The sequence below is a fragment of the Melitaea cinxia genome, chromosome 3 (genome assembly GCF_905220565.1).
Source record: "Melitaea cinxia chromosome 3, ilMelCinx1.1, whole genome shotgun sequence".
In the NCBI taxonomy this organism is placed as follows: domain Eukaryota; kingdom Metazoa; phylum Arthropoda; class Insecta; order Lepidoptera; family Nymphalidae; genus Melitaea; species Melitaea cinxia.
In genome coordinates, this window is record NC_059396.1 from 13,784,587 (window position 1) to 13,856,675 (window position 72,089).

The 72,089-nt window shown below is 34.1% G+C and overlaps 3 protein-coding genes across 3 annotated transcripts; 2 read left to right on the forward strand and 1 right to left on the reverse strand.

The window, feature by feature from the left end:
* The first annotated feature begins 5,605 nt into the window (after positions 1 to 5,605).
* On the forward strand, positions 5,606 to 21,756 carry LOC123669540 (aspartate aminotransferase, mitochondrial). The gene is made up of 9 exons (XM_045603142.1): positions 5,606 to 5,844; positions 6,391 to 6,547; positions 7,141 to 7,284; positions 10,333 to 10,539; positions 12,458 to 12,553; positions 13,177 to 13,327; positions 16,201 to 16,375; positions 20,358 to 20,508; positions 21,383 to 21,756. The coding sequence occupies exons 1-9, from the start codon at positions 5,753 to 5,755 to the stop codon at positions 21,503 to 21,505; spliced, it is 1,296 nt and encodes a 431-aa protein (XP_045459098.1). The 5' UTR covers positions 5,606 to 5,752; the 3' UTR covers positions 21,506 to 21,756.
* A 4,962-nt stretch (positions 21,757 to 26,718) lies between these two features.
* On the reverse strand, positions 26,719 to 32,943 carry LOC123669205 (BRCA2-interacting transcriptional repressor EMSY). The gene is made up of 6 exons (XM_045602830.1): positions 32,740 to 32,943; positions 32,425 to 32,599; positions 29,768 to 30,056; positions 29,498 to 29,666; positions 27,490 to 29,448; positions 26,719 to 27,418 (listed from the first exon to the last, which is right to left on the reverse strand). Exons 1-6 carry the CDS (start codon positions 32,798 to 32,800, stop codon positions 26,940 to 26,942), a joined length of 3,132 nt encoding a protein of 1,043 aa, XP_045458786.1. The 5' UTR covers positions 32,801 to 32,943; the 3' UTR covers positions 26,719 to 26,939.
* Positions 32,944 to 34,352: 1,409 nt separating this feature from the next.
* Positions 34,353 to 49,883, forward strand: LOC123667736 (centromere protein I-like). The gene is made up of 13 exons (XM_045601578.1): positions 34,353 to 34,518; positions 34,597 to 34,749; positions 35,591 to 35,676; positions 36,379 to 36,486; positions 39,433 to 39,579; positions 39,858 to 39,924; positions 40,018 to 40,126; positions 42,300 to 42,460; positions 43,431 to 43,588; positions 43,680 to 43,826; positions 43,936 to 44,068; positions 45,679 to 45,844; positions 49,439 to 49,883. The coding sequence occupies exons 1-13, from the start codon at positions 34,353 to 34,355 to the stop codon at positions 49,818 to 49,820; spliced, it is 1,983 nt and encodes a 660-aa protein (XP_045457534.1). The 3' UTR covers positions 49,821 to 49,883.
* Positions 49,884 to 72,089: the final 22,206 nt, after the last annotated feature.

Here is a 72,089-nt window from a genome sequence, read left to right on the forward strand (position 1 = left end):
GACCTTGTTGGCTCCAGACAAGTAGCTCCGAAGAACTTTTGTCAGCCGTCCAAAAAAGATTTCACAAACTGCCTGTTTCATGTCCACTTCCTTCACCCCTATGCATTGTGACATACCCAGATACCGGTAAGATTCAGCTTCGGAAAGGGTCTTGAATGATGTTAATTCGAGACTAAGCTGCGACGATTGAGTCACCTGACCCCTGTCCACATGCACGACCGCACACTTATCTACTCCAAGCTGCATCCTGATGGAACTGCTGAACTCCGTAGTGATTTTCAGCAGTTCCTGCAGGCGTGCAGCGTTAGGTGCCAGCAATTTGAGGTCGTCCATGTAGAGAAGGTGGGAGACTTTAGTACCTCCTCTCCGAAACTGAAAGCCTGTCCCCGAACGCTCCAGCAGGGTGCTTAGAGGGTTCAAGGACAAGCAGAACCATAGTGGACTCAGGCAATCACCCTGGAAAATACCCCTCCGTATCCTGATTGGGTCATCCGCACCCGTCAGTCGCTCGCCCTGGAGAGATAGGATCGTGCTCCATTGCCCCATACATACTCCGAGGAAGTCTCGAACTGCCTGGTCAACCTTGTACAGCTCGAGGACCCTCAGGAGCCATGAATGAGGTACCGAGTCGAAAGCCTTTTTGTAGTCGATCCAGGCGGCCGAAAAGTTCCGACGGTTGCGTCTGACAAGCTGGCCCGCCACAGAGTCGATGAGAAGGAGCTCCTTTGTACCGCGACCGCCTCCACGACATCCGTTCTGAGCTGCAGACAAGATATTAAACTCACCAATATGTCGTGAGATCTTACAGCTCAGAACGGACGTCAGTGTCTTGTAGATGGAGGTCAGACACGTTATGGGGCGGTAGTTGGTGGGATCTGCGGTGTTGGTGGACTTAGGAGCTAAGTGAGTGATCCCGGTAGTGAAAAGGTTCGGGAGTGTCTTCCGATCTATTGCCTCTTGGTATTGTCGAGCCAAGGTCGCATGGCAGACCGAGAGCCCTTTCAGCCAGTAGTGATGCAGACCGTCGGCCCCCGGACTTTTCCAGTTCGGAGCCCGCCGGACCGCACCACTGACGTCCTCCGTAGAGATGGCGATTGGGTTCATCGGTTCGATTTTAGCACATGCGTCCTGAACCGCCGCAATCCAAGGGCCCTCCTCGTGCTCCACCTCCCCTGACCATATGTTGCGCCAGAAGGCGACGAGGTCAACCGTACTCGGTTTTAGGGAAGCAGAGCTCGATATCGGGTTCTCCAGCTTTCTATAGAACCTTTTCTGATCACTCACGAAGAGGCGATTTTCTCGAAAGCGCTCAACTCTCTCAGAGTACCTGCGAATGCGCTTTCCCCATGCCGCGATTCTCTGCTTCAGGCCGTCGATGCGCTCCGTTAGTTTATCGGCTATGTCAGGCTGATCGAGGCTGATGCCTAGCCCGTTGAAGGCCATTCTAACAGAGCGCACAATCCTTGGCCTTGTGTTGCCCGACCTGAAAGCTAGCAGCCTACCAATGAGGGCCCTGGCCAGGTTGATACGGCGTTCTATTCTCCTCTTCCAGGCTGGTACGTCGCTATTCTTATGAGTAGCGCGTCCAGACTCCTGAGTCTTGGCTCCGACAAGGCGGTGCACCGCTAGACCGGCGCCGAAGAGAATAGAACCCGTATCCTCCAAGCTGAGGCTGCCTTCCAAATAGGGCGGCAACAGTCTGTTGGCTGCCTCAATGGCATTCCGCGTCGCGGCATTGAGGGGGAGGCGAGAGAGTCGCGGTCTCATTTCCAGAGGAGCACCTCGAGTCTCGGAAATCGCCTCTTGCAAGATCCCTCTCATCTGTTCTACTTTTTGGGCGACTGCTCCCTCAGTGATCACCTCCACAGGCGCTTCGCTACGAACGCCTTCTTGTTGCGTTGACACTTCGTTGCGCACCGTGGACACGGGTTCGACTTCAGGAGCAGCCTCACGTCGAAATCGTTCGAGCTCGGCGGCGTCAAATATGCCCTTTCGTTGGATGTACCGAGCTCGATCTGCCAGGTTCTGTTCCGTAACAGTTAGCGTAGGCTCAAGCAGTAGGAACTCGCGGTGCATTACTGCCCGGTAGCCAGTCCGCCCGGTTTCACGTCCTACAGCCCTATAGTACGCACGCATGACACTCTCGTTCATTTTCGGTGTCCATCTCATGCGACGTACTCCACCAGCGGCGGGCAACGAATGCTGAGTCCCTTGGGACTCTGTCGTCGCCAAGCCAACTGGCGGGGATGGTGGATAACCCAACCGGTCAGGTGGTGGTGCCGGTCGGCGGGGTTGGCTGGCGGCCCGCATGCTGCCACGTCCAGCGCCAGCTCCAGACGCGCCCTGGCGTCCCCCAGGCAGCGGCCCTATGCGCCTTTGTAAATCATCCTCCATCATAGTATTTTTTTGAGTGCTAATATACTCACTTGGAGAGGCACTCACGCTCTCCAAGGAGGCTGCGCGGGTGTTATGCAGCTTTTGTTGCCCTTAGTCGCCTTCTACGACACCCTAGGCCTGTTCATTAGTAGGAAGGGGTGGTCCTATTCTACTCTGCCGGGAACCACACGGCATTTATTATTATTATTATTATTATTATTATTATTTCTCGCTTGTTTCTTTTTCTTTTTCTTATAAGTTATTTGTATTGTTTTTGGTTGTACACTAAAGTATATTTGTATTGTATTGTATTGTACTTCTAGGTAGGTGTGCTCCATCTTAGACCGCATTTTCACTTATCATCAGGGGAAATAGTGGTTAAACGCAAACTTATCATTGTATAAAAAAACCATCACTTCACTTCAGCCTATCACAATCCACTGCTAGACATAAGCCTCCCCAAGTTCGCCCCAAAAATGGCGCAAACTCGTGTGTTTTCCCCATAGTCACCACGCTGGGTAAGCGAGTTGTTGACCGCAGGGTTGACTTTATCACACCGAAGACGCTACTGCTCGTCTTCGGCCTGTGTATTTGAAAGCCAGCAGTTGGATAGTTATCCCGCCATCGATCTGCTTTTATTATAAAGTTCCAAGGTAGTAGTGGAACTGTGTTATCTCTTAGTCGCCTCTTACGACACCCACGGGAAGAGCCACCCTTGGCTATATTCTTTAGTGCTGTAACCACACTGCAGTAGTTTACCATAATACCATAAATATACCTACAACGGCTGCATTCATTTCCTCTTGCAACTTCTAAAGTATTTTCCCTGTGCTACTATTTTGTTGTAATACTAACTTCTTGGAACGAAGTCCCTTACGGCAGATTTGGCTGGGCGACCGAACTGAAGAAAATGTGATACTAAAACCGTAAGAAAAATATATAACGGAAGTGATATAATATCAGTCCCACGACTGTATAATATGACGTTTGTAAAACTAAAATATTACTAATAAACTTTTTTTAAATTATTTAAAAAAATAAAGACTAAGAAAGAATGTTTTTTTTATTTCACTTAATAGTTTGATTTATTATTATTATTATTTTCTTTCATTTATTTTATTTTACGGTATTTCTTATTTTCTAAAATACTAAATTTCCTAAATACTTTTATGTACTTATGTAATTAAAAACCAATCAACAAAATAAAAAATAAAAATCAAGAACTAGAAAATATATATAAAATTCAATGCAATCATTTATAGGAGAATGAACAGTTGAAGAGAAAATGGGCATCTTAGAATACTAACACAGACATAATTCCTCTTATTAGGAACTTCAAAGATAATTCCAATAATATTTTGTTATCATAGTGCAAATATGTGTCCCTCTTCTCGTAAATATATCATAATTATAGAAGTTTTAATTTAAAATAAATTATATATTTTTTTCCTTTTCTAGCACATGTGGACTTTCATTGAGTATTCTTCAAGTTATGCTTATTTTTTAGCGAGCGTCTATCAACAACCTATTTTTATGGTATTTGAACTATTTGACCTTTCTACGACTTTGTCCATATGACGTACGTTACAAAATTGTGAAAATCGGGTTAAAGTGTTGCTACATTAGAAGTAAGTGCCAGAAACAGGGAACTTTAAACATTTAAATAAATAGTTTTCATTTTTTAAGTAAAACTTCTTTACGCACGCTTGACTTGTGGAGTAAGCTGGTGAATGCGTGGCGAGAGCGTTACGAAAAGTGTGATTGGGCGTATGGAAGTTGGGAGGGAGATATAAGTTAAGTGAAGATAGAAAGTTTTATTTTAGTCGAGTGATCTAAAGCAAACGCGTTTTTTTTATTTATTTAATAAAAGGTTATACTAAAAAATCAATACTTTGGTTGGGTTAGAACTAACTTGCTATCAAGTATCATTTTATTTATTATATGAATAATTTTAGTTCCAAATATTATATAGGTACTAAATCCTAACATTTTAATACAAAATTTCTAAAGTGAAACTTTTTTGGAATCGTTGTGATTTAAAACTCCATGAAACGACAAAATGCCTAAAAAAAAGAAAGAAATACATAAATGTATAGGAAAGAATGATATAGAATTAACGTTTACGACGTTTTTACGAGACCGTATTCATCCTCGATAGAACAAATCGCAACAGCTTCCCTTGATGAACACCAGTTGCACGCACGAAAAAGTGTCACGTTTCACCTGAGCCCGAGAGTGCAAGCGAGAGCGCGGAATAAGCGATAGAGAGGCACGATCAGCCTAAGCATTGGCTTGTGACACATTTATCTCTCTTCTCGCGTAACGTCAGAGCTGGCAGTTAGAAATAATTCAGTGATAATCTCCTCTCTTTAGTCGTTCACTCTTGACAGAGTGGTCGTGGTTGACGACGATTCATTGGCTAAAGCAGCCCCCGCTATACGTCTCCACTTGATGCGGTTTTCAGTGTCTCGAGAATTCTGGACTGTGGAGGTCTGTGTCGCAGCTTTGATGAGGTCTGTCTAACGCGTAGGTGATCGATCGCGTGACCGCTTGCCTGACCTGCCCTTGGACAACGAGTCGCTCTATGGATTGTTCGTTTCGATTCAGTGATAATAATTCAATTCAATTCATAAAAGTAGGCAATTTTTCATGAATATGTCCTTATGATGTTATGACGTAAAACTATCGTGAGCAAACAGACAACCAATTTTTTAGAAGTTTCACTCCTTCCGTGAGTGAATTTTCGAATATTAGTAGACTTTGTAATCGATGACGATTGTTTGTACTCACAATTACCTGTGCTCGAAAGACAGTGACAGTGACAGTGTATTTTATAGTCAAAATCTCCCTCTATAAACAAAATTTTCATCATCGTTGTCTGTCTGCCTGTCTGTTCACCATAAACTCAAAAACTACTGAATTAATTTACATGTAGTTTGAAAAAAAAATAGAGCGATTAAGTTGAACGGCTTAGTAGAATAAATTGTCAAAGTTTTATTTAAATTATAACCAATTTCTGAATAAACCAAGTCTCTTGGTAGCTTTTTTCAACAAAGCTGTCTAATTTACTTGAAATATAACAAAACGATATAGAGTTCAATTGGTCTAATTTTAAATTTTCAAAAAGTTTGTGTTGACGTAAATATTTTGTTTTATTTTTTACTGTTAATATTTTCATAAATATTATTTTATTTTATATTTATTGGTCAGTTTATTTATTATCGTAATGGCAATTCTACCATATGCTATTGGCAATATTTGTAGAATATTGCTATTATTTTATCAAATTGTACTCCTCATGTTTTAAAACAAGTAGAAGATTCAAATTGTCCGAGTTTTAGTATTCGTCTAGATCAGTTCATACAATATTGAGGTGATGGCTCAAGCTTTAAAAAAATTGTCAGTGCAAGCACTGAAGAATAATTATGCTGAAGCAATTACTACCGGCATATTAAGCAGAGCAAGCAGGTATTGTACCGGCATTGATTAATTTTTACGTAATATTTGTTCTTCAAGCCCTTGGCAATGATCTTATTAGTTTATCTAAAGACTTCTTCGCTTATCATGTTATTTATAAAATTCTTAACACCTTTTGCAGGAAAGTTATCGGATATTGTTTCAAATTATTGGATTATGAATCTTTTTGATACAAATGTATGTAATTTTATTAAAATAAAATTATATTTACCATATTACTTATTAGACCCGTTTTCTGCATCATTTACGACATATACACTTATAAATCCATTTTATTTTTGATCATGTATATCCTATGTTGTCATTTGCGTGATCACTCATACTATTTTGTTCATTACTCTTTGAAGCATAACTAAACAGAAATTTTACAGTTCAAATATATTGTGTAACAAATATATGCTATAAAATTTTTACAGAAACCCCTCATTAGTATCTGAGTTACATTGTGTGTTTTGTTTTGAAATTTAAAATGCATTATTTAATTTTGAATTACTATATATGTATGCTTTTTCGTAAATGAGTTGATTATTGTATTAGCACCTGGTGGAGTAATGTGCAGATGGGACCACCTGATGTCATCTTGGGTATCACAGAGGCTTACAAGAGAGACACAGACTCTAAAAAAGTGAATCTGGGCGTAGGAGCTTACAGAGATGACCAGGGAAAACCATTTATACTGCCATCAGTTAGAAAGGTTAGGACAACACTGTTTGTTAAAAAATAAACATTAATATCCTTATTTTCATAATTCCAACTTGAAATTTAATTTTTCAAGCTTCTAATAAGAAGAAATAAATATGTGTTAATCTCATTAGATCTTTTTATGAATCCAAGTTGTAAATGTAAATCCAAATGGTATTGTATTTTAGACACAAGAAGTGTGAAGTATTGAATAGATTTTTTGAGTAGAAGTAAATCATAAAATATTTCAGTATTTTTGAAAATTCCACCCTAAAAGTACAATGTTTGCATAAAAGTATATCTCCTAGCTTCAACATTTTAGAAGATAATTAAGGTTAAAATTGTTATTAAATTCTACTAAGTGTGTGTCACATAGTACATTTTACAACTTTACCTTGGAATATTTTTCTTAATTTAAGTTATTTAATATATGTGCTATATGCTCTGCTTCAGAATAGCTGTAAGGAGCTCTCACAATTTTTAGCCGTGGGTTCATATTATTAAATTTTGTAAAATAAATATACATACCTATATGAATGTAAGTGTATTTATTAGTTGTACAACATACCATTAAGATTTTCAGATTTAATTTACTATTTCTAACAGGCAGAAGAAATCATTTACAATAAAGGCCTGAACCACGAGTATGCCCCTATCGGAGGTGAAGCAGCCTATACGGATGCTGTTGCTAAACTTGCATTTGGAGAAGACAGCCCGGTTCTCAAAAACAAGAGCAACTGCACTGTTCAGGTAATTTTTAAACAAACATTTTCGTGCCGAAATTATTTCAATTCCTTGGCTGTTGTTTTTGTCACTAAATTAAACCTTGCTTACTCATTGTTATTGGAAACTACGGAAATATATATTAGTTTTAGTACTTAGCATCAATATTGTGTAAATTAAGTAAAATGACATTTCTTCCTCTGTCTGTCTTTATAATCGACACCTATAAGGAATACTCTAACATGTTTTAATATTGGTACGCAAAGGAGTTTCTAAAGAAAAAAAAAAATAGCAGGTAAAGAAGCTTAAAGTAGTGGTTGTGGAATCATAATATTAAGGTTTTCACATAACTATAAAAAATACCTAAAAGTATATACACCAGTGAGGTTGTTAAAATATTAAAATAACATTTACTAAATGCCTTTTTACATGGCAATATAAAATTCCATATCAATTTTATTTGTTGTAGAGAATCTCCAAAATGGTTACGGTTAATCTGTAGTACAAGCTCATAACAAATTTTTAAACATTAGTTTAGGCAACTTAACCATCAGAATTGGGTTATGGCGTTACCTAAGTGTGGTACCATGATAAGGAAAGCAGGATCTGATGATGGGATCCCAGAGAAATCGAGGGAAACCCTCAAAAATCCACATAACTTTTTACTGGGTGTACCGATTTTGATGATTTTTAATTTAATCGAAAGCCGATGTTTATCATGTGGTCACATTTTAATTTCATCGAGATCTGATTACAACATATATTATTTACATTTGTTTACTTAACTATTTTTTCGTCTACCTACTTTGTATTACTTGTCCAGGCTATTGAAGTCGGTTTTTTTTTTCATTTGCCAGCAAACACAATTATTGTGTTTCTTACTTCGTAGCCTTTTATTAGGTGAACTGATATCCAAGATTTTTTTTTAATCAAAAGGTGTTGCTTGTCATGTGGTCCCATTCAAACTGAATCGAGATCTAACAAGTAATTTTGACTATTTTTTGTCTACCTATGTTGTATTAATGGTTGATGTCATTGAAGTAGGTTTTTTTTTTCATTTTTGAGCAAATATATTTCTTAACTAACATTTACTATAGGTTATAATAAAATAAATATACTGATGAGATCTGACGAGTACTTTTTGAGTTATCTCTAATAGTGCACCATAAGTCGTCATTAGTTAATTATAAAATTTACATTAATGACGTCAACCTTATCAAATATTGATTACTCCCATATCGTTTGTGATGAAATAATACGAAACTATGAAACTATACTTCTCAAGTTCAGATGACACTTACATGATATGAATAACTAACGATTGACTGACGAAGCAGCCCGACTGGGGTAGTACCTTGACCTTACAGAAGATCACAGCTAAATAATACTGTTTTCAAGCAGTATTGTGTTCCTGTTGGTGAGTAAGGTGACCAGAGCTCCTGGGGGGATTGGGGATTGGGTCAGCAACGCGCTTGCGATGCCTCTGGTGTTGCTGGCGTCTATAAGCTACGGTAATCTCTTACCATCAGGTGAGCCGTACGCTTGTTTGCCGACCTAGTGATATAAAAAAAAAAATAAATAAATAAATTTGAAAATTTACAATACTCTTTTTGTACATCAAAAATAGAAATAATATACAATAAAAAAGAAAGATTTTAACAATATATCATTTGGTACAAAGGATGGCCTTATCGCTAAAAAGTGATCTCTTCCAGCAGGCCTAGCATGCGCGCCACGACAAAATTTTGTCTACCCCTTTTCTCGTATTATCTCTCTATGTCTACAGTAGCTAACATGCGTGCACGCGATACTCTTCTCGTTACGTCAATAGAAGAGATAATCATTAAATTTTAGTGATCTGTGATATTTATCTCTACGGAAGCTAACATGACATCGTAATTTTGTCGAATTTTGTCGTTTTAGGAAGAGAAACCTCTCGTTTTCAATATTATCGACGAGAAAGACGATAAATAAAAAATAAATAAAACCGGGTGCCTATTTTTTGTATACCATGGCGTTTCCCTATTATAATTATATATAATTTCGGTATACGAAGAGCAGGAAATGAGAAAAGTCGAGTGAAGTGTGCCATATAATGACACAAAAAACGTATTTGCGCCTTGTTGCTTCTTATTCTAAATAATAATAATAATAATAATACTTTATTTCAGACCAAAGTATAAGTCCATATTGGGTTAGTACAACAAGACAAGACAACATTCAGAATAAAAAACAAAACAAAATTATATTAAAAAAATCAATAAGTAAAAATAAAATTAAATAGAATAAAAGTAAAATCTTAAATCAAAAAAAAAAAATTCAAAAATTCAAAAATTTTTAAAAATTAAAAAAAAAAATGCGTGACAGAATTACAATTATCTAATGTGCGACAAGATATAAAGCACAACACGAGCATATTGTTTTACATATATAATTAAATTCATTTACTTACGCCGTTTTATTTTCCATATTAGATTTTTTAAATTAGATATACACTTTTTATCTTAGCCAAAAGGCCGAGAACATTGTTAAATAAAACATGTGTCACTCGTTTGAAATTATACAAACTTTGGCTCATCCCGGTTTGGCACGATTGGTCAATAACCTTGTAAATTCAACTATACGACATAAGAAATAAGGATGATATTCAGTTGTGATTATGGTTGATAATGTTTCTCTACTCGACAAGGCGAAGTCTTCGGAAGAGAATTTTGCCTCTCGTAGTGCGCATGTTAGGGTAATCGAGAAAATACTCGATGTAGACATTATATCTCTCTCTCGTCAAGAGATATCTCGTTGTATGCATGCTAGGCCGGCAGGTATATATTAAATATTCAAATAAACATATACATACATATACACACACATATACACATACATATAAATACATTGATATATTCATGTGTTAGAACTTTGTTTTAAACATGTTTTGATTCATTATTTTGAAGAATAATATTTGGAAACCTAAGCCAAAATTTTCCATATTTTTCTTAATAATAAAATTAATCTATACAGGTGTCTCAAGATTAATTTCAGTATGTTTTTATAAGCTTAAAGTAAACCATTTTTTTACAGACGTTATCTGGTACTGGGGCTCTTCGTCTAGGTCTCGAATTTATCACGAAGCACTATGCTAAGAACAAGGAGATCTGGCTGTCCACACCAACTTGGGGCAACCATCCTCAGATCTGCAATACACTCAACCTTTCACACAAGAAGTACCGCTACTTCGACCCCAAGACGAATGGTTTCGACCTCAAGGGAGCCCTCGAAGATATCAGTGTGAGTATTATATCAGTGTAATCAGTTAAATAATAATGCATTTGTTGCACTAAAGGTTTGTAACACTAACAAAGAGGTTTCTTAATGTTTTTCAAGGAGTATTTGTGAAATTATAATGAAAATTAAAAAAAAAAAAAAACTAATAATAATTATACATAACCAATCATTAGAACAAGATTAAAATTTTAATATGAAGTGTATGCAATCTCTTTGTTTATTAGACTGCTTTAAAAAAACACGTGGAGGAGTTTTAATGTGATTTAGTGTGTTCAATTTAATTGACAAATTAACTACACAATTGTATAAATAAGCAGCACTTAAATTTGAATTTCGTAGTGAGATAACTAGTATCAATTAATATTAAATTCAATTAATATAATAATACACAAGTTTTAATAACAACATACTTAAATAGATGCATAAAATGTTACAAGAATTCAATTAGTTTAAAAGTTGCATTCAATTTTTCGTCTAGAACTCTAGTTTGTATTTATTAATTAAATTATAGTAATTTATTCATTTAAATAAGAATGGTGTCCGCAAATTGATTTATTTTATATATAAAGTGTTCGATTTTTAACTGCGTTCCTTCGAATGGGGGACCCTTTTTTTAAATTTTGCTTTGTCCCAATATACGAACTAATCTGGCAACGTTCTACTGTATAACCGTCCTATACTATTTTTCTTAGCCCTAAAAAATGTGGATAAGGTTAAGTATTAATAACTGCCCCATAAGAATAAAGAACCGCATATGGAAACGATTTATTTTTCTCGTAGAATGTTTTCCGTTTTAAATTATAGCTGCACTCACGCGCTTACGAAAGGTATCAAGCGGAACGAATGTATCAAAATAGCTCGTCTATTAAACGACTTCTTAATGTAGTTAGGAGTCGAACAACCCTGTATGTATGTTTAGCACTATTTTCGCTAAAGATAAATGGGTTATATGATTATTACTAATTAAGTATTAAACAAAAATTAAGTTCAGACACTAAACTTGATAATATCAATTAAAATAATAAAATTAATTGACGTAAATATAAATGGTATGTTTTAAACATAGGTATGTTATGTATATAATAACTAGTTGATACGGCAATAGATAAAATATGTTATCCTCAAGTCAATTTTTATCCTGCCTCTCTTATGTTGATAATAATCATGTAGCCACTGCATGTACACGAGCGGTACGCGTGATAATGGGTAACAGGGTGTGTTGATAAGGTAGACAAGTTAATGCTTGCTTTAGGTAACAGCTGATATAGTTACTTTTTAGGGTTCCGTGCCTCATAAGGAACAAAAGTCTAAGACCATCACAGTTTTAGGCTTTTGTCACATAGTCAATAATCTCTAAAATAATCTAACACTTTTTAATCGTAATAAAGACAAACGTTAGCCAAAATATATTTTATTGGAACTTTCTGTTTACTAAAAATTAAACCATAATTTTGAATGACTACGTGAAAACTCGAGGGGAGGGGAAGGGGCTTAGCAAATACTACGTGCCCCTCCACAAGCACCTGCGGGGTTATCCATTAATAACCGGACACCTGTATATATATCGTTTTTATCACCACATATTATAACACAAGTCTTCCGCCGCGTCTGACTGTCTATTTATCTGTTCGCAATTAATTGAAAAATCATTGAATTTACTTTATTGCGGTTTTATCTAATAAACAGGTTAATTCATAAGGTATTTTTTTTTTGTGTAAATTGATCAAAATATAATGAACATAGAAATGTTCGCGAAAACAAGTACATGCTCAGAAATTACATCAATGATGGAGACTCGCTTGATAGAATGAAATGGTATGAGACCGCGCCGTACCCTCGCTATAACTTCGTACATATCATACATATACAAGCTGGATGCGTCGTTAGTTACAAAATATATGTGATTTTTTTTTTCTTACAGAAAATTCCCGAGGGTTCTATTATTTTATTGCACGCATGCGCTCACAACCCAACTGGTGTAGATCCGAAACCAGAAGAATGGAAACAACTCTCTCAGGTAAATAATATACTTTAAGTACTTTTAAATTCGAAGAAAAAGTGTCATAGTAACTTAACGGAATTTACTAGATATACACGAATTTTTGGTTTAAATATAATCTATATTCGCGATTTTGAGTATGTATGGTCTAGAGGACTTTTTAAGTGTATTTTAATTTTATCTCGGGATGACACTGCAAATAATTATGTTTATTCATGTGTTTTCTGGTGCAGCATAGCGGATTATTCAAAATCTCACTCCATTAATTTAAAGTTCTTTGCTCAGATGTGGACTTTTTATAAACTTTTCCAATACAGTAGGTACTTTCCATTTACAGTTGTTATAAAAAAAAAGTGTATTAAATTTTTTATTAACTTTTGTTCTTCTAAAACATGGACTATATCTATACTAATATTACAAACTCGAAGAGTTTGTTTCTTTGTTTAAACACGCTAATCTCAGATGTTCGAATTGAAAAATTGCTTTTGTAATGGGTAGTCCTTATGCCGAGGAAGCCTCTATAAAATTTTTGTACATTTTTTTCTTTAAAATAATGTTAGTGAAACCGCGGTGCAGAGAGCTAGTAATATATAATATAGAAATTGCTATATTAAAATGTGTATAAAACCATTAATCGACAGGTGATCAAAGACAAGAAACTGTTCCCTTTCTTCGACATGGCGTACCAAGGGTTCGCAACCGGCAGTGTAGACAACGACGCCTTCGCTGTGCGACTATTTGTACAGGAGGGGCACCAGGTCATGCTGGCTCAGAGCTTCGCTAAGAATATGGGTATGGAGGAAATTGTAACATTTTTTACTTATGTTCAAAATTGTTTTCGTATTGATTTTTGCAGTTTTGTTACGAGTTTATCAGATTACAACACACACTACACCACACTACACACATTTATAATAAAATAAAAATTATGTATAACTATATCAATCATCATCATCAATACATAATAGTAATAAAGTTTTTATTTTGCTCAATTTAATAGTTTACATTATCAAGAAGCCCTGCGACCCGTGCAAGCTAAAAAAAGCTGTGTTACAGGCCACAGTGTCTTCCCCAAAAATTAGTTTATTGTTACATAATCAGACTTTGTGTTCAGATAGCGAAAACATAAATAATACTAGTCTGTATACAAAGATGACAACACAATAATAAAACAATGATTATAAATACAAAATTTGAAAAAAAAAAAAAAATAGCTTGACAATTATTAAAGTTTGGAAATATTTACCATCAAGACATATTTGTTTTTAAAAATAAGTTTAATATAAAATACATAAATATAATAAAAATGTACCGGATCGCTGTCTGTACATAGAATATATATGAGAAAAAATATTATTGGGACCTTTAGCAACTCAAATAACACCCAAAACAATGATTGTTAGAATTTTTGTCTGTTTGTCTGTGCGTTTGTGCACGCTAATCTCAAAAACGGCTTATCCGATTTAGATGTGGTTTTCAGTAATATATAATGGTAAGCTTCACTTAAAATTTTGTGTTTGTCTCGCTTTTGTGCCTGTTTCTTCTGGTGTCCCTCAGGGCTTGAATCTTGGTCCTATACTTTTTAATATTTTAATAAATGACATTCAAAAACTTTTCGAGTGTTAAGATATACTTCTTTATGCTGATGACATGAAGATTTTAGATGTTTATCTAAAAACTCTGACTGCATACTACTTATACTTATACTTATAATATTTATATATGTACTTATAATACTGCATATACATCACTACATAGTATAAAACATTCGCTTTCTCTGTCCCTATGTATGCTTAAATCTTTAAAACTACGCAACTGGGTTTGATGCGTTTTTCTTTTATAGATAGAGTGATTGAAGAGGAATGTTTATATGTATGCATAATAACATCCATTAAATAGTGGAGAAATATTTTTATTTTTAGGTTTCTAATGTGATGTCGTAAATAATTACATTTTTTCCGCTTACATTGCAAACGCAGCCTGAACCCTACGAGATTTATCAAAATAATGTACTAAGTATTGTACACATTGAAAAGGTCTACAGAAAACTCCGCTATGGTATATGTCTATCTCTTATGGATATCCCACAATAACATTTTTGTCATTTACTTTTTACGACAAATAATGGCTAATTTTCAAAGCGATTTTAACCAATACAGCATTAATCCTTATCTAATTAAATACCTTAAATACATTGTTGATTTAATATAGATCTATATGGCCCTTTACAGTATATGATTTATTAAATGAATATTTTCGAAGATATTACAGATTTAAAAATTGCGGTACGTAGCTTTTGCGGCGGTTCCGGCCGGCTCTTACTCTAGTTAACGCGTGTGGCCACGGGCAGTAATGAATAAATCAAAACTACTGGATCGATTTTAAGCATTTTTTCAGTGAATGACATAGGCTATAATTATATTTTATACCCGTACGAAGCCGGAGCGGGTCGCTAGTATAATATAAAATCGTTAATTAGAGACAGACCAAATATTTTTATTTATGGTACTTCGTTATTTTGCCGATTCCCCTTATCTGCTAAGCAATGTATCATTTGTCCCAAAATAAATACACGTAGTCAGTCCTTATTTTTTGTACATAAAGCTAAGACTAAATATACCCAAAACAATTTTAGAGCATGTAAAATGTACAACCCATGTTTTCATCACATGGATTTTGCTACTTATTCAGTGCAATCTTTAAGGGGTGAATTACGAAATACTTAAATTTGTAATTTATTATTAATTATTTACATAATTCAGAATTTTCTAGTTGGTTGGTTAGATTTTGTTTAAATTAATTTAATAATTGTAGTGTGTACGATTGATTTTTAATGTTGTATAAAACTTAATTTGTTATCTTTTAATTATTTAATTGATAAATTTTTATATAAATTTTTATTTTACCTAATTATTAAATCGACTACTGCTTGAATTATTTATATTTCTGTGTACAATTTATCGATTATTTCTTAATAATATGTGATTTTTAGCTCATTTATGAATTGTTTACTATTGGAAACTTTATTGGTTTATGTATTAACTGTTTTTTTTTTTAATTTGTTGTATTATTGTACTGGTTTTTTCTAAATAAAATAAAATGAAAAATACAAATAAACGCACGCGCACACACACGCACACGCACGCACGCACATGCACACGCACACGCACGCACGCACGCACTATAATTGTAATCATATTTCATGCATAAAGATATTATTACTATTAGATATTATTAATATGTAATAGTTTTGTAGTTGTAGTCGTGACACACTCTTTATAAATAATACATATAAAATATGTTTTGTGGTCGGTTAGTTGGTGGTGTGGTTGTGTAAAAGTGTAAATTTCCGCCATTTTTTTTTAATGTCACTAGGTCGGCAAACAAGCGTACGGCTCACCTGGTGGTAAGCGATTACCGTAGCTTATAGACGCCTGCAACACCAGAGGCATCGCAAGCGCGTTGCCGACCCAATCCCCAATCCCCCCAGGAGCTCTGGTCACCTTACTCACCAACAGGAACACAATACTGCTTGAAAACAGTATTATTTAGCTGTGATCTTCTGTAAGGTCGAGGTACTACCCCAGTCGGGCTGCTCCATATTGCAAGCGGGTTACAACATAGGTCGGTATGTGTGCGTGTGAGTAAGCCTCGGTTCCCGGCAGGCCTGTACGGCGAGCGCGCGGGCGCGCTGACGTTCCTGTGCGGCGACGAGCAGGCGGCGGCGCGCGTGCTGTCGCAGGTCAAGATCATGATCCGCACCATGTACTCCAACCCGCCGCTGTTCGGCGCCCGCCTGGTGCAGGAGATCCTCACCGACCCTCAGCTCAAGGCGCAGTGGTGAGTAATGCGGGCTTGCTAATTACTTGGAGCTTCTCAGTTTGATAGTCATTTGTGTTTGATACCTCGTAACTCTTTACTGGCTGTACCTATTTGAATTGCGTTTGCATTTGAAAGCTGGTGTTTGAGCGAGATCCGATGAGTAGTTTTTGAGATATTTCTGCTAATGCGTACTTTGAATATGCATTATTAGAATTTATTTAACTTTTTTTTTTGCTGAGGAATAAACACAATTATTTTAAATTGCATTTTTTGAGCTTTAACAGCTACTTACTTTTATTTATGCGGGACCATGTCTGAGAGCTCGAGTATAACCTGTCTCCTCTGTATGTCTCGAACGTGGGTACATCCCCATTGTTATGAATGTGGAGGTCCATTTCAGTGATAAATCCGTGGAGTTGTGCTCCTCGCTGGTCTTCGGAGCTGCTGCCCCACCAGTGACTCCAGGCGTTGACGTCACCGGCCACTATGTGATGGTGTGTGGGAAACTTCGCGGTAGCCGTTCTCACCTGTTTGAGATATGGTTCTATATCTTGGTCCCTTGGTTCGAAGTAGACGGACAGTATGCCAAGCTCGAGTCGGCCGGCCTTTACGAAGACGGCGGCCACGTTCTCGGTGACAATTTGGGGATCATGAATGACTTCCACGTTGTCACCGAACACGATAATCGCCGCCTTTACTGGTTTCTGGCGGCCCAGGGTGCACTGAATGATCTTCGTGCCTGGGTATTGTCTCATTTCGCCTGTTCTACCGGTATACGGTTCTTGTACTAGGGCGAAAGAGATCCCCTTTTTCTGGGCCACCTGAAGTAGTTCACTAGTTGCCAACTTTGAGCGCTGCAGGTTTGCTTGTATAAAGCGCATAGCGCATCCTGCACCGTCCGCCTCTTTGTTAGGGACCAAAACTTTGGCTCCCGGGTCGCCCTTAGCAATATTGCACCCGTGATCTCGCTATATTATCCCATTTTATTCGTTCTGGGCACTCCGCGCTGTATGCAGTGTGTCCCAGGTCATGACCAGATCTTTTGGCTCTGAGACAGTTTATACACTGGGGCAGGTCACTCTTCGCTTTCGAGGGGCAGTTCCCCCCCGTGTGTTCACCAGCGCAGTAATTGCAGGCGTCTTTGTCCTGTTTGCAGAGTGCTTTGGTATGTCCGAATCCAAGGCACCTCATGCACTGGATGAGGGGGGACTGATCCTCGACTGCGCATCTACCGAATCCTATATATATCTTGCCCCTGTCTATAAACTTTTTCCAGAGTACCGGGGAAAGCTCGATCACAGGGTGGCACTCGTGGGGGTTTCGGGCGCGCTTCCTAAACCGCACCTTCATTTTAAGTGCCTTCTCGTCTACTCCTTCGAGGATGTGGCCATTTTGGGCCTTGATGAGGTCTACTATCTCCTCGTTGGTGTAACTTGAAAGCACTCCCCGCACGCAAACCAGGGGGTCCTGGTTTGTGGGCTCCCGCACCGTCAAGTCTGCGTTCTTTTGGACTTGACCCCTTATTTTGACCATATCCTCTTTTGAGGCGCACCTCACTACAATTTTTTGGTCGCGAGCTTTCCGGACCCTTTCCATCCTTGCCCCGGACTTCGTTAGGTCCAGCGAGTCTTTGATTTTGTTTAGTACTTGCTCGCCAGTTTCCTGCGGGTTCCGGGACGAGATGATGAGAGTGTGGTTGGGTCTTTGCTCCGCACTCTCTTGTTTGGGTCGAGCTGCGACCTGGGCGTAGGTAGTCGGCGCCCGAGGAGCCAGTTTGGTGACGCCTTCTTTAATTGTATTGAGGGTCTCTTTGACTTCCCGAACCGCCATCTCTGTCTCCAGTGACGGTTTCTTTGGGGAGGTCGTGATCTTGTTCGAGTCCCTCAAGGTGCGCACCTCCGAGGACATGATCTCCACTTTTTCGTTAAGCGTTTCGAATAAAGGGGTCAGATCCAGTTCTGGGTGTGTTTGGGGATTGGATAGTTGAATGTTGGTAATTTTTGTTTGGTGTAAAATTTCTTCAATTTGGTTTTTCCACACCGTGTCCATATTTGATTGTGTGCGGCTTTCGTCGTCCAAAGCCAACGGAATGTTGTCTATTTTCGCAGTGAGAAGGGTTCTGGTCTCTGCTAAGTCACCCTTGAGCTTCTCTAGAAAGCTTGAGATCGAACCTATCTTTTTCCCCACCGCCTCTAGCGCCTCCTGAGACACGAAGTTGGTCTGTGGGGGCACTTCACTGCCGGCCTTGGCCAACGAAATTGCCCTCCAGATCTCATTTTGTTTCTCCTGGAGCTCCACTTGTATCTCCCGGAGTTCGCGTATCTGATGAAAGGGCTCAACCGTCTCGTAGCCCAGCCAGGAACGCACGGCTCGAGTCTCCCTTAATGACTCTGCAACGTCTGTCTGCACTGTTTGTATCCCCGAGAGGAGCGTCTTTTTCATTTCTGTGAGCTCCTTTGTGTGGGCTCTTTCAACCCTCACTAGCTCTTGGGCGTGACGGGCGCGCTCCTTCTCGAGGGCACATTTATGCCGATTTCGTGAGTCCGAGAGCGACAGGACCGTTTCATACAACCCCTGTAGGCTCTCGTAGACGGTGATCTTTAACTCCCGTTTCATTTTTTCGGCACTCTCCAGTGCTTCCTTTCCGCGTTGCAGAAGTTTGTTGGCCACACCCGTGACCATGTCCATCTCAACGCCTGTGCCTCTCCTTGGAGTGGTATATAGCAGGGAGGTTCTCCTGCTGCTCGCCGATGCGAGCGAGCCCTCCGGGGACGCCTCGCTGTCCTCCAAATCCGACATTGGAGGCTCAGATGCTGTATCGGTATGGACCATTACTATTTCGGCCACGTTTTTATATTGTTGCTGTGTCAGTTGGTCGCTTGATGTCGACGGCAACGGATCAGCAGATGCGCCTGTTACGGTAGCAAGCTTTTTTAAGACTCTTTTCCGGAGCGACACCGATGACTTTGAGGTCACCGATGACGCCTCGGTTGTTTTCTTGGTGTTTTGGGTTGAAGACATTTTTTTTTTTTTTTTTTTTTTTTTTTTTTCTACAACTTACTAACTACTATTTGTACTGTACTTAATACTACTTACAATTTAAGCTTAACAGTAATGTATACTAAGACTAATTTGGTCGGTCAGTTGGACTCACGTGGCGCAAGGTGTTACGTCGCCGATGTTGCAGTAGCACGAGGTCGCCGGTGTTGATGCTTCCCCGTGGAGTACCAAGCTCGATCTAGTGGTGACCGGTGGTGATGGTAGTTGGTGTGATGAATGTTAGTGTCCGCTCCTGAGGTTGTTAATCCGGGATTTCTGTTGGAGCCAAGTTTTCTCCGACTTTATTCGCGAGCTAATCCTCTTCAGAGCTGGTCCGAAGGTGGCCGGGCCGAGTCCTCGACAGATCGGTTGTCGTCGGTGGAGCGCCGGGTACGACAGACGCGTATCTATGCGGCGTACGTGATGTACGTGACGTACGTGCCTTCGTCTCTAAATAATGTTGTTACTAGGTCTTGACGGCGCCGGTCTGGCGGGCACGTGGATCCTATTCCTCTATAGAGAGGCTATATGTACCCACTCTGGATGATTATATACCTGGATCCAAGACCTATATAGAGACAACAAAGATGTCAAACGGCGGGCTTCTTTGGTGGCTCCGAACCGTCAATTTTTCAACTCCGTGCCTGCAGTTCTTCCGCTCTTTTCAGGGCTCTGAAGTTTTGATGGCAATATTTCGGGAACCAAGGACTCCACAGGCTTGCGAACACTTTTACTATTATGTTACAGCTTAAGCTGTTACGGTCACCACTTTTTTTACACGTGCGGCTCAAAAATCCTATTTTTAAGAATTTTTTTCACGGAGCCGATGTTGTTGATGCGAGTTTTAGACTTGTACCAAACAAGATATGTTGTAAGTTTAACGGTTTATTAACAAAACGATCCGTATTTTCAATATAGCCACCAGCCATTTATGTACATCATTATTTTAATTGAAACCCAGGTTGAAGGACGTGAAGCTAATGGCCGACCGCATCATCGACATGCGTACAAAGCTCCGCGCAGGTATAGAGGGCGCTGGCAACAAGCACAGCTGGGCGCACATCACTGATCAGATCGGCATGTTCTGCTACACCGGCCTCAAGCCCGACCAGGTAATCATATCTAATACTATTAAACGAGCAATTCTTGTATATATAATTTGAATCTCGGAAACGGCTCCAACTATTTTCATGAAATTTAGTAGGAATTCGGGGGCGATAAATCGATATAGTTATGGGTTCATTTTTAGAAAATGTCGTTTTATCCCTGTTTTTAGGCAATGAAAAAATGGCTACAATATCGTTAAATTTCGCAATCGTCAATAAAGTTGTAATAGCTCAGGTGAGAAATTAGCCGGTCGGAATCGACCGAGAAGACCACGGTTCAAATCTCAATGTCTCCAGATTGATTAATTTTTTCCTTTTTTTTTTCTAATTGCACTTATGGTTTTTTATTTAAAAAACCAGTTCATATTTTTTATTATTATGTCGGTAAAATCGGAAAGTATTATTCATATTTTATCAATATGTAATTCGTATTTAAATATGATTTCCAAAAAACACGATTTACTAAAAATACCTAGCTAAGCTTGGTCACCCAGGCACTGATAATATATTTGAAGTGAAATTCCTGTATGCAAGCTTGACGTGGGAGTGTGGGAGTGCTGGTAAATGCGTGACGAGAGCGTTCCGAAATCTTTTCTCTTACTCTCATAGCCAGTTACATTTCGTATATCTAAGACAGTGCAGGCCTGTTGTGCAGAGGTTTTACTTCAGTGTTTTAACACAACCTATAGTCACTTGCAACACCAGAAGCATCCCAAATCGCAAGCGCGTTGCCGACCCTATCCCTTATTACCTACCTTTGTTATCTTCAAAACACAAACATTTTCGATATACATTGAAATACACAATAGAAACTCTATTAAACCCTATATTTTTTTCAAACGTTTCCAAAGGAATAATAAATTTTGATATAAAATTTCAGGTGGAACGTTTGACCAAGGACTTCCACATTTACCTGACTAAAGATGGCCGTATCTCTGTAGCGGGAATTTCATCCAACAACGTCGATTATATCGCCGAGGCAATGCACAAGGTGACTTCGTAAACATATTGAATATTAATAAAATATACTGCCATAAGGATAAACAAAAGTATCGATTTATTAATGTGTAAGTAAAACTTTGTGCACAGCATTTATTTATTGCTACACGTATGTAATATGCTGTAGTAGTAATCATTTAAATTTTATACCCAGAGATTAATTCGAAGAATTGTTCGATTCAAAGTCAAAAACTTATTTATAGATCGTTTAATTATGTGATGTGTATCTGAATTTAAATATACTATTGTTTTCAATTTAAAGATTTTTATTTTAACCTTCTCGGAAAATTAAAGATATATAATTATATTATGTCAATTAACTGTTTATTTTGGATACAAGTAAATAAAATAAACTAAAAGACAAAACACAAATTCAAATAACACATTAATGATTTTAAAACAAAGTTTCGATCTATGCAAAATATTTACAGCCCACAAATAAATGTTACTCTACATTTAAAAAATGTATGCAAATTCGGTATTTTAAATTTTTTGTAACAAACAAATGTTATTTTTTTTTACATATAATTCATAAGTGAAGTCGGAGAGTTAGTTTCTAAAATTTAAAATCAAATAACAAATTAATTTTATGTTATTAAATATTAATAACCTGCATTCACATACAAAATGTACCTCTAATATCCTAATTAACTTAATTTACATCTAAAACACAATTTACACATCTAAAAATGTGTCTCGTTAAATTAATATATTATGATACAAATACCAAACACATCTTTTTTTTGACATTAGTCAATGATATTCTTATATAAACAACATACTTATGTACAATTTTTCACATAACCTTTAAATGTAATCATGGCACTATTTCTTTAAAATGTAACATCGATTATTCATTGAACTGTGTACCATTATCACATGCCAAATCAATTTTGTTAAAGTACAAATACAATTTTGGACATCAAAATTATTATGAAAAAAAAAAAAAATTTTTTTTTTTTTTTCATTAAATTAATTGTTACCATACAAATAGCGTACAAGTCACAGGGCTACTGTAAAGAAGTAATCTTATATAAAAATCATTATATTTGTTATATTTACAAGGCATATTCTGGACAGTAAATAGTTTTCTAAATATACAAAGCATTTAAGAATTTTAAATTTTGTCTAACACTTGTCTTTAGTATTTTCTTATTTTTATTTTTGAACACACATATTTATAGTTAACACAGTACAATTTTAATTGTATACGAATCTATCATTGATTGCAAAAATTTAAAACTAGAGCTCACAATAACTTTGTTTGTATGTAATGCTTCTTAAATCTACAGTTTTGATTTTACTGTAACCAGGGGCGGATCCAGCCCTCAAAAAAGATCACAGCCACCCGAAAAGTTGAAGAATAGTTCATGAACAATCATGACTTACATAGGACTATTGAATTTAAATATTTTCTTTTATCATGCATCTGCATCTTAGGTATGGAAATAATCGTTGTCAGACCTGATTTAGGGTTGTGGGTTGCCCCGAACCATTTTGATTTGCCGCATTTCACTTATTAAGAGAAGAAGGCATAAAAAAAAAATCGGCTGACCTTTTTTCTTTAGGCCAGCCGTTTCAAAATGTTTTTAAAAAAATTTTAGGGAAAAAGTTAAGGGAAAATACGTTTTGGCTGAAGGTTGTGGGCATGCCCACCGTGTCGTGTAATTCACTAAACAGAAGAAGTTTATATGTTTTGTGAGTAAGCTATATAGCGTGTAATTCAATTTATATCGAGTTAATTATTGAGTTTACGTAAGTAAAAAAAAAAAAAATACAAAACATGGTACAACTGTTATGGTATGATCATAATGTACATATAAACTAATTTGTAAATTTATTGTACATTACTAATTATATGACGGATAAAACGTTTGACGTATTTACGTCTGTCTTATAAAAATCGTACTTAAAATATAAGCTGCTCTGCTATTACCTTTTTGTATATATTAACGAGCTAAAGTAATTACTCTATTGATTCACATTGGAAGTTACAGATTACGTACTTAAAAATAAACTACTATTATCAATCTACAATAAAATTATAATAATGCACCATTCGTATTACAATAACAGACATTTAAACGATCTACATGAATTATCTAGGAGAGAACAATAAGCATCAGAAAAATTATAAGCAATAATTAGAAGAAATTTGTAGAATTGTCAAGTTGTCAAGAAATGTTTTTTTACGGAATATTAAATTTGTAGTTTGATTATATTATGCAAGCAGGCACAATAGGTACATGTGCCAGTTAATATTAATTATAAAAATATCATTTATATTATTTTCTGTAACACATTAAAAATTACATAGGTAGGCGACAAATTTAATTTAACTTTGGATTTACACAACCCTTTGCATCTCATTTAAATATGTATTTTATGGTATTTTTTACCATATTTCGTACCTATCGTTTACAATTTATTCTAAATACATTGAATTAGTATTGCTTCAATATTTATCACCAACACACCTTAACGATGTAATAAAATCAAACTTTAAATAAAATTATGAAACAACTATATTAATATATATTTGTGCGTTTATAATATTTTCATACCATTATTAATTATGTTATAAAACATATACTTGTTTTAAAACCAATCAAATTAATTTAAACATACAATAATTTGTATGGTAAGATAATGCAGTGTAGTAGGTTTTTACAGAATTATAATTCAAACAAATGTGTAACGCTCTGGCTTGCATTGGAACAACGCGAAGTTAAATGTTAATAGCGGCAAATTAGTGACGGAAATGTTTTATAATGGTCTAAGATCCGAACCTAAATCTATCTTCACCGAGTTGATAATAGAATGAAACATACTTTTATGTAATATAAAGCATAGCTAAGTGAGGATCTATTTACGTTCGGATCTTCTACGATAAGGACACATCCTACTCTCTTAAACAAGTATATATTTCAATAAATAATGTAAATATTTCCATGAATACATGAAATGTTTGAGTAAATAATAATAAGTATAAAATTAGTGTTTTATACGTCTAAGATATTCAAACATCGCCTAATAAACACAACAAATATTACAGTATCAATTAACAAATTATTAACCGCTTATTCCACTATATTATTAATTTGACTTATATACTTGAAACAGCTGTTGATATTGACTTTAAAATTAACTATTTGACAAAAATTTAGACTGTTAAAGAAATTACCGAAATTTATCCCTATTATTTTTTCTTATAATTGTGTTTGCTAGCAAACGAAAAAACCGACATCAATTACATCGAAAAGGAATACAACGTAAATAGACGAAAAAAATTAATAAACGCACTAGTCGTCACTACGATTTTAGAGGGTTTCCCTCGATTTCTCTGGGATTCCATCATCAGATCCTTATCATGGTAGCACACTTGGGATCTCCTTTCCAACAAAAAAGAATTATCAAAATCGGTTCATAAACGACGAAGTTATCCCCGAACATATATATATATATATATATATATATATATATATATATATACGGTCGAATTGAGCAACCTCCTTTTTTGAAGTCGGTTAAAAAATAGTGATGTCCTGATATGATCATTTGAGACGGAAGACAAACACGAAGTCCAAAGCCAATTTAAAACAACTACTAGTACTATGTATATTTAAAATCATTTAAATAAATTTGATTCCATCCAACGTTTAAAAAATTTTCAATTTTATTGGTTTCGGCCGTGAAGTTAGTGTCGCAGTCAATTAGTCAAATTATTCCCTCGAGTGGACGGCTACCTCTTTCATTAAACAACGATATCGAACACACAATTCAATAATACACTCTGTGACTATTACCTTACAAATTTAATTTTAAACGAAATTTACAATTGAAATTTTTACTAACTCAACCCCATGACGCCTTTTAGTTAGTTTATAGCGGTCGTCCGACAACCTATCAAAACAATCATAACTAAACCAAACACGTTTGGCCACATGGCCGGACATCACTGTAATATTACATAGCCTGTATGGAATTGCTTGTAATGTTATCGGCCACGTTGATGCAGGCCCAAATTGCAGTAATACATGGCCCATTCAGACGCCCCATTAGTAAAATAAATATAATTAATTTGGAGTAATAAGTATGTATTATATTGTTACTTATTGTTAGTGAGTTTTAGTTGTATTATATTTATTGAAACGAATTCATGCCCCCACAAACTGTTAGTTAATTTTCAAACTTTTTTTTGTTAATTCATACAAAAAAATTGTAGCCTTTAAAGTTAGACAGATAATTTAAAAAAGGCCATGTTAATATCTATATATATTTTATAAGATGATATAAATAAGCATCAACACAAAATTATTTGAATAAACAACTGAATTCTTCAAAAGTAATTTAACAGATGTTTCAAGTTATCTTGACACGGGAGTGTATTTAAACTTATTCTTGTGAAAATTCAATTTTTGGTTTGTGCGACGGTGACGCGGCTATCATCATTGTAACTATAATAACTCACTTCTGTCGGCAATAAGAAATTACCTTACATATATATGTAAAATAACTTTTTATTAAAAACACTCTTGGCAGTATAGGCATGGCTTGAGCGCTAGGCGACAGTGGTGATCGCTTATGCAAATCATACTGCGGTCGCAAATAGGAAATAGTTTCGTTCATTACAAAAATATATAAAAAGTAGGTATATGTTGAAGTGTCAGCATTCAATTGCCGTACCGCAAAACCGCGCGCAAAGATTACTTGAAACGTCTACTTTTTAAAGGCAATCTACAGTTGAGCAAGATGCAAGAATGCTTATTCCTGTGTCATCTTATTATGTCAAGTTGATAAATACATACAAGCCAAATTATACTCCGTAATAATATCTAAGAGGATGTTGAGAAATCTCAAGCAGTGAGTATTTTTAGTCTATTGTTTGTTTTCACACTACTAGTGCAACTTAAACTGTAAATATTTAAATACAATTCTACAAAAATTCTACTAGATTTTTTTAAACTTAGTTACTTTTAAATATATTGGGCAAGATTTATTGTTCAAGATAAGGTTAATTTTCTGAAAATGTTGATGAGTTTTAAAAAGTTTTCAATTTATAAATGACAAAATTCAATAACATTAGTTCTGGTGTATTTACAGTTTAAAAATTTTATTCTTTATAATTCAAAAAAATAATTTTACTGCCCCTTGAATTGAAATTTTAAATTCTCATTTCTTTGACAATATAGGTTATCGAAAATCATTAAATCCTTATAATTTTTAGCCTCTTTTATTAAAGACAACTTGTATAAAATAAATGAGTTTTATTCACAAATAATACACAATGTACAACTAAACTGTACTGTCAAAGTATCCGCAACCACAATGTCAAATCTGCACACACAATTTTCAATGCACACTAAGTGTCTCAGCTTGAACCAGCCTATTATTACATTTTAAAGAAATATTTAACCAATTCTCATTACACATATAAATTATTGCTCAATTTTATCTATAGGCAAACTTACACTTACAGTTTGTGAGTCTGTCGAGTTAGCCGAGTCTTCGGAAAGCAGGCGACTGAGTTGGGCGTCCAGTACATCGGTCTGGCGTGCTTCCCTCTTAGCCTCGGAAGGAAACTCATCATCTCCAGCCATCATGCCCTCGTCTAGATACGAAAACGAATCTAAATTAATCTCCGACGTGGTTATTGCCGTACTATAAATATCTATTCGTCTCTGCTGTGATTTTGCCTCCGCGACTTTTTCCGAAAGTTTTGCCCGGGCTTTTAACAGCGCCTCAGACTCGCACTTGTCGATTTTTATATCGTTATCCTGTATTTTACTCAAAAGTTTCGATTTAATCGCAAATGACGAATCGTTACTCGATGAACCGTCATCCTGGAGCTGACTAAGTAGCGTTCTCGTAGTTCGAGATAGCGCGCTCGGATTGCTATATTGTTCGATGTTATCACCTAAAAATTTAATTTAGTTAAATTAACCTAAAATATCAACAAGTTAAAAAATATATTAAAGACAAACATACCTGTCGGTGTATCAGTTTGCATTCTTTCTGTCTCTAAGTGTTGGGTTTTCGCTTTCCGACTATCTACCATGTATTCATTTTCACTATCGCTTGACATGCCGAGATCTAAGTGTAAAGAATTTAGTTTGTCGACGTCATCTTTACTTTTGCCAGGTGTAGGGTCTAATTCCATTTCCCACTCTGTAACACTCGTTGGATCTTTGACACCCTCAGATTCCTTAATAAAATCCGATTTTTCTTTCTCAATTTTGTCGATTATATTTAAGTTGGGTTGATCGAGCCTTTCCATTTCTTGAAGACTCGTTGTTGAATCTAAACTGCTTGTGTTACAAATTTCCGGAGTTATTTGATTTTCGAATAGAACTGGAGTTTCTTGAGTGATCTCTTGATCCATGCTTGATTGGTCTTTATCGGGAGTACATGGAGCATTAGAAGTCCGACCACCTAATATTTCAGACATAGTAGTTGTGCGTCCAGATTGCTCATTATTGAGTTCCAAAACGATAACATTTCCGGATTTGGATGGATCAATTTGATCCGATTTTGTTGTTTGTAATAATTTATTAACATTTTTTCCCATAATTATTTTAGAGACATCATTACCATTTTTAGTAAATGTGAGAGTTTTACCTAAAGTAGCTCCTTTCTGAACAACTATAACGTTGCCTTTAGTATTCATAGGTCTAATTATGGGATTCATTATTTTTGGAGTTGAAACCGGCGGCACTAAGCCTTTCACAGGAATAATATCTGCCATGTTAGCAGTTTTTATTGGTTCTACACCAACAATTTTTGCTTTTGAAGGAATAGCATTTACGACTGTCGGTTTAGACATAACAGTGATAGCAGGCGATTTCGTTATTTGCACATTTTGATGGGAACTAACAGAAACGAGTTTCATTGCAGTCGGGATTCCTTTAAAATGAAACAACGGAAGTTGTCCTTCTTTATTTGCTTTAGCAGGTACAACAACCATTTTTTGACCTGATTTTTGATTTAAAACAAAAGTTTTTGCAGATACTTTCAAATCTGTAGCTGGTATCCCTTTCGGAGTCAATGTTTCCACTGTTTTATTTGATATGCTATTTGGAATACTGTAAGTGGTATCTTTAATCGGTGTTGAAATCACTGACGATGTTACAATAACTTTTGAGCTAGGCAATCTATTTTCAATTGATGATTTCGAAACAACAATCATTTTTTCAGCCTGTTTGATGGGGGTCAGTGCTGTTCGCGGTTTCGGGAGTGTCCCAATAACTTTAGTAGTAACAACTTTACCACTTGTATTAATTGGTTTATGAGTAGAACTAGGTGATACGACCATTTGTCGATTTGATAGAATTTTAACTTCCTCGTTAGGCTTTTGTATTACCTTGAATTCTGACATTTGTACTTTTCTATCAGCAGCATTTTCACCACGCTTTTTTATTATAAGTTGACAGGGTTTGCTACTGACAGCTTGTTTGGTTACAGGGGTGGCTTGAGTTTGCAATGAGGCTTGACCGTCAGGTTGTGAACTGTCTGACACTGCCAACTCATGAGGTACAGTTGCAGGCTGGGTCAGAAGTTGCATTGTAGGCGAATCTGAGACCATACTTGGAGACGAAAGCACTTTTGGTTTTATTTCCTCTAAGTAATCTGGTTTTGTTTTATTTCCTAACAATGACTGAGCGTAACTGGCTTGAAATGAACTTGGCGGTCCTGAATAATCTGGTTGTGGTCCCGAATTGTACTGTCCTGTATGTTTGTTAGGTGACATTGTTTGTCCCTGAGTTTTCCTTTGTGCCTTCAGGGCGGCTGGTGTTCTAGAACCTTGTTTATGTGACCTATGTTTTAATGATGTTAAACGACCTGCGTGAGGTTGATTGGATTTACTTGTTGACACTTTGCTTACTTGGTTGTACGAGTGTTTAGAATGCCCTGACGATTTACCTGGAGCAGAAAATATGATTGAAAAATCTATAAATTTTGAGTGTTGTAAATGCATATAAAATTATATAATACTGACTTGCAGATGGTTGAGAATATCTTGAATATGCTTGTGATAAATTAAGGTGTTTCTGATTTTTGTTCACTTGTATATTTCTCATATTTTTTACTGGTGTGGATGTTTCATCTGGTAATGCACCCCCTTCAGGTACTTTTCGTTTACGACTTATAAGTTCAGTTTCCCAAATCTATAAGAAAAAAAAATTGAACAAATTATAGAAAAATAATATCACATCGTATATATAATATCATCGTAATTATATATATATATATATATATATAAGCTTACTTTGGGCGTACTGTCTTCCATGGCTATGGGTGGATATGATGATTCATCCATTTCATTTGATTCAGCAGTCTGTCCTTCAGAATCTGCTATTTCCTCTTCATTTGACTTAGGAGCTATTAGTTTTTCAGTCTCAATTCTATTTTTAATTTCTTTATTTTCCGCTGCAGCTGCCTCTGCAGCTTTATCTGCTATTTCTGTGTACATGGTCTGTGCAAAGCCTCGAGGCATTAGAGGTATTAGCCTTCGACCTTCGCTTATCCATCCTAATCCTGTGTTGGGACCAGCAACTCTGAAATCATGAAATATCTTATTAGTATAAGACTAGCTTATTGGTTAGGTTTTAGTTACCCTGCCTTCTGTTCTGGATATTGTCAGTTCGATTCCTGTCCTTAGTCTAATGTTTTTACTAATAGGTTCATTTATTTAAAAAAAAAAAATATATATATCAGTCAGCATTTACCTAAAACACGCGCATTAAGTTGCCTACCTTAGGAATAACCATGTCTGTATGTTAGACATATATATTTATTTATTATTATTACATTAAAAATTATATTACACATAATTGTGTATACTGCATGTTTAAAAAGATTGTCTTTTGTAAGAATATAATTATTTTCAATTTCATTTAAATTTATACTAATATTATAGAGCTGAAAAATTTGTTTGTTTGTTAGAATGCGTTAATCTAAGGAGCTACCAATCCAATTTGAAAAATTCTTTCAGTGCTAGATAGTCCATTTAACGAGGAAGGCTATAGTATGACAGAATTGTCCCCATTTCAAAGTTCCATGCGGACGAAGTCGCGCGCACAAGCTAGTTATTTATAAATAGCTAACAAAATAGTGAATATCTTACAAAAGGCAGGTTAAGTGTAAAATAATGTAATATAATATTAAAGATAATAATCACTTCAGCCTATTGCAATCTACTGCTGGACATAGGCCTCCTCAAATTCACGGCAGACATTACGGTTTTCACCAATCCTCTTCCAACTTACACCGCTAATCTTACGTAGATCGTCAGTCTAGCGGGCCGGAGGACATCTCACACTGCATTTATTATGACGCCGTCTCCACTCCAGGACATGGCTGCTCCAACGGTCATTGGTCCTGCGACACAGGTGACCAGTCCACTGCCACTTCAACTTGTTAATTTGTGGGTTATGTCGGTTACTTTCCTTCTCTCGCCGATAGTCTCATTTCTAATCCTATCTTTGAGAGAAACCCCAAGCATAGTCTGTTCCATTGCAAGTTGAGCGACTTTAAACTTGTGGACCACGCCCTTGGTCAGTGTCCATGTCTCGGGGCCATATGTCAATACAGGCAGGACTCATTGCTCGAAGATAATCTTAATATATATAAATCTCGTATCACAATGTTTGTCCGCGATGAACTCTTAAACTACTTAACCGATTTTAATCAAATTTGCACACCGTGTGCAGTTTGATCCAACTTGAAAGATAGGGTATATTTTGTTTTGATATATGTAATTATTATATTTAAGAAAAAAAATAAGGCGATACGAAGTTTGCCAGGTCAGCTAGTAATCATATACAATATTAAATAAATATTTCTTAATAATGAATAAAAATTTCTTTTTTTACTAACATAAATTTAACATATTTTATTTACATTATACAATTATAGTCCTGGATTAACATTCAAACTTTTGTTATTGGTAAATTTTTAATTTCTAAATAGTTAAAATATTTATTGCAGGAAACCATACATATTTTTTTTTATAGTATTTACAAATTATATATTTAAATTTAGGTATTACAATAAAAGCAGAATAGTTAGTAAATATATTCTTTGTAAATTATTCATTTATCTGTTGATTTGATTCAAAAGAAAAAAAAAATACAAGAATGGAAAGTATAAAAACCAAGATATTTTGTAAATAACTATGAACTGAAATAAACTAAATCAGTCTGTAGATTTCCCATGACTGGGACTACCGCCTCTCCAAACAGAGAAGAGTTAAATCGTTAAGATTTTTTCCCTTCATTTTAATTTTTGCAACAAAATTTATTAAATTTAAATTTTATTTTTTTTAGGAAATTCTCCAGTAACAATTTTCTTTTAAGATTTTATTTTTTTGTAGCCTAATAGTGTTAAAATTGTATATTATTATTAGACAGATAATATTCATTCAAAATTATAAAGAATATTTTTTAAATTATTTTTCTAATATATAAGTAAACTTTACAGGCTTTTTTAACCATAAAATAGTCATAATATATTAATATTTTATAGCTATAAATATTTCAAAATATTTGTACCAAGTATGTTGTATTTAAATTTATATTTATTATTTTAGAGGTTATCTGTCAAATAAATAATAAAAAAGATTGTAATATTTCAAATAAACAATAGTTTAAAATATCTCAACATGGTTTTGTATAGCTTATACTCAAATAAGAAAAGATCTATGAGGCCTAGAAATTATTAGAGTCAACATGAAGCAATATAAAGTAGTATAATTTTATATCTTAAATAATCCCATTGAAAGTGGCATTAACTTCTACACAAATGAAATTCAATGCCATTTCCATACATTTCAACTTCAAATGTATTCAGCCATCTTTGCCATTGTTGTGTGTAAATTTAAAATAAAGTTGTAGCATATATAACAAATTTTAAATTGAATCTTACTGTTCAGCAATGGTTGCTAAGAGTTCATCATTTGATACGCGACGCGCTTCGGCGCTATGTCGATCATTGCTTATGTGCAAAACGGCGCGTAGTTCCTCAAGCAACTTTTTTCTGTTGTCTTCCAATGCCCCCTGAGCCCTGAATACACTGATCATATTCGAGTAGGCTTCTAATTCTAGAAGTAAATGAACAAATGTTAAAAGAGATATGTAAAAGTAATAACAAAATGCACTGACCAGAGTCGAATCGCTGTAAGCGTTGTCTAAGAAAACCATAGGAGGGAAAACGAATGCTATTATAAAACTAAATATATACCGAGTCTTCTTAGCGTCCGACGACATTCGTCGCGGGTCATATTAAGCAGCACTGGCCACATGTTTAATCTTTTACATTAAACACTCATAAATAACTATGTATTTGTACGACTTTAACCATATTTTATTAAAATACTTTACTGGCAAATATCCATACTGTTTACTTCAAACTAGGGCTAACCGATTGTCCGATTCAAGTAAATACGAGACTGTACTCGATATATGTTATCCGTATAGTACTATTAAAATCGATTATTTGATAATGTATATGAAATTAATTGTTACTTAAAATATTTTGAAATTAAATAAAGGTTGTTTTATTAATTGTAGATTTTTTAAAAATAAAACGTATCAATTTAACAGCAGGTTCAATATAAAAAAAAAACTGTTAAGTGAGACGCATTCGAGACTTTCTTTATATTAAGATTTTTCAAATATAAATTATTTTAATTTTCCAACAAAGTGAATTAAATGATTATTTTATTCTCACAGTGAAATCATGAAATTAAATATTCATCTTCATCATAATCAAATAAATAATTAATGTTAGTCTACCAAAGATTTTTATTAAGTTCGGAAAATATAAGATGAAATGATATTTTAGTTAAATTTAAAAATTTTCAGTTTATATTTTTTAATTATATTAAAAAAATTTCATCGATTTATATATATTCGATAGTCGTATCGATTCTATCAACTGTGTGTATAAACCACTCGAAACGACAGTTCGTTAAATTTGACATTTTCAATTAGAGATGCAAGTTTGTAAAAACGGATTAGCTTTGATATTGTCTATGCATATATAAATAAAAAGACATGAACATTACATTTTTTTTGTGAAAATCAGTTTTCTACCTACGTAGCGATAAAAAATAATAATTTGATATTAGAGTTGTGGTTTTATTTAATACATATTAAAAAAAAAAACGATTGTGCTTTAGACCATACGACTGAAGTAAAACTCTCTATCTTCATTTATCTTATATCACCCTCTAAACTATTGTTCGCCTCATCTGATCACACTTTTCGTAACGCTATCGGCAAGTATTCACCGGATTACTACCCAAGATAAGCGTGCGTAAAAAGTTTTACTTCAAAAATACATTTCATTAGTTTTTTCATTTAGTTATTTTTTAGGTCGCAAATACAAAATAAATAAATTTAAAAACAAAAGTAGCCTAAGTTATTACTTATTATATCAGCTATTTGCCAGTGAAAGTTCCGTCCAAATTGGTCTAGCCGTTTCAGAGATTAGCCGGAACAAACAGACAGACGTTAAAACAGACAGACGACAAAAATGTTATTTTGATACTTATACCATGTACATATGGATTTAATAAAAAGCTGTTATTTTAATATTACAAACAAACACTCCAATTTTATTTATTTTTATAAATGTGTAATTATGGTTATGTACGACCAAGAAGCTTATATAAAACAGTGTACGACACATATATAATTTATTATAATCTGTAGTCTGTACTCAATGCTTTTGTTTTCTGAAAAGTCTGTGAATCCGTTGTTGTCACTGTCACTTTTTAAACGTATTTTTTGTTTTGAATTGAAATTGTTGCTTGTTGGTAATAACTATAGCAAAGTACAGTGAAACCTACCATGGACGTAGACGATATAGTAGATTACATAAAATCGTTAAAAAAAGGGTTTGATAAAGATTTATTTCAAAGTAAAATCGAAGAACTGGGATATATAGTAGATACCGCTGGTTTAAGCAATGATGACTTTAATGCTTTATTTAAACTTTGGTTGAACTTGAGTATACGTAAGTTTTTATTTATTTTATTATGTTATAGATTCATATATCATTATTGTTTGTTAAAATGATCGGTACTTGTTTTAGCGATAACAAAATGGTTTAGTCTCGGTACCACTATTGTGCCCCAGGAAATGGTGACACAAAGTACCGTTGAGTATGCTTTGAGATGGATCCTCGGAAACTATTATGATCAAAGTAATTTTTCGAGAATCGGTTTTCTATTGGACTGGATGACAGGTTTGTCTTTTTAGGCTAAGATCTAGATTAGGTAAAACCGAATTAGAAAAACCGAATTATGGGGTTTTTGGGTGTGGAGGGTGGAGGGTGTAGGGGAATCTATACAAGGTAACACTGTCACACCTCAAAACCCCATGGTTATGGAGATATCCATGGTTAAAGTTTTGAGGTTAGAAGAAGAATTTAAAGCTATTATAATACCTTTGAGCTCGTACTGTTTGCATTGTGTGACAAATCGACACTTTTAAACAAAATAACGCGTCAGACATAATATTCTAATAAAATTAGTAACATTGCGTGCTAGAATATAGGTTTAGAAAATCGAAATATACCCAAAACCGAATCGGAGCACCCCACTGTCCACGTGGTCTTGGTCTGTCCTACCCCTAGAGTGTTTTTTTTGTGCCGCGGAGGCGCGGAGGGAGGGCAGCCCTCGCCCGCCGTGCGAAAGCGCGCGAACGAATGCGTAGAGGAGCGGCTGAGGCTGGTTGCCTTCGGCGACCAGCCTCCGCTGTGGAACGGAGCATGAGTGAGCGTGCTTTCGCACGCAAGGGCGGAAGGGCTGCACTTCCCGTAGCGCCGGAGCCAAGCGTTCCTCTAACTTTCGAAATTCTTCTTCTAACCTCAAAACTTTAACCATGGATATCTCCATAACCATGGGGTTCCGAGGTGTGACAGTGGTACCGGGGGTAGCGTTCCCCACCCTCTCCCCCCCATCCCCCCACGGTCCCGAAATTCGGTTTTACCTAATCTAAAGCTTTACCGTCTTTTTATTTATTTTATTATTGTGAATTATTATTAAAAGCTAAGTTTGTGTAATGGATATAACATTTCGTTCTAGCCGCTATGGATTGTGACAGTGTGGATATGAAAGCCTTAGACATAGGCTATGAGTTGTTCTACTCAATGTTGACATTTGAAACACTTGTAAGTATTAACTTTTCACCATTACTGTTACTGATGTTTTGTATTTTACTGTTTTATATATTCTACTAGCTGACCTGGCGAACTTCGTATCACCTTATTTTTTTCTGAAATATAATAATAACATAATATATCAAAATAAAATATAGCCTATCTTTTAAGTTGGATCGAACTGCACATGGTGTGCGAATTTTATTATAATCGGTTAAGTGGTTTAGGAGTCCATTGAAGACAAACATTGTGACACGAGATTTATATATTATATATATTCTATATAATAAATACACCAACATAGATTTAGATGGTGATATATTGTACACTAATATTTAAATGTTTCGACTAACTTGACTTAATGTACTGTGGCCATTAGGTTAGACACACAGGGCTTCCACAGTGCAAGTGCATTTATCTGTTTCATTAGGTAATAAAAAAATTGAAAAATGCACAAGGGATGGCTTTTATACTAAAAGAGAGGTCTCTTCCAGGTAACATTAGATAAATTGCAGAAATAAACATACACCTTCACCCCTAGTGTACATGATCTATCTATATAAATAAAAATAAATGTTGCTAAGCGCTTAACTAGAGAATGGCTTGACCAATTCGGCTAATTTATTGTTTTGTATGTTTGTTTTGTGTATGTATTCTATTTTCTCCTAGATTAATTATTGTAAAGACTAATGTTAAAATGATGTGTTATTTCAGGCAGTGCATGCTATGAAGCTTGTTTACACATTAACAAAACCGAATGATGTCACAAGGAGAAGAGTACTGGAACTAATGGACTATGCTAAAAAGAGAGAAGCAAAAAAGGTAAATATAATTTGGTATAACTTCTATCTTCATGTGACACCTGCACAACTACACAGAGCAGTTGTTTTAAAACAAATTTAAGTATGAATAAATACTAATAGCTGCTGCCCGCGATGTTGTCTGCGTGAACGCTATACAGCACTAAAAAATACCTACGATTATACCTTTTAAAATAACATTCATTTACCTGTTTCTTCTTTACATTTCATATCTACAGAAAAATCTCATAGATGGCGCTGCTTTAAAATTGTCTTGTCTACTTATATTCATTTAATTATGTTTATCGGCTTAGTTACTTATATTGCGTGATTTTTATAGTGTGAAGCTAGCTTATATAGCATGATTATTAACATAATAACAACAACATTCAAATATGCGTCGTTAGATTACACGTTGTTACAGAATGCATTGAGGAAATAAAGGTTCACTGCTCGTTCCCGGTAGGTGATAGCATGATAATAATTATGTAGCCTATATGTCGACCCGACTTCTTAATAATATTCGTGCCAAATTTGAAGTAAAACCATGCGGTACTTTTTGAGTTTATCCCGGACATACATACAGACAAACAGACAAAAATTGTAAAAACTATATTTTTGGTTTCGGTATCAATTGTAGATCACACCCCAAGTATTCTTTTAAAAAAATATTCAATGTACAGTTTTGACTTTCCTACCATTTTATTATATGTATAGATAATTAATTGTAGATGTCGTAGAACATGTTTAAAAAATGTTTTGTGTATACTTTTAAATTAGAACTTAAATTAAAAGCGAAAGGTCTGTCACTCATCACGAAATCTCCGAAACTATAACACCTACAAACTTCAAATTTGGCAGGTAGGCTCCTTCTAAGACGTAGACATCTGCTAAGAACGGATTTGACGAAACTCGACCCCTAAGGGGATAAAACGGGGGTTGGAAGTTTGTATGAAAGTCTTATGTTTTTGAAGTAAGGGACTTGAAATTTAAAATGTATGCTCTATAGATGGTGAGGACGTGTCCAAATAATGCATCGTAATCACTACATAGTATAAAACAGTCGCTTTCTCTGTCCCTATGTCCCTATGTATGCTTAAATCTTTAAAACTACGCAACGGATTTTGATGTGGTTTTTTTAATAGATAGAGTGATTGAAGAGGAAGGTTTATATGTATAATAACATCCATTAAATAGTGGAGAAATACTGTTATTTTTGAGGTTTCTAATGTGATGTCGTAAATAATTACATTTTTTCCGCTTACATTGTAAACGCAGCCTGAACCCTACGAGATTTATCAAAATAATGTACTAAGTATTGTACACATTGAAAAGGTCTACAGAAAACTCCTATGGATGTATGGAGTTTATCTCTTATGGATATCCCACAATAACATTTTTTTATTTACTTTTTACGACAAATAATGGCTAATTTTCGAAGCGATTTTAACCAATACAGCATTAATCCTTATCTAATTAAATACCTTAAATACATTGCTGATTTAATATAGATCTATATAGCCTTTTACAGCATATAATTTAAATTAATATTTTCAAAGATATTACAGATTTAAAAATTGCGGGACGTAGCATTTGCGGCGGTTCCGGCCGGCCGGGGCGGCGGGAGCGTACCTATAAATATCATATTATAATCATTTTTTCAGTGGATGACATAGGCTATCTATTTTATACCCGTGCGAAGCCGGAGCGGGCCGCTAGTCTATATATATATATAAGAGAAAGGTCACTAACTCGCTTATCACGAGAACTCAAAAAACGCTGGATGGTCCATCCTTCCAGGATGGACAAAGATGAAATTTGGCAGAGAGGTAGATTATAGTTAGTAGACGTCCGCTAAGAATTTTGCGGGATTTTGCGATTTTCCACTGCTAAGAGGGTTTAATTGGGGTTGATAGTTTGTATGAAACATATACAGCAGCTATAAGTTCACCTGATAGGTTATTTGTACTGCAGCCTGAAAATAAAACTATAAATGTGGTGTATAGAGTTTTTATAAAAATAATTATTGAGTTTCACTGGATATTTGCCGGGAAAACTTTGAAACTTGGAAGTGTGGGTTTTTCACCCCCCCGGACAACTATTTTCGTGTAAACCCCATTGTTACAGAGATATCGTGGTTGAAGTTTTGAGGTTAAATTTTTAAATCGGATAAAATTAACCTACCACCTTTGAGGTTAGAATAACGCTTGGCTCCGGCGTTGCGGGAAGTGCAGTCCTTCCGCCCGTCGCCGTGCGACAGCACGCTCACTCATGCTCCGTTCCGCAGTGGAGCCTCCGCCGCTTCTCTACGCATTGGTTCGCGCGCTTTCCCACGGCGGGCGAGGGCTGCCCTCCCTCCGCGCCTCCGGCTTAAAAAAAACACTCTAGGGGTAGGGCAGACCAAGACCACACACACAGTGGATAGTGGGGTGCTCCGATTCGGTTTTGGGTATTTTACGAATTTCCATACCTATATTCTAGCACGCAATGTTACTAATTTTATTAGAATATTATGTCTGACGCGTTATTTTGTTTAAAAGTGTCTAGTTGTCAGTTGTTAAAGATCAGTTCGTATCGTATTTTGATCTTGCAGTAAAGATCGTTTTTACGTACATTTGTTCGAAAATAAGGTGTGAAAGTCGCAGAACGGAGCATGAGTACACTTCCCGCAGCACCGGAATTAAGGGAGAGTCAGAAATAACAATCTAAAATAGGTAACATGAATTTTTCAAAATATTTTTCTGTGATTGCCCATACCCCTCCTGACATCACCCTTAAAGGGATCGTGACATATTACAAGTAAACCTGTATATATATATATATATAATATAGATATTGATATTGCTGAATCGATTGCCTGGAAACAAATAATACACAAGCAGCCACAGCAAACATTTGTATCATCAATATAAATGTATGTAACATATGTAATTATGTATGTTTTAAGTGTGTGCGTTGACTGTTTCAGAATATGTATCGGCAAATACAGGTGCTTCTTGGTTTGTTTAAATCTTATAAACCGGAGTATGTTCCTGAAGATGTGCCTTCAATATCCATACATACTGCTTTTAGAAAAATTAATGTGACACTATTAACAAGGTTTAAGAATGTTCAGGTATGTTTGTAATATTGAGATACTTGTATTGTTTTTTTGAAGATATTTTTAATATAAACAATGTTCATATTACGACATATTGGCGCACGTACATGCTTGGCCATTTCAAAAACTATATTATGCCTTTGTATGAAAAAAATATTGGGTAAAGTATAATAGTATGTATATACATAAAACTAAATAAATAGATATTCCACAAGTATAACATGGCTTTACTCCATTCTGATTTAAAGTGAGACATCCTCAAGTATTCTATAACTTAATATTTATAATTTCAGAATCGTAGAAATAGCATGAGTACTGAAACACAACGTTTGTTCTGGATAAACCCATTAAACTCTGTAAGTTCACTCATTATTTTTTATATATTTTTATTTATGTAGTTTTAAAGTATATTCACAGGAAATTTTATGTGTATTTTTCTAAAATTTAAGGAAGTTAGTAGAAATAAGAAGGCAGACCCACTCATACCTAATATGGAATTTGCAAATATTGGTTCAAAACAATATGATAATGAAGCTCAAAAGAACTATTTAGACTTTTCTGAGTAAGTATAGACAATTTATTTAGCGTATTTCGTGTCTAAAATTATTGTAGTGTAGATAACAAAAAGTGTACTAAAAAATAATTTTTAACAAAAAAAAACCGACTTCAAAAAGGAAACTAAAAAGTGAAAAATAAATTTACTTAGTACAAAGTAATTCGTATTTTGATTTAGTTAATCAGAAATGATTAAATAAATATTTTATAATTTTGAAGTTGGTGCCAAGTAAAACCATAACTACTCTAGTATCTACTTATAAGTTGTATTCAGTTTTCTTTCATAATTTGTTTCATTGACTATTAGGTTGAATACTGTTATTATTCTGTTATTGTTTTGACATATTAGATAATATTTTTTGTACTTGTTTGTTGTGTGTGTGTTGTTTGTATTTGTTATTGTAGCCAGGTTGTTGTAGTATTTACTTGGCACCAACTTCAAAATTATAAAATATTTATTTAATCATTTCTGATTAACTAAATCAAAATACGAATTACTTTGTACTAAGTAAATTTATTTTTCACTTTTTAGTTTCCTTCCTTTTTGAAGTCGGTTTTTTTTTTTGTTAAAAATTATTTTATTTTACGATTTTTAGTGATGGGTATGGGTAACAAGTATGCTTTTTCTCTAATGTGGGGGGTTCGGAAACATACACAATACACAAGCACAAACACCCAGATCATGACAAACATCTATATGACCAATACAAATGTCTGTCGTGCGCGGGGATTGAACCCACTAACGCCAGCGCAACAGCCGGTGCTGTGACCGTTGCGCTAACGCGTCGACATACTATGAGTAAAGTTCGCTATCAGGTGTACGTAATAACAACCAGGACTGACAGCCTAGCGTGTTCTCCGAGGCTAGGTTGGGAGAACCACAAGGATTAACAACTAGACCAAAAATAAATATTTATATAAACATAAATATCCACTCAGAGCTGGAATAGAACCCGCGACCGTCGGTGTTTAGGCGCCGCCGACACGGCACATGCACAATTATATCAAAGCGGTCGTCAAACAGCGAAAGGTAACTGCTGTAAATTGTTGAGAAATTCCCTCGATTGTTTATGGGCTCCATCATTAAACCTGGTCCTGCGACACAGATGATCACACAGCAGGTAATTGCTATAAATCGTTGAAAAGTTCCCTCGACTATCTTTCGTATCCATCATCAGACTGAAATGGCACTTATAACTCATATATATGCAAAGTTCTCATCAATGGAAACGAATTAAGTTCAAAAAGCAGGTAATTGTTATAAACCGTTAAAGAGTTCCCTCGACTAACTTTTGTCTCCATCATCAGACTGTAATGGCACTTATAACTCATACAGGTGCAAAGTTCTCATCAATAGAAACGAATTAAGTTCAAAAAGCAGGTAATTGCTATAAATTGTTAAAGAGTTCCCTCGACTATCTTTCGTCTCCATCATCAGACTTTAATGGCACTTGTGACTCATACAGGTGCAAAGTTCTCATCAATAGAAACGAATTAAGTTCAAAAAGCAGGTAATTGCTATAAATTGTTGAAGAGTTCCCTCGACTATCTCTCTTCTCCATCATCAGATCGACTCCAGACCTTTATTAAATAGTAGTGCTTTATAGTACCTAATGAAAACATGATTAAATTTACTAGTCACCCTTACGATTTTTGAAAGTTTCCCTCGATTTCTCTGGTATCCCATCATCAGATCCTGGTTTCTTTATCATGGTACCAAACTATGAATATCTCCTTTCCAACAAAAAAATAATTATCAAAATCGGTTCATAAACGAAGAAGTTATCTCCGAACATACATAAAAAAATATATATATATATATATATATACGGTCGAATTGAGTAACCTCCTCCTTTTTTTGAAGTCGGTTAAAAATAGGTAAAGGTTATTTTTTTTTTTTAACTGAAATTGATTTAAATATGTTTTAATTTAGTTAGTCGAACATTGATTGTGCTGGTAGTCGCGGGTTCGATCCCCACTCACGAGTTCGATCCCCGCTCACGCCATATATATGTTTGTCGTGATCGGGGCGTTTGTGCTTGTGTATTGTATGTGATTCTGGACAGCCAACACAGGATAAAACCTGCTGGGGGCCGTTTAGTATGAAGCATTTATTTTTTTATATAGAGAACAGCTGCAGGTGTAATTATTGAATTTAAAATGTAAGAAAATGTTTGCAGTCCTGTATCCCTGCTGCAGTACAGCTCGGCCCATACTATGAGACGGCCGGCGAGATTGAGAGCGTTACTAGTGAATACGACAGGGTTGGCGCTGTTAGCGGCCGCGCCGCAGTCTCAACACGCCTTCCTGTCGCACGACATACACCACCTGCTCGCCAGCTGTGAGTACCGGCACCGACTACCGCTGTTATGGCGTCTTATTATAGCAAATAGGTTGGATTTGCTATCAGGTATTTATAATAACAACTGGAACCGATGGCTTTACGTGCTCTCTGAGGCACTTTGGGAAGAGCTACCAGGGCAGACATCCAAATTAGAAAGAAATATTTGTAAATACAAATATTCATCCCGAGCGAGAATCGAACCCGCAAACTGCCGGTATGCAGGCGCTTACACGGTACACGCATCATTATACCAGAGTGGTTTTTGTTATTGTATGTAGGGTTACCATCGTCTAATAATAGTTATTATTTTATTTGGGTACTAACTAAGCCGTCTGCATAATTTCCGATCCTGTAGGAATTTTGGGTTAAAAATTAGCCTAGTAAGTTATTCTAGATCCTTGAGCTATTCAGTAAAGTTTCATTACATGTAGTTTATTACTTTTCGTTTGAAAGTGTAACAAATGTTGAAACATAATTATAAAATTTCGCATTTGTAACATTGATAATTGATCAATTGGAATCACCCTTGAATTTTAGCAGCAAAAATTTAGCAGCAGGAGGCTTCCCACATAAAAATTAGCAGTTTTAGAGACGGCCGATACAAGTGAAAACTTAGAACGATTAGTATTAAAATTTGCACGTTGGTGACGCGAACGCATTAGATTTCACTCATCCAAAAAGCGTCTAACGCGCACAGCACACGGCCGCTGCGCGTGAGTCGTGAGCAAGTCGGTGAACCCATAAGATTTGCCCTGAACAAGAAGTGCCCAATGTAGCTAAACGAGTTTTTACTTCGAAAAACCCAGATATGCCTATGTATTGTAGATAATAGCCATTGATTTTTTCTATGTATTGTAGAATATTTCTAAAATTAATTCATCATTTGTGCTACAGAGGAGAAATGTCATTTTTCATGTTCTATAAAAAAATATTGAACATTTACTCAACCAGGGAACATCTTTTTCAGGTTTCCTGGAAACATCGCCGCATAGTTACTATGAAAAGCAGGATCTATTGAAGAGGTTGGCTATCTTCCAGTCCACTCTCATGCAAGGTCTCCCTGTCGTGACACGTTTCTTGGCACAGTTTTTGCCATTTTGGAACGAAAAAGATTTTGGGGCTGAGGTAATATAATTTATTATTAAAGAATCATATTGGTAATAATTGATTTAAGCAGAGGCCAAAGTTACATATATATTTTGTGTTCTGTTTGTAGATTCTACAGCTTGTGGAATGGGTGAATGTTGAAAGCATTGATCACATAAATGTAATTTTAGATACCCTCACGAAAATATACCACAGAGCTCAACCTATGGAGCAGTGCTCTATCCTGAAAAGCATAACCAGCATGTATAATAACCTTGTAAGTTAACAATATAAAATTTTATCTTTTAACATATTTCGTAGAAAAGTAAATAGTGCACTTTTTTTTTTAAAATAAAGATCAGTTTTTTGAATGTTACTCTTTGTAGGTATATTCAAGTACGCGACCGCGGCACTATTTTCTGAGTGTGCAACCTACTGAAACAATGTACTCAGAATTACTGACTTTGGTCTCTTTAAGAATAAGCAGTTTGTGCAACAAAGGATTGCAAACATCACCTGGTAAATTACCTTTGAATATTATTGTAATAAAACTACTAACAATGTTTATATTATTTCATCCCTTATGTACTAAAGATGTTAAAGATGTTTAAATGCTTACTAGTTATTTTAATCAGCTAACTTCTCTTTCTTATTACAAATGTACCTTTTTGGGATCGTCCATTAATTACGCTATGTTTTTAATAATTTTGTGACTCTATCCCCCTTTGTGGTATTTGCTGAGGTTTTAAACTAACCCTACCCTAAAAAGTCCACGTCCCAGAAATCACGTGTAATTTATTTTTGCTGCAAAGTAATATATAATATAGTAATTCTCAGAATATTGTCTTAAAATAAATATATAATATGATTAAATTTTGAAAAATTAAGCATTGTAATAGAAATTTCTAGACAGATATCAAGGTTGTTGGTTATTTTTTAACCTATTTCCAAAAATAGGAGGAGGTTCTCAATTCGATAGTGTTTTTTATTTTTAATGTATTTTACCTCAAAATTTTTAACTGGATGGACCGATTTTAATGATTTTTGTTTTAATCGAAAGGTGGTGTGTGTCATGGGATACCATTTAAATTTAACTGCGATCTAACAAGTAAATTTTTTTGAGTTATAATATCTAATATTGCATATTTACTTTTATTTTTTTTGTCGATTTACGTTGTATTATACCATATAACTTTTCACTGGGTGTACTAGCTTTGATGATTCTTAATTTAAACAAAAGCTGATGCTTGTCATATGGTCCCATTTATATATGATCGAGCTGTAATGAGTAATCTTTGATGACGCGTATGTTCATGACGGTGCGGGGACGTGCCTGTGGTCATATTCAATACTTTCATTTTGCATACTATGTCGCAACGCCATCTATCAGATATCCAGTAAAACTACTTCGCTAAATGTCTATCAATTGCTGGCCACATTACATGGCCACATCTACTTTAATGTAGTGAGCTGTGTTATTCACTAGAGTAGAAGTTTATACTTTATAAATAATTTTGATGATTCTTGTTTTGTTTTGTGGTCCCATTTAAATTTGATTGAGATCTGATGACTACATTTTGAGTAATCTTTGATAACGCGTATTCACTTGACTATTTTTTCGTCGACCTACGTTATGTTACTTGTCGATGTAATTTAAGTCGGTTTTGTTTTTCGTTTGCGACAAAACAATTATTTAGTTATGAAATCGCGCGTTCAACGAAAAATATATACAAGTGATATATCAATGTGACTGCCCTCCCTCCTTGTGATATTTGACATTACATTACGACGTTTCTCCCTTCGAGACTCACGTGATTAATGGACGACCCACTTTGTTTAATGTTAAAGTTAAATATTTTACTCAAATACTTTTATTTGGTCCAGTGTTGACCTAGTGAGACTATTTCTTTTCATAACACACATTAGTTATATATATAACTGTAACTGGGCAGAAAATAACGCGTGGATTGTTGATGCCACCTCCTTTTTCTTAGATCACTAACTAGACTGCCTAAGTAGTATGATGCTGTCTGTTGTGCTGTGATCACATAATATCGAACGATTCTGGGTCATTGACTGGAAAGTCCCATCTAAAATATATTGAAAATTGATTGTGTGTGTATTCACAGAGGACGTTCGCTCGGTATGGAGCGTAACACAAGCGGGAGTACGAAGTGCTCGGGCGGGAGTGAGAGGGAAGACACGCGCTGTACCGCCGGCTGTACTGTCGTTGGCGCTACCGTTGCTGACGCCCTCTGCTGCCTCACTGGACCGTCTTGCACAGCTGATCGTGTTGTAAGTCCAATAAAATAAGGTCTAATGATAACCTTCAAAAGCACTTCTTCAGCAATAGAATGGTAGAGATGTGGAATAAGCTACTAGAGAAAATAGTTACAGCCAAAAACATAAATCCATTCAATAACAAAATTGATGCATTTGTGAAAAAATAAAATATTTGTCTTTTTAAGACTAATAGATGTCGTTGGATTCAGGCAAGTATCTGTTATTCAATTGGCCGCCTGAATAAATAAATAAATACAAATACAATACAAATACTCTTTATTGTACACTATCAGAGAAAAATTTTACACCGTAAAAGAAAATATAGACATGTACAAAAGGCAAATAAATAAATAAATAATAATCGGTCTGCCATGCGACCTTGGCTCGACAATACCAAATTGTCTAATAGATCGGATGACAATCCCGAACCTTTTCAATACTGGGTTTCACTACTGGAACCTTTTCACTACCAACTACCGCCCCATAATGTGTCTGACAAGACACTGTCTACAAGAGACTGACGTTTATTCTGAGCTGTAAGATCTCACGACATGTTGCCGAGTTTGATATTTAGTCTGCAGCTCAGAACGGATGTCATTAATGAAGTCATTTGATGAATTGCTTCTTATCTTTTTACTGCGCTAAATACGTAATAGCCACCCAAAATTTTGATCGTTTTGGGCCTGCCAAAATTCGATTTTTGATCAGATCATAAGAGATAGGTCATTGTTTGGACAACTATGTACAGAATATGCAAAAAAAAAACAATTGATATTCATCGGATCATTTTTCTCCGAGTAATCACTGTAGCAAAGTCGAAAAATGCGGTTTCGAGAAAAACCTGTTTGAAGATAAAATGATCGTTTTCCCTGTTATAAATGGATTAATAACTTACAGCATTTTAAATCCTAGGCCTCATGAAAATGCTTCATTAAAAGTAATTGCTTTTTGACAAGTTTTGCACACCATTAAATTGCTAATTGCACAAAAAAACTGAGACAAACTGTAAAATATGATATTCATGAGATAGGTCAATCTTGTGATTGTAATGTACTGTTGTCAGTGTCGTTATTCTGTAAAAATTTCCCTGTGGATGTACTGGTATTCTCAGTAGGCTGCTTAAATGTATGTCGGTTTCCGGTAAACTTGCGTTTTTTTTGCTATTGATCTGTGTCCGGGAACATCGTGAGTTAGTTTTTTATTTAAATACGGAGATTGTTTACGCTTTCACAGTAAAATAAAACTTGCTAATTTATGTAGTACTCGATACAACGGTCACAATAAAACTAAATGTATCTTACTCCGAAAACATGTGATGTGGGTAGTAAACGAAAAATTTCTCGAGATTATTATACTGATATATTTCTGTATACCTGAAAGCCTACAATAGAAACCGATATTGTATTAAAATGGTTGGAAGAGACTCTGAATAATATCTCAGATACCTCTCGTAGCTAATGCTATTATCTAACTGCCGAGCGTCAACTCTTTAAATGGCTGTAACTCAAAAACTATCTGAAATATCGATTAAATATTTTAGTATGTTATTTTTAACAGTATAACTTATCGAAATATGATTAAAAAGTTTAAAATTCGATTTTTTTTTTAAACGATAAGACATTAAAAAGCTATTTTTGCCTTTTAAAGATTTGATTTGCACTTGCCACCCGGTGCACTTGCTCTGCAAACAGGTTGTTACAAGTTCCCGTATTTTTGTCGATACATGCTTGATTACGTAAATCATGTCTTTGTTTACTAATTTGTATAGACTTGTTACCGACAATTCTAAACCGGTACAATAGGGGATCGGACAAATTTTCAGAAAGCGTTTTAAATTAATCTTTATGGATACTTATTTCCATAAAAAATAAAATTTTATTTATTTATAAACTAGCTTTTGCCCGCGGCGTCGCTCGCGCAAGAAACCTAGCTAAGGAAGTACCCAAGGGTTATTTGAAGGGGTATTTGAAGTTTGAAAACTTATAATTACTTATTTTGTTATTGGAGTACACCTACGAAGGTTCGAATTGAATAGTCACCCCATAGTTGTGAAACGGGAGATCAGAGTTTGTATTGGGAAACAATTTAATTAATTTTATGTCATGTCCGCCGTCTTAGCCTTCGAAATAACTGCCATTTTCGCATTAACTTCCCAAAAAACACACCCATGTCGATTATTAAGTTTATTTACCCCATTTCACCCCCTAAGGGGCTGATTTTTCGGAAAATCACGAAATATGTATTCGCTTATTTATTTTTGGGAGTACTACGAAGTTTCGAATCGAAATATCTATTTAATATTGTTTCGCCATACAAATTTTGAACCACATTTTGAAATATCATTCGTTATTCCTTGTTGTATACATTATAAAGTGAAAATCTGTGCAAAATTTCAGCTTTTTAGGTCCAAGGGTTTGGGCTGGGCGTTGATGAGTGAGTCAGGATTGTTTTTTTATATAAAATTACAAAGACTTTTAGGTACTCAAAACCACGTTTTAATATTGTTTGTTTAAAAATCCCGCCAAAACGCCACGGTATGTCATCTGAGAGCGCTTGACGTCATTTGGGGTATTAACAATGGTCGCGTTCTACCTAAGCCATCGATCGCTAAAATTACCGCTCGACTAACGTAAAAAACGCTGCGGATGTTGTGGGCGAATTTTATAAGTGGAACGCATATTTGAGCCCTGTTAAGTGTCAGGCGTCAGCTGTGTGCTCGCAATATGGTGGCATGGTAAAAACATGATGCGGGCATTGCGGACGCTTAGTGGAACGCGGCCAATGCTTGATCCTACAAATGACGTCACGTACTGTAGTTGGTGTTTCAGTACGGATTAAAAATATTGTTTATGAAAACATTTTATTTCTTCATTTAAAAATATTTAAATGAATTATATTAAATTATTATTCGATAAATAATTGTAAAACAGTATTTTTATTTTATCTAAGTACATTATAGATTTTAATCTGATTACTGTCCGATCCCCTATTAGTAACTTTATTAATGCTTATTTAAATGTTTTAATGTTCATTTACGATATAATAATAAGATAAAGATTTTGGACGGCTAGACAAAATGTTTTTTCATCAAAATAGATGGATTTTCAAAGTATTTTGCAATTTATAATTAGGTAGGTATGCCGCGATTGCCACCTTTCTTCTGTCTTAATGGGGTGACCCTTGGACCTTTGGACCGACTACCGCTGGCGAAAAGCTCCAGCGCCTACTTGCGGGGAACCTATGTACATAAACAGTGCCTTATAGAAGCAGCTCATGGTGAAATTGAGGGTAGAGGCTCGTGTGCCTTTGATGAGAAAGGGGAGGTTTCTTCGCGATTTATACCTTCGCCATTAATGAACATTATCTAGCACAAAAATTTACTATTATGTTGACAGATATAAATGATAAAAGTAGTATAGTTTTTTTATATATATATATATATATATATATATATATATATAGTGCCATTATTTTATTTTGAAATCTGTTTAAAAAAAAGACTCATTTGATTCATTTCAGTCATAGTTTTTTAATTTTGTTCTACACAGGTTTCAATATTAATCTTTATTTAATAATAATTTTAAAATTACATATTTTTTCCTTCAGATACAAAGAAATATTCTCCGCCATAAAAGCTAAGAACGGACACAAAGACCAAGCTTATATTGAACAGATGCAAATATTGAAGGCATTCACATCAGATTTCGTCAGCTGTTTCTATGAAGAGTTTCTCAGTGGACGCAAGAAAGGCATCATATTTAGTCGTTTACACCCGCAGTTGGTCAGCAAACTCTCTGATTTGATACCTGAAGTCGACACAAAATTAAGCATACGCAATCACTTAGCATTTGCCCCATATACTTACGTGCCACTACAGGCCATAGACCACAAAGACGCAGACAATAAGTTATGGTTTGACACAGTTATAGACCAGGAGTTTGCCAATTTGAGCCTATTTGTGAAGAAGGCGATGCCAGAGTTGCATTGAAAATATTAAGTTAAATCATGGTTGAGCTGAACATTTACAATTAAATAATGTTACTTATTATTTAAGTATTTCGACTTAAGTTTATTACTCTAAAATTAAATTTGACTTTTTATAACTAATTTTATATTGATTTGTATTTTTATTTAATGTACTACTAGCATCTAAATAAAGAGTGTATAATTTTACTTGGTAGTTAAATTTTTAATAATGCTTAAGTGATACTATAGATATCAATAATCATTATTAAATGCTTTGCACAGAAAGAAAATTTATTTTTCCAAATTTATTAATTTTATTTTTGGACATTAACATTACATTTGCAATTTAAAATATTTTAGGAACTAATTATTGAGCGTAAAGAGTCCCATCGTCACGTCACGACACGGCTTTATCTACGTATAATAACTATTTTAAACCTTATCGAGATGTAGTTTCTTATAAATTTGTGGTAATAAGGTTTTATGTCGTGAGTCGTGTTCGTAGTTTGCGAGTGTTTTTATTATCAAGGCTCGTCGTTCGAGCGTAGCTATGCGTCAAATACCGAAAACAGTTTCGATAATATATTTTCTGTTTAATTAATATTGCAAATAATAAATAAATGCTTCACACTCAACGGCCCTAATTAGGTTTTATTCCTGTATTGGAGGTCAGAAAACACTCACAATACACAAGCACAAACGCCCAGATAACGACAAATAGCTGTGTGGCCTATAAAAATATATGCCATAAGCGGAGGTCAAACCCGGAACCGTCCGGAAGCCCAAGTTAGTGCTGTTATCGCTGCGCAAATGTGTGATCATATATGAATCATATATGTTATAATACAATATAATGGTTATGGCAAGTTGCAATTGAATACCAGAAAAAATGAAATGGACGCGGGCGTTAGTGCCATGTTTTTGTTTCATGATGCTTAGATTTTGCTTCAGTGTGAATAGAGTTTATTAAACGCATTCAGAAAACGCGGCCTTTCAATGATTATTTTTGAACTACCACTAGGTCGTTGATACCAAAGAAAAAAAAATACCGTCGACCTAGAATCTCGAAATTTGGGACAAAGAAAGAGTTTAGTAAAGAAAAAGCTTACACTTACAACCTTCACGTTTCCACAAAACTTTTATGTGTCAGACTAGAGCTAATGGTCATGTCAAGGAGAAGAAACCTTACTGGGTTTGATTAACCGAAGGGTGTAGAAGCGACCATACTCTGCCTGTGACCATTCACTGGCTTGCCATAAAAATTGTCCATCAATAAGAACGGACAGTTTTTATTGACCGAAATATAAAAATCTTTTAAATTTCGCATATGTTGATTTTTTTAATATTATTGTTATTTTTTTATCGTATTTTTAATTAATCAAAATATCACAAACTCTTAAGGCTTTATCTTTACTTACCTACTGGTAAGAAATGAGAACTGTATTTTGTAAAAAAATGAACGTGACTCGCATAAAAGCACAACGTTTTGAAATTAAGGAACAGGTGAACCGTTTACCTACTCAATACCTTTATGATCCCACTGAACTAGCCACCAGTTCAGCGGGGAGCGGAACACACATTCACAGACATAACTCTTTATGCCTAGAGATCGTTATTGCTTACAACATGATTATGTGAACAAGTACCAGTTGAAGAACAGCTGCAGGAGATTGAAATCTAAAAATTCTGGTACAAAATGTTTTTTTAAGTACATACATAAGAAACTATAAAGAAACAATGTACCAATTTTGAACAAATAGTTTTGAAAGAATTTCGAGGAGTTATACTTATATACTGTCTTAATGTTGGCCTAACATAGGCCAAAAGAAGTATATAAAGACGGTTTTGTAAATGCAGCACCGACCACTACCAGCATGCACTGTCTGATAGTGCCATATTAATAAGTTTCTCTCCGTAAAAAGAAGAATAAGTCTTTCTTAAAAGACTTATAAAAATAAAGTGTATTAAAGATATTTGTAGTTATTGTCTACTTTCATATCTTATAATAAATAATAAACTCATACAATTTTTGATACGATATCGACCACCATATTCATCGACCATATCAAAAGCCTGCAGGTGGATTGTTTATTTTTTTTTACTTATAATAATATCAACCGCTAAGGTACACTGTGTAAGAATTTTACCACAATCACAAAGTAAATAAAAGTGCATCTCAAAGAGTTAAAACTTAGGGTGTGAGATAAGATGTATAATATGCATTGCGTCATTTCCTTTTGACATGGAATATATAAAATATCTAGCTAATATATGAAATATCTAGCTGACCCCAATTGCGCTGTCTTGTGTTATGAACAGTCAAACGCGGGAAGTTTAAAAAAAAATTCCCTAAGAACCTACGAAGTATAAGAGTCGAAAAGTCGTTTAAATTGCCGTGACTAAAGGAAACAGGTACTCATTTGTATATATAAACTAGCTGTGCCCGCAACTTCGTCCGCGTGGATTTTAACAAAACAATTATAGTTTAGTTCGCAGCGTTATAAAAAAATCTAAAATAAGAGTAGCGTAAGTTACTCCTTATTACATCAGCTATCTGCCAGTGAAAGTCCCGTCAAAATCAGTCCAGCCGCTTCAGAGATTAGCCCGAACAAACAGACAGACAAAAATTATAAAAAATGTTATTTTGGTATATGTACCGTGTATACATATTACATACATATGAATTTAGTTAAAAGCGGTTATTTTAATATTACAAACAGACTCCAATTTTATTTATTTGTATAGATATTTCTAAATATTACATAACATAAAGGTCAGATGATTATGGCTACAATACGGTGAAAATAAATATATTATGCCTCGCATTATTTGCCTTTAAGATAAAATTATTTGTCAAGAGAACGAACACAGAACACACACAAATGACCATACGACCCAGACATTGATAAACTACCTTATATGGCTTACACAACCATTTGTCATAAGCGGGGATCAAACCTACAACCACTTGAAGCAAACAGTAACCAACCACTATGCTAATCCTTTTATATTATTTATCATTTACCTTTCGGTAGTAAAATGTAAAATTTTCGTAAAAATATAATTTATATACTAAATTATTATTATTAATCCATCAATAAACTGCTAATATAACGCTCCATTGAGGAGCATTTTAAAGTAGGAATAATCCTCTCACGTCCTGTCAAATTTCAATTTTAGATGACATAAAAGAAAACAAAATAAGCATGAGTGCTCGAGTTCCATTAATTACTGTTGAAAAAACGCTTAGGGCGATTCCCTGCATTGGGCGCAGGGCGCTTAATATAATGTACCTACTGTAATACAATATTCAGCGCGTTTTATGCGGCGTACTGTCCCTGCGTTAATCTGCACGCTTTGGACCAGGGGGTGACTATAACATTTATAGCCATTAAAATATGTTTTAAAAGATATTTTAATATATTACATACTGTTCATTATAAAAGGTTGAACGAGAGGACAGCGTGGACTCTGAATTGTATCCACGTGTAAGAAAGAAATAAAAAGAGAAAGTATAGAAACTTTAACAAATATATTACAAATAGTGTAATAATACAGAAATACAAACTAACAAAGAAACATCATTTTATGTATTTGCATTACAGTTCTTTCAAATAAAAACACTCGTCTTGTCGTTTTCTCTTATTTTTGATGCTCATTTATTTTTCGTGGTCTGCTCAAAAGCATAAATTATGGATACCGTGGTTGGAGAGTGCCACGTAGCAGGGTGTCGCGCTGGGACGCGCCTGCCCCCACACTCAGTCGATGAGAAATGTTTCAGGGACTTTTGTACCCTTATGCCCCTTTTTGTGAGTGATAAGGATATTGTGTTAACCGGCTGGAGCAATATATTTATTCTGTAGTAGTATATATCAACCAAATGTTATATTTATAACAAGTAAGACATTACAATAATGTTCAAAATGTTCCTAATGCATACTTATTTTAGGTGACAAATGTAAATAAGCGATTGAAAATATTTAATTCTATGTAACTTTCTTTTAAATAATTTTAATTTAGTGTAACAGTTTTAATTGATTTCTGGATATTAGGTACCTACATCTAAATTTTTATGTTGTGGCTATTTATGTAGCATTTAAATCATGAATATAAATGAATTCATTAACATTACCAACGGCCCTTATTTGAGATAAGTTCAGTACGTTTTTGGATAATTCTTAAACTTCCTGGTGTTTAAATATTTTTGTAACGACTGAGGAATGTTTTGAGCAAACTTAATGTTTACTTTTTAAGTACTGTTTTTACAGTGTTAAAATAATTTAATTCTTTATTAATATTATTTATTATCTAAATCAAATACAATAAATTATTATGATGTTTACGCTTGGATTGTACGATTTTTGCCATTGTAAAGAAACGTGACCAGAGTCTGCGGAGGTCGAAAGTTTCTGCAAGTAAAAATATGTGTTGCTGTAACAATTGATAGGGGAGGCACGTGAAGGGTAAAGTAGTTCATATCTCGAACCCTTTGTTCTCTTCGCGCTCCTTTTATCCCTACTCAAAAATCGCTTCGTGAATCGTGTTTTCGACGTGGTGTACCCTACTAGTCTCGTTTTTGGCAAATTATGCTATAACGGTAAGTACTCTCATTTTTTAAGTAAAACTTCTTTACGCACGCTTGACTTGGGGATTAAGTTGGTGAATGTGTGACGAGAGCGTTACGAAAAGTGTGATCTGGTGAGGCGAATGTAACTTGAAAGGGAAATATAAATTAGTGAAGATAGAAAGCTTTTAAAATTGCTTTAGTTACATATTTTGAACGAAAGTTACGCGTTGGTGATTAATTAATAATTATAAAAATATGAGCTTTAATAAAAAATTATTGAATTATTAAATTATTTATTATTAATTTTATAAGTAAATAAATAAATAAATAAATATTTTTAAAGTTTGAAAATTAACAATGTATTCCATATCTAAAGTTGAAAATCTTTTACTACACCAAAAAGCAGTATACCTATCTAATAACAAATTGAACTTTCAGCAGGTTATTTATTTTAAATAAAAATATTTTCCATAACGAAATTAATTAATTTTGCAAAATAAATTGTTCGGTCTCTTTGAAGAGTAAATGAAGCCTGTCAAAATTTCTTTATCAAGTTTCTTAATTTAATATTAAACTAAAAAAGGAAGTAAGTTTAATATCATATTCGTTATTATTTAACAAGTAATACATATTTCATAAAAAGGAAAAAAAGAAAAAGAAGTATACCGAATCAAAAATGGAATAGTAGCATTTTTAATTATTACACATTATTACCAACGACGCCAAAGAAAAAAAAAAGGATTAATAATATATATATAACCATATCCTAGTTATTTTGAAATTTAAATTAAATTATTTAATATTATTGCAGAACTTTATGCTACATTAGCGTAAAATTACCATACGTCTCGATGTAGACATAATATTGTCACAGTAACGACACTAGCGATGCTGTTTACATTAACACTTAAAAATTCTTTTTCAAAAAATTCTACGGTACCAAATGTCAAAGCTCCCTTAACCTCTAAAATCAGCAAACACGAGCGTTGAGTCGTGCTAATGTCGGCTAAAGCTCAATCGGCTGCTGTCTGTATCCGAATCGATAAAATTCGGGTCTGCGCCCCCGAGCGTTACCATGACGACGCGCCCAGCCCGGGCCACCACCCCACGCCGCCTCATCTCCGAGAACATCGATGTTGACTTAGACGGATAGGGTAAGAGGCTTATTAATGGTTTTATGTTACTTTGAATTCGCTTATAAAACGTTTTTCTTTGAAAAATGTTTAATCCAATTAAGCAGGGATTTTATTTTGCACGTGCTTGTTGAAAGTGGTTAAGTTTTAATTATACGTTTCATGATGATGTTTTTTGTTTTAGTGACGTCTGCAAAAAGCGCCTTGGAAATAATGGAAGCGTATTTCACGTAGATTTTACGTTACAACCATTTCTATCTTGCTAGACCGCGTGACGCCATTTCAAATTGTGCTCACGATATTACGTCTACAGAATTATTTATGTGTACGTTCGAAAGTTTGCACCTTCTTTAGGAAAGAGAATTTGGTGTGTATGTGTGTTGCAGAACTAGAAACATTTGCTATGTTCCATTTAAATAATGGTTTATTATTTTAAAAATTAATTATATAAAATACTAGCTAATGCTCTCAGTACTGGTTTAGTTGGTACAGAGGTAGATCTTACAAAATTCTTAAAAACTTATAATAATAAATTTTTATTATATTTTTGGAGTTAACTCAATTTAAGAGTTGCTTTTCATATAAGGCCCCCGGTATGAAAAATATATGAGGAGTAAAATCTATTAAATGAACGACCTGGTTAAGTTTTTGTAACGCCATCAATCGGAAACCAATGGAGTTCCGATAGATGGCGTTATTTGATTCGTTTGATATGGTATTAATCTTTTTCTTAGACTAGAAAGCTTTTTTGTGCCTATTTAGACAGTCGATCTGAAGGATTACAGTCCAGTCGTGCGTCTGAACTGACACACACACTCTTTTTTTAGCACACAAAGCATTAGTGCATTAAAAATACAAACATCCGATAGAAAAAAAACACTACAACTCAATCGATGCCTTTAAGAAATATCTGCCAGCAGAGCCACAACGGTAAAAGTCATATAAAAAAGACGAACTTGTGATTATGCTTCATTTTATTTCAACCCCTAAGAAATAAAATTTAAAATTTCGCTGAATCAACCAACACACAGTTTTCTAATTAAAACATTAAATATACGATCATATTTTTGTTCATTAAATTCATTAGGTATTTCCTGAAAACTTTAAAAAGAGTTCTTGCAATATTTTGCGCAATTTCACCAACTTAGGGTAGGAAACCCAAAAAATACTTTTTGTTGTGTAAGTGACTAGTCACTTTAGTCAGTTAATCATTACTAGTGAAATATTTTGTAGTTTTTTCTTTTAGATTGTATTGATATATAATATCAAAAGATCCTATTTGTGGAAGCTATAAGAATTTTCGAATTTATTTAGGGGATCTTTGTGTTTGCTCTATCGCAAAAACATGGTCAGCTTATTTAGGGTGAGTTGATAGGGGTGCATTAGCTTCCAAACATTTACTCAATATGATAGCAATTTTTTTATGTAAAAAGCAGAAGCAGTATATTAGTTTTATTTAGGAAACAGGTAGGTATCTAATGACCGTTTTTAGTTAGTTAGTTTGCTAATCAGGATTATTATATGTATAAGTAGTGCTTCAGCCTGTAATACCCCACTACTGGGCATAGGCCTCTTTCCCCATGTAGGAGAAGGATCAGAGCTTAATCCACCACGCTGCGCAAATGCAGGTTGGCGGATATATTTCCTATTATGAATAACGATCGCTATTAGGCGTAGATGATAACAACCGGGACCGACGGCTTAACGTGCTCTCCGAGGCACGGTGGGGAGACCCACAAGGACTGTACAAACACCCAGACCACATTATAAGTGCACTAATATATTTGATGATTTAGTTAATAATATGTACAGAGTGGTTAGTGAACTGAAGTGTAAGTTAAGTATTAGCTAGCTAAAAATTTCTTGTCCTCTTATCTACAGTCGCTCACTATCTCGCTCTACTGACAACTCATTAGTCTTTTATTCTATAATTAGCTGTGTCCGCGACTTCGTTCGCGTGGAATTAAAAAAAATATTGTTCAGTTCACAGAGTTATAAAATAAATACATTTTTGAAATAAAAATAGCCTAAGTTACTCCTTACTACGTCAGCTATCTGCCAGTGAAAGTCCCGTCAAAATCAGTCCAGCCATTTCAGAGATTAGCCGGAACAAATAAACAGACAGACAGACAAACAGAGAGACGGACAAAAATTGTAAAAAATGTTATATGTACCGTGTATATATGCATTTAGTAAAAAGCGGTTACTTTAATATTAAACAGACACTCCAATTTTATTTATTTATATAGATACTACCAATGTACAAAAACTTATTCCATAAATGAAATAAAAACTTTGAATAATGATTAATCTCCAGGTACTGTTTATATTTTCATACGAGTAATAAGTGAAGTGGGCGAGAGATAATCTCTTATTATTATTCCCTTGGCGAAGTTTTAGCTCTTTTGTTTTTCACGGCAGGCAATAAAGAGGCAGACGCCTGGAAATGTGCAGCATTTATACAGGTTTCGAGCGGTTCTAACACAGATATTGTGTTTTATTTTCTGCACTCGACGCTCTTTAGCCGAGCCCTCTTATTGCTTTGAGACTAACAAGGTTTTTAATTATTTCCTTTAACGTCACTTTCAGCAGCGGAACACACAGAGCTTTCTTGTTTTAGATAAAGATCCAAGGCGTTTTAATAAAGATTCGGATCTTATAATAATTTTACATAAATTGCTATTACCAAGATAATTTACATGGTAAATTTATTTAAAAAATGATGATATAAAAATATACACCCATTTCTTTGTATATGGTCCTAATAAGAAAACAAAACATGATTTGTTATGAGTATGTTACGAGATTTACCTATATAGATTAAATAATTTGATCTAATCGATTTAATTTTTTTTTTTTTATGTCACTAGGTCGGCAAACAAGCGTACGGCTCACCTGATGGTAAGCGATTACCGTAGCTTATAGACGCCTGCAACACCAGAGGCATCGCAAGCGCGTTGCTGACCCAATCCCCAATCCCCCCAGGAGCTCTGGTCACCTTACTCACCAACAGGAACACAATACTGCTTGAAAACAGTATTATTTTGCTGTGATCTTCTGTAAGGTCGAGGTAGTAACCCCAGTCGGGCTGCTCCATATTTTGAGCAGGAAATTCCTGCTGTGCCCTACCTCAGTTATAATTTCCAAACTAAGTAAATACGAGTACGTCTCATGACAAGCTTTTATGTTATGTAAATTGTGTAATAATGTTATGTGATGATGGTAAAAGTTTTAAAGGAAAAGTTCATTTTATATTTTAGCGCATTAAAAATAAAAGCTTGTTTTTTTTTTAAGTTTTTTCTTTTAAGTTAATAAAACAAATATTTAAGCAATGAATCGAGATTGATTGATTTATATTATTATAATTATATTATTTGGTTATTATATATTTTTAAATCAATAAAATTCCGCAAAGGTTTTGTATAAAGTATTTCAGCATGAAAGTAGTTCAAATAAATTAAAAAAACATTCCATATTACTCATATAACTATTACATACATAAAATGGTTTATTTATAAAAGGACATGTGTATAGAGTAGGGTAGCAGTGAGAGTCGTGAATCTTATTAATGATTTATTTCACCCTCCGACGCGAAGAGCGCAGTGCACGCGTGTGTGCGGCTGAAGACGGGCCTGGAACTGGGATTATATAGATTATATTTGGTTTACCTCTAACGTTCTGTTATTAATTAGAAATTAAATAAAGGAAGTGATATTTTTCCAATTAATATTTACTACTAGCTGATTCGGTGAACTTCGTATCACTATTTCATTTTGTTAATATATCGATTAAGTATATATTTCATTTTGTTAATATATCGATTATATATTTCGTTTTGTTAATATATCGATTATATATTTCATTTTGTTAATATATCGATATTTAAATTTTCTTAAATACACAAAAGAATATAGCCAATCTGGTGTAGCAATTCGAAAGTTAAGCGTTGATACATTTCGGTGATTAATTTTTTTAAATATACATTTTATTCCTTACAAACGTTTTTAAATTTGTGTAAAACCAAAAATAAACGAAAATTAAAACGAATGTTTACATTACATATATTACATAATTAAAATAAATATAAAAATTTACATTTATTTTAAGTTTTAGTAGTTAAATAACATAATAGCTACTTTTACGAAATTGTATCTTTCTTGGGTTTATCATACACTATTTATTCATTATTTATTTGTTATTTTTCTGGAAAGAGTTGTTTCGTTCTCAAATAAAATAGCCAAGTACTAAATTAAAAACTTTAGTTAAAATTATTTTCTTCAAATATTTGAAAGTGACCACTCCAAGGGTACATCAAGTTCTGCTTACCTACACCTACATATATATTTAAAATCTTTTTACAAGGGGATATTAATTACTCTCCATCTTGGTGAAATCGTGCGTTTTGTTGGAGACTTCAGATTAAAACCTTACAGTAGCTGTCCACGAAATTTCCGTCGGTAAAGTATAGGTGGTGATAGGTACTAACATAATTCTAGATAAAGTATTATTTAATTTTTAGGTACAGCTACGAAGTCTTAACATTATCTAAAGAAAAAAATAATAATATAGGATTGGTGTAAAATTTTCATTTGAAATATTTGTCAGTTTAGTAATCTAAAAAAAAAAAAAAAAAACTGTGGCAACAGAACATTAATTATTATTTTTGTAAATATTTTAGATTACATGTTTCATCTATAAACCAGTAAATTCCGTACCTGTAGCAGGCATTAATCTCAACAAAGATTTATTGCTTTCTCTCGGCCTTAATGTTTGTCGTAACAAAGCTATTAATTTTACCCCTTTTGTTTATTATCTTAACATAATTTTATCTTTGGTTTATAGTCATTATTCACACAAAAATAGATAATTATATAAATTGTGTTATCAGTGTCTATATATAATGTCTTATTATTAGGTATTAAAAATATTGCTAGTCAAAATTAATAAAATAATAATGAAGTTAGTTTTCGTTACTAAAACTAGACTCGAATATCAACCAAGTAAGGTATTACCTTACTACTGCCTTTACTAAGGCGTTATTCAAGGGCAGATCCAGTCTTTAAGCTCCAACTAACACTTTGCCGATTTTTTTTGAGATCCGACAATTGGTTAGTTGGAGTACAAACTTGCTCATGAACAATCATGACTTATAAGCGAATTTTGAATTTGATTATTTCCTTTATTTATTGCATCTTAGGTATGGAAATAATCATTGGAGGAAGTCAGACCTGATTTAGGGTTGTGGGCAGACCCGGACCGAGGGAAATATTCGGAATATATTTCCGCTGACCCTATTTTTTTAAATAAAATTTAAATTTAAATAATCGACCCAAGGGAAGATAATGGGTAAATGTTTCGGCTGAAGGTTTTGGCATGCCCATGGTGCCCACGACGGTGGATCCGCCCCTGGCGTTATTGACGTTAAAACCAGGCGTACAACCATACTCCAAATATATATGTATATATAAAATCGTACATAAAACTATGATGTATAGTTTTAAACTATTAAAGTTTTATTGTATAAAGTTTTAGCTTGTATTAACTACTAACTACTTATATTTTATATTATATTTATATTATTTATTTATATTAAAGTTTAACGCTTATATTGATTTTCACAACTTGTCTTGACCATATCCACAATAATGTATAATATACTTACATATGTTTCAAAGTACTTTAATAAAATAAATTGGATATTACTAGAAATGATAAGTAAATTAGTGTGAAACTGTGAGCAAGTAGATACAATTGTTATTTTTATTTACACTAGTGGTCGACCAGTGTCCGAAATTCGACCATAATTAATTTAAATTATAAGTTTAAACATCATCAAGGTTCTGTTGTCAAATACTATACTTCTATAATTACAGATTTCGCCAAGGCTACACTGTTAATTTGCCTATTTTTAACCGACTTCCAAAAAAGGAGGAGGTTCTCAATTCGACTGTATATTTTTTTTTTTTTTTTTATGTATGTTACATCAGAACTTTTGACCGGGTACACCGATTTCGACAAATTTTGATTAATTATTTTAATCGAAAGGTGGTGTGTGCCAATTGGTCCCATTTAAATTTATTTGAGATCTAACAACTACTTTTTGAGTTATATCTAATAATGCGTTTTTACTTGACGCTTTTTTCGTCGACCTACGTTATATTATACCGCACAACTTTCTACTGCATGTACCGATTTTGATAATTCTTTTTTTGTTAGAAAGGGGATATCCCTAGTTTGGTACCGTGATAAGGAAACCAGGATCTGATGATGGGATCCCAGAGAAATCGAGGGAAATTCTCGAAAATCCGTAATAACTTTTTACTGGGTGTACCGATTTTGAAAATTTTTAATTTAATCGAAAGCTGATGTTTATCATATGGTCACATATAAATTTTATCGTGATCTGATTACTACTTTTTGAGTAATCTTTGATAACGCGTAGTTACTTGACTATTTTTTCGTCGATCTACGTTGTATTACTTGTCGATGTAATTGAAGTCGGTTTTTTTTTCGTTTGCGAGCAAACACAATTATTTTCAAACAAATCAAAAAGACAAACAATATTATTCTATAATCTATTCTCTAATTGACAACACACTTACAATAAACAAAAGTATAAATGCGTGTGTGTATCACATACATGATGTGTGTGTGTGATGACTTTTTATTAATGTAATGTTTATGCACAATTTAAAACAAATATTAGCAAATTGCACTCCTTCTCTATATAAATTATAAATGTGCGAAATTTCATACTTTTCCGTCCGCGCAATTTTCATAAAATGTTATACAAAGTTTTTGCTTCACGTATTAATATATAGATTTATTATATTAAATATAAGTTGTTATAAAATATTTGTTACTTCTCATGTATAGCATGTGTAGCATAAATTTTATCGTTTCAAATTACTGTTTTTTAGAGTGAAGTAGCAACTGATATGAGTACACCAATATGAAACGAAATAAATTCGTAATAATTTCGCGGTAAGTGTGTGAGTGTAGCTTATCGTCATGTTCCATATAATAAATACAATAATCCATCGAGTATGTAAAGTTGCTAGATGTAGATAGCTAAAACATGTCGGCCGGGGCTCGTAGCCCGGATGTAACTATTGGCAACGTCTGGCCGCCCGCGCCCGCTCACCCTCTACCTCTGCGACCCATTTTAGCAAATAAACTCACCATAGATAGGGACCGAAATTGCATGGTAAATGTGCTAAACTTACGATTGTATCCTGTTGTCAATTGCATCACCTCTCGCCACCTGATTCCCGGCGGCGGAGGGTGAGCCTCTGGCTGTTTGCCGCCTGCTTGCTTTGTGCCGGTTTAATAAGTACATTCAGCCATGTTGGCGAGTGCACACGACAGCGTTGATGTGTAGTAATTACTTTCAGAGTAGACGATTGTTCGATATCCATTGTGTTGCCGTAAACGCTTGCAGCTAAATCGGACAGCGACGAATTGATTCGCTGAACGACAAAAGAATAATTGTTGCTGGGGTTTGATTAAATATCGGGTTTTTAAATTATAAGCTGCAAAATGTATAGGTACAGCACCTAAAGATACATTGATTATATACCAGTAATTATACACTCATATATACCTAGTATATTGAAATATCTACATAGAATTATAATAAAGGAAACGAAACCTTTATTGTTTTCGCTCTGTATAGAATCAGTATAGAAATTGAAATCAACGCCAAAACTAAAATGTAACAATTAAATAAATCTACTAATGTATTCCCAGTAGAATTGTTGTTTAAGAATTTATAAAAAATACAAAATTTAGTAAAAATTAACACATTACACTTTAAACCATAACACATTTCTTGATTTAGGTCAATCATTATTTTAAGTGTCAATCACAGAAGTTATCATTCAATCTTAAAAAACAAAAAAATCTTAACTTGTAAGTGGCGTTCGAATATTGTGGTCGTTTTGTGTGCATATTATGAACGGTTGCATATTAAAATGAAAGGAGGTCAGCTACTCACTCGGCTTACTACTGGTGCATATGAGCAATAACACTTTTTACTAAAATTATAACTACAATACTGTGATGAGACTACTTATATACATATATTCATTATGTTTAAAAAAGTCTAAGACTGACATATATATATTAACAATTACTGCACAGGATTTCTTATGCCTGAAGGCTAGAATTTGCAAAGTTTTTTTTAAAAACTTAAATCTCTTGATGAGTTATATGTAAGCCGAAAGTAACTATAGAGGCATATCAATTTTGAGTAATCGCTAGACGTCTTATCTACGTTGTTTCGGTTGTTAAAAGTTTGTCTTTGATTTATGATTGAATACTTGTGTTGAAGCTTATAAGCTTTTCCTATAAACGGAATATGTAACAAAATATTAAAAACATTTTTGTAATTTCATTGGTAGGTAGCGAGGTTAGCGCTTAGTAAAACAAATTACAATTTTTGTATGAGACGATGAGATTTTACAGATTTGTAACTAAAATGCCCCTGAAAGGACCTAATGAACTATCAGCACCAATTCCGATATAATCATTATTCCTTAGTAAGTTTGATATGAAACTATACTCCTCTAGTTTAAAAAAAGATTAGCCTATGTGTTAAATATAGCCTAAATTTTCTTAGGGATACGAGATAAGTGAATTTTTGGACTTTTTTGCTTTTTCTAGTTTTCCACACACCTACTTGTGGCTATTTTTTCAATTATATTCAGTGAAAAATATTTTACCGACATTCAAAAAAGCCCAATAACATTATCATTTTATTTATACACTTATAAATGAATATTTACTAATATACATCCGTACTCGTATGAAGGCTGAAATGACTGTTACATATTGAGCGTGTGCTATCAAGAGTGCTATAAAGATCTTAACGAGAGAATCAGAACACACTAATATTATCTCGTTAAATTAGTGATAGTCATTGTTAGATGTTTGCTATAATAAACGGAGTAGACGGTTTTATATGCTGACACTGTCCAAGCCTCCGTAAATGTTCCTACTAGGAATGTACGAGTAGAAAGATAACGCTCCGAGCGGCCGCGGCAATCAAATTTGCGACCATGCTCATTAAATGCTAGTACCACAGCCAAGACATTAGAAGACCATTTGCATATATGTATATGTGCAAAATATAGTAATAAGTGTTACATAAAGATAAAAATATATAAAACTACAATACTAACGTATGTGGATATGTTAAATACGCACATATGTATTGCAACTTTTGCTTCGAAATAAACCCTTCATATATAAAATTCAACACAAAAAAAACTATTTCACTGTTTTGTCTTTCAAAATGGCCGCTAGAGTCACAGTACTAATTAGCTTTGTGAGGTTTTCGGTAGTTCGACAGACATCCATTGACATCGTGGGGGAGGTTTTTTAATTACGAGTTTTCGGACACGCTGCGATCGGCACGCTGTCAGACATGTCCCCTGAAAACCAATGACCTTTTTTTTCAGTTTACAAGTGTAAACGATTTTAAATAGTTTTCTCTGTGATTTTAAGTTTTTTTTTAAATTCAAATATTGCCATTGTAAAAATGTCACCTTTTATAACATTGCATTGAAATAAATTGTTTTTCCTAGTTTATACAATAATACCTGTATCAAAAATTAAATAAAAAAAGTATTGTTTTGTAATTGAGACACTTTATACTAATTGTTCGTTTTCGTTTTGTTAAAAATTGTCACATTTAGAATTAAGTAACTGTATAAAAAACTACATTTAATACAACATATACACATATAGACATAGTTGCCAATTTTTTGTGGATTTCGATACAACACGTAAAGTATAGAAAAAGTCTTTGTTCTCGAGAAAAAGAAAAATTTCAGTCAGTCCACACACTAGATCTTCTTGGATATCAATTTTCCGCTTCAACGAGAGCGCTAAGAATACTACACAATTGTTGAAATTCTTGTTTTCGTTCCCGTTTGGTAATTTTGTGTAGAGCCGCTACGAAGGTCTACGACCGAACGGTATCAAGTCTTTGTTGGTAAAAAAAAATCTGATTTGAAATTTTTTGCAGATTAATTATTTAAAAATGATTATTCTTTAGTCTGTTCTTTTTGTCCATCTAGACCGTTCCTACCATAATCTCTTTGATACTTTATAAGAAAAAAGTATCTCTAATTTAAAAAAGATGTCGACATTATTGTAAATCTTTTCGTATTTTTAAAACCTATAGAGTAGGTATAAGTATAAAAAAGCACGGTAGAGTTTTATAATATTACAAAAAGGAGACCCGAGGAAATAATGCGCGGCGCTTCTTTGTATAATGTTGAATAGAATGCAGGATGACTCGAAAGGGTGTACCGTAACATTATTACATTTTCCGTTGCTACATTGCTATTTGAAAAATATGCACGAGATTCAAGCAGTTCTCGCGAGGAAAGTATTCCCTGTAATATTTTCGAGGAAATTTCCATTTGAATAATATTTAAGATATTTGTTTTATTTCCCAAACGTCATTACGAAATGCTTGTTATTTATTTGACACAAAATATTAATTTCAGCATTAGTTATTTTAATTTTTATTTTTGTTTTGTTTCTTAGGATTGTTAGAAATTTTATCTAATAACAAAAACAGTAATAATAATGAATAAACAATTAATGTTAATATAAATTTTAGATTTGGATTAGTAATAAAGACCATTTTATGACTTGAGTGAAATTCAATTTATAAATAAGTATTTGCTTATATAACACATTCTTTGTCTATCAATAGGTTTGCTTATAATGCTGTTGTAGGAATTGTTATTATGTAGATATAGTGTACATAGGCTCAGAAGACGTGCTCTGTAACCTCTGTCTCGGATGAGCGAGATATGTTCGTCTACCCTTAATATTTTCCTAATTATGTTTGCACAGCTTTCGCCTTGGCTACAGTTGGAGTGCTGCCATCGCTGAGCTTTTATTAAATTTCGTTACGCTTCTTTGTTTGACAGTAAACACCGAAAGCTATTTGTTAAAACATAACGATATTAAAACCCGTATTAATCTGATATATTTGCACACAGTAGACTCTTAGTAAGGTATCTAAATGGTATCATAATCTCCTTCGAATGTTGTGGGTGAATCGTATTGAATCATCTCGTTGGAGATTATATCAAAACGGTCTCACCAAGAAAGAGCTCGAACAAAAAGCTCGTTCGGTGCGAGGGCCGGCTGTGCTGCCATCTCGCGCGTTGCTAGGATACGCAGCGATCAATACAGCCTCCGCCGGGCCGCCTAATTACCAGCCCCTGCGTCCCACTCCCCGCACCCCGCGCACGCTGCCTCACCCCTGTCCTCTTCCGCGCAGCTCCCTCGCCCGAGGAAACATCTCGCCCGCCCGACCGCACAGTTTCTGTCCGATTTAAATATCGGATGATAGAATTCACATTCAAATGTTTTCACCATTTTACATGAATATTTATTTTGGCCACCCTTTGTTCTTTCAGAGAAAGCCGCTTCTCGTTCTTTTTGGAGATGACTGTATTTTAAAACATTCTAATATTCTTATAGTTTATATATATCTTTTTTTTTAGTATTAAGTATTATATATATATCTTTTCATATTTATTGTTAGAAAATGATTCTAGAAAAACTTATTTCATGATACTTTAAAGTTGAATAATTGTTATATGCTTTGTACGTATAAATTAAAATGTCAGTATCAGGCAGAACTTAATATGAAAGGGTGCATGCTTGAAAAAAACCTTTATAAGATTTATGAGTGGAATACAAATATACTATATTTACGCAAAACGAAACTGTTCTAAGATGTGATATTATATAGGCCCAATATACGAATGTAAATTTTCACGCGTCGGTTCTTGATGTATTGAAACACGATAACAGTGTACCTATGTCACGCCAATATGGTTTTGTATTTCACTATAAAATATTTATATTTTTGTAAATTCTAAGACGCCTACGTTAGAAACCTTATTATAAAAGAGCGTTATATAGTAAAACTTGATAGCACAAATTAAACCGAAAATTAAAATGTATTTTCAATATCTATTTAGGTGCTTTTTACATAATTTCTATGTTATCGCTAATTATTTATGTTTACAAAATTTTCATAATAAATCCTATTATTTATGTCGACATAGTTTTTAAATTACTAAAAATTAATCGCTTCTATCATTAAATTATGTCTTTGAGTCCTAAAGTTTGTCTATTATATGTTTATTATGACCTCGGCTACAAAGGAGAATATGCTTTGAGGGATACGATGTAAAGTTATATAATATACATATGCATGTACGTTGTCGTAAATATTCGCATCTTTGTAGTGTAACACTACGCATTCTTATCCACAACAAAGGAAAACCCTTTTCCATCTTATCCAGTTAAATTCCGACTTGAGCTTGAAAATTTTCTTTACATGAAAACTTTTTTACAACGTCATTAAAAAGTATTATGAAGCGCGAGCAACGCGTTGATTTGTCATTTGGTATTTTGTTGTATCTAATACTATCAAACGAGCAATTGTTGTATATACGTATATATTATATAGAATCTGAATCTCGGAAATGGTTCCAACGATTTTTATGAAATTTAGTATGCAGGGGATTTCGGGGATGATAAATAAATCTAGGTAGGATTTATATATAGAAAAATGTCGTTTTATCCCAGTTTTTAGACAATGAAAAAATGGCTACAATATCGTTAGAATACTAAGATAAATTTCGCACTTGTTAATTAAGTTTTAATAACCCAGGTTGGAAATCGGCCGGTCGCGATTGACCGAAAAGACCACGGTTCAAATCCTCAAGTTTTTTTCTTTTTTCTTTTTTTTTCTAATTACACTCGTTGTTTTTTATTTAAATAGCCAGTTCTTATTTTTTATTATTAATTCATATTTTATTTTTATTATTTTTATTTTTTATTTATTTTTTTATTTTTTATTCTTTATATTAGTTTATATTTTTTATTATTGTCGGTAAACAGTTTTTATTCATATTTTATTAACCGATTTCAAGAAAAGGAGGAGATTACTCAATCCAACTGTATAATTTTTTAAATATGTAACTCGTATTTAAATATGATTTCCAAAAAACACGATTTACTAAAATATACCGAGCTAAGCTCGATCACCCAGGTACTATTAAGACTAATTTATATAGTTTAGTTTAGTGGACTTAAACTAAAATTACATTAAAACTGTAACCATTTTTTCAATCAAAAACTTATCTGTTTTATTTTAGAATCTTTGAGACACTGATGCCGTATAAAATTTATTGTAATTTACAAGTATATGTACTTAAAAATTGATATACAATATATCAACGTGATAAAAATCATCGCCAGGATTTTAAGCTTGTTTTTAAAGATGTAATTGGACATTAGAACAAATTGACGATGGTAGGTAAATTTACAACCTTACTATTACTTGTATATGGAGGTCACTAATTTCAAATTTTCTAATCCTTAAGATAAAAAATTAGAACTTTTTTATAGGAAAACAGCGTGACATGAAAATCAATATGAATCAATCAAAACAAGCTCGTACAACTAACTAAGCGATAGAAGATAGAGCACGATATTTTCAAGAAACGTAGCAGGGAAATGGAGTATGGAAATAGTATGATTGAAATAGCGCGATATGCTTGATAGCATTAGACAAATGGAAATAATGGACTTCTCTTATCTGGTGAAAATTGCTGTATGTCTTTATATTTATTGCACAATTAAAATATGTACATGGCGTTAAGTTTGCTATGTCAAATTAAATATTATATATTATACTAGCTGACCTGGCAAACTTCGTATCGCCTTATTTTTTTTTAAATATAATAATTACATATATCAAAACAAAATATACCCTATCTTTTAAGTTGGATCAAACTGCACACGGTGTGCAAATCTGACTAAAATCGGTTAAGTAGTTTAGGAGTCCATTGAGGACAAACATTGTGACACGAGATTTATATATATTAAGATTTTAAAGTATTATATACTAAAATGCAAATATGAAATCTTTGTTTAATAAGTTAATAAGTTAGATAAGTATAATCAGATTTACGACCATTTCTATATGTGTACCTTTTCAGTACGATAAAAAGTGGCTAGTTAAAAAAAAAAGAAAATATTATAAAAGTCTTTTGCTGAAGTGTATTTCTTCTGCAAATATTGAGTCAACTTAAAAAAGAAACTCGTTTTAAATAAAACATAATGAAAATCCAGTCAGCAGAGTATTTATTTCCACAGACTCTTGAAATTTCTAACGTCTGTTTATCTTAAACGAGCAAACCTACGGTGCATATTAAAAATTTAATTCTCATAGAGAGTGGAGGAGACATACATCAAATATTAATTTGTTGGATTACAGGAATGCGAATAGCTTTCTGATGTTTGCTCGCTCATAGGTAAAATTGGAATGCTTAAAATTATGTCTAGAATTTCTTTCGTGTGGCATGTGTTTCGTAGGATATCTAAAACGTTTCCTGCTGTTCATTTATTTGTGCATTCTTGTTATTCCTTTGACACAGAATAGTCAGGCGTTGCATTCATTTAAATTCTAGAAATTTAAAATGAGGTACAATACTTAAGTGTTCTCAATTTTTAGTTTCTCCTAAAATTTTATTTACATATTTTTTAATGGTTTCATGCACAGTAAAAATTTATAAGTACAAACTGAAATATTTTTCTATTAAAAATACATTTTGAAAAAAATTAGAAGTTGTCGTCACAAAATACATATAAACACACTTGGTTCACAAATAAAAATAATTAGTGTCTGTTTGTAATATTAAAATAACCGCTTTTTACTAAACGCATATGGATGTATACATGGTACATGTACCAAAATAACATTTTTTACAATTTTTGTCTGTCTGTCTGTCTGTTTGTTCCGGCTAATCTCTGAAACGGCTGGACCGATTTTGTCAGGACTTTCTCTGGCAGATAGTTGATGTAATAAGGGGACTTTTATTTTAGAAATTTATTAATTTTATAACTAATTGAACAACAATTTTTTTTTCTTAAATTCCACGCGGACCATGTCGCGGGCGCAGCTAGTTTCAAAGAAAGTTACTTAATTCTGAACATTAAGATAAGCTCAACAATCCACCGAATTTGAAACTAAAATGTACTGAAACAACCTTTCATTGTCCCACTATTAAATAAGTATTTACTTAGAAAAAAGAAAAATAATATGACGTATGAATTTCGGTAATTTCTACTAATTTGTACATACATCTACAGATTATTAGAGATTATGGTATGGAGTAAAAGTAATATTCTGTATCAAAAGTATATATACGATGTGTATTAATATTTTTTAACAGCAAACCAGGCTAAACCATTTTTTTTTTATTTAGAACAGAATATAAAAGATTTTTTTCCTATTACACTAAATTTTGCAAATTATAAAGAAAATGTTTTACTGTAGAAATAATGTATCTACTTTTATGTAGCACACACTGTGGCGTTGCGTTATTTTGTAAATGTACGTATCTACAATACATTGCACCCAGTACTCGCAATAAATAGAAACTCAGTTCACTGTTTAGTTGAGATTCCCGAGGCAATCCAATTACATTGACGTTTGCTCTTTCAAAGGACTCTGAAGTCGGCGCGAGCTCGTTTCCGCTCCGTTGCACCATTCAAAAAACTTCGAGAATTCACTTGCAAAGCTCTTGTCAGCTACCTTGATACGATACGGGTTCACTACAGAATTTAACTATGTATTCATTTATTTTGTATTGAGTCGGTTATCAAAGGAAAATTGTAAAAACTTTTGTAAAAGTAGCTTTTACGGTAAATAGAGAAATACATTAACATATATAATAAGTTGAATATGTATTTTTATTGACATATATCATTAAAGTATAATACTATAATTAGAAGTATTATATATTTTAAGATAATTTATTACGTTGCTACAAAAGTTGCTAAAAATAAAATATATATAATTATTATACTTAGAAACGTTAAAGAAAAAAACGTTAAAAAAGTTTTAACAGAGGTATTGCACAGCAGGAAATTTCCTGCTCAAAATATGGAACAGCCCGACTGGGGTAGTACCTCGATCTTACAGAAGATCACAGCTAAATGATACTGTTTTCAAGCAGTGTTGTGTTCCTGTTGGTGAGTAAGGTGACCAGAGATCCTGAGGGGAGTTGGGGGTAGGTCGGTAACGCGCTTGCAATGCTTCTGGTGTTGTAGACGTCTATAAGCTACGGTTATCGTTTACCATCAAGTGAACCGTACGCTTGTTTGCCGACCTAGTTGTATAAAAAACGGAAACGTGTTAGCAATTTTTATTGCTGTAGTACTTACAAAATTATAAATTGATGTCTCCTATTGACCTGTTCTTCCGGTCATTAATTAACAGTTCTTGTCTGTAGTCCTATAGAAGTGTATAAAACAAAAAACAAAAAAAAAGGGAATTCCTTTCTTGCAATATTTATTTAATTGTTATTTTACATTGAGTTTTTTGGACACATTGGGTAATATTGAGCAGTGTTTCAGTAACTGTCCTAGATTTTGAAAATCCTGTCAACACGTGTACGGATTTCTGACTAACCATAAAATATATTTTAAATACACGCTATAAATTATACGTTTTAGTAAGTTCTGTTTCGAACAAACTACT

Coding starts and splice junctions, on each gene's coding strand:
- LOC123667736 (XM_045601578.1), top strand. CDS start 34,353: ATGGACGTAGACGATATAGTAGATTACATAAAATCGTTAAAAAAAGGG. Junction 34,750..35,590: donor TCTATTGGACTGGATGACAG/GTTTGTCTTTTT, acceptor ATTTCGTTCTAG/CCGCTATGGATTGTGACAGT. Junction 39,925..40,017: donor AAACCCATTAAACTCTGTAA/GTTCACTCATTA, acceptor AATTTAAGGAAG/TTAGTAGAAATAAGAAGGCA.
- LOC123669205 (XM_045602830.1), bottom strand. CDS start 32,800: ATGTGGCCAGTGCTGCTTAATATGACCCGCGACGAATGTCGTCGGACG. Junction 32,600..32,739: donor TCGGACGCTAAGAAGACTCG/GTATATATTTAG, acceptor ATTTACTTCTAG/AATTAGAAGCCTACTCGAAT. Junction 29,449..29,497: donor ATATTCTCAACCATCTGCAA/GTCAGTATTATA, acceptor CAAAATTTATAG/ATTTTTCAATCATATTTTCT.
- LOC123669540 (XM_045603142.1), top strand. CDS start 5,753: ATGGCTCAAGCTTTAAAAAAATTGTCAGTGCAAGCACTGAAGAATAAT. Junction 10,540..12,457: donor GAGCCCTCGAAGATATCAGT/GTGAGTATTATA, acceptor TTTTTCTTACAG/AAAATTCCCGAGGGTTCTAT. Junction 20,509..21,382: donor CCGGCCTCAAGCCCGACCAG/GTAATCATATCT, acceptor ATAAAATTTCAG/GTGGAACGTTTGACCAAGGA.